Genomic DNA, 72,089 nt, shown 5'->3' with positions numbered 1-72,089 from the left:
TAGGGTGGACATAGCACAAGCAGAGAGAGACCACTGAAATGCTAATGACCTCTCCCTAGGGGGTTTATCTTCTCTAAGAGGAAAGGGGTGGGGCCCAGCTCTACTACCCACCTTCCATTCAGAACCAGACCCCAGAGTTTGGGGGAAAACAGCCACAGGCCACACCTCCTTACACCAGTCTGAAATTACAGGCTGACAGGTGCCACCTGCTGGGCAGAAAAGCACAGTGACCCAAGGCCTCACAGGGTGCACCAATTTTCTAAGACACACCCTCAGGGAAACTGGATATTGAATATTTCTTCCTTCTGGGACCCGAGCCCATTCTGGTCTGGGAAAACCTGATTGGCGTAACCAAGGAAACCATGCCTAGACAACAGAAAACTACAACCAACACTAAGAAAAATGAAGTCATGGCCCAGTCAAAGGAACAAATGTACACTTCAACTGAGATACAGGAATTGAAACAACTAATACTAAGTCAATTCAAAAAGTTTAGGGAAGATATGGCAAAAGAGATGAACTGTATAATGAAAACACTGGGCATACATGAGGTAGAAATTGAAAGTTCAAAAAAACAACTGGCAGAATCTATGGAAATGAAAGCACAACACAAGAGATGAAAGACACAATGGAAACATACAACAGCAGGTCTCAAGAGGCAGAAGAAAACACTCAGGAACTGGAGAACAAGGCAACTGAAAGCCTACACACAAAAGAACAGAAAGAGAAAAGAATGGAAAAATATAAGCAACATCTCCGGAAACTTAAGGACAAAACGAAAAGTAAGAATGTACGTGTCATGGGTGTCCCAGAAGGAGAAGAGCAGGGAAAAGGGGCAGAAGCAATAACAGAAGAAATAATCAATGAAAATTTCCCATCTCTTATGAAAGAAATAAAATTATGGATCCAAGAAGCACAGCATACCCCAAACAGAATAGATCTGAATAGGCCTATGCCAAGACATTTAATAATCAGATTATCAAACATCAAAGATAAAGACAGAATCCTCAAAGCAGCAAGAGAAAAGCAATCCATCACATACAAAGGAAGCTTGATAAGACTATTTGCAGATTTCTCAATAGAAACCATGGAGGCAAGAAGGAAGTGGGATGATATATTTAAGATACTGAAAGAGAAAAAACACCAACCAAGAATCCTGTATCTGGCAAAACTATCCTTCAAATATGAAGGAGAGCTTAACATATTCCCTGACAAACAGACAATGACAGAGTTTGTGAACAAGATACTTGCTCTACAGGAAACACTAAAGGAATCGCTGCAGACAGAAAGGAAAAGACAGGGGTGAGAGGTTTGGAAAACAATTTTGGGAGATAGTAGCACAGCAATGTAAGTACACTGAATAAAGACGACTGAATATGGTTGAAAGAGGAAGTCTGGGACCATGTGGGTCACCAGAACAAAAGATGAACGATAAAGACTGGGACTGTGTAACTCAGGGAAACCTAGGGTGCTTAACAATTCTAATAAAAAGTACAAACATGTTTTTACATGAGGTAGAACAAATGAATGTCAACATTGCAAGGTGTTAAAAATAGGGTGGGATTGGGGAAAAATACAATCAATGCAAACTAGAGACTATAATTAACAGAAATACTGTATTATGCTTCCTTTAATGTAACAAAGGCAATACACTAAAGCTAAATGCATATGAGGGGGTGGAGAACAGGGGAAGGGTATGGGACTCCTGGCATTGGTGATGTTGTCTGACTCTTTATTCTACTTTAGATTAATGCTCTCTTTCTTTTTGTCGCTTTCTAGCTATCAAGTTTTGTTTTGTTTTGTTTGTTTGTTTTCTCTCTTTCTCTTTTCTTTTTCTTTTGCCTCTCTGCCTTCTTTGACTCTTCTTCTATCTGTGTGGAAGAAATGGAGATGTCCTTATACAGACAGTGGCAATGGTGGTGAATACATAAATACATGACTATACAGGGAACCAACTATTGTTTACTTAGGATGGAATGTATGGTGTGTGTACAAAACCATCTTAAAAGAAAGAGGTTGATGAAGAAACCCTGAGGGCACTATATTGAGTGAAATAAGACAAACACATAAAGGCAAATATTTCAGGGTCTCACTGATATGGACTAATTATAATATGTAGACTCATGGATATGAAATATAAGTTACCAGGATATAGAATGAGGCTAAAGAATGGAGAGCGGTTGCTTATTATGAGCAGAATGTTCAACTAGGTTGACCTTAAATGTTTGGAAATGGACAGGGGTGATGGCAGCATGTTGTGAGAATAACTAACAGTGCTGAACGGTGTGTGAAGGTGGTGGAAAGGGGAAGCTCAGAGTCACGCATGTCACCAGAAGGAAAGTTGGAGGTTAAAAGATGGGAATATATAAAGCAGTGAATCTTGTGGTGGACAATGTCTGTGATTAACTGTACAAATATTAGAAATCTCTCTCATGAACTAGAACAAATGTATGACACTATAACTAGAAGTTAATAATAGACAGGCATAGAGGAAAACAATATATACCTATTGCAAATGATATACTAGAGTTAATAGTATTTTAACATTCTTTCATCAACAGTAACAAATGTACTATACCAAAACTATGAATCAATAATGGAGGGGGGAGTGTTTAGGGGTATGGGAGGATCTGAGTTTCCTTTTTTTGTCTTCATTTCTTTTCTGGAGGAATTAAAATGTTCTAAAAATTGAAAAAAAAATAAATTGTGGTGATGGATGCACAGCTCTATCATAGTACCATGAGCAACTGATTGTACACTTTGGATCTTGGATAGTTGTATGGTATGTGAACAATCTCAATAAAAAAAAATACATATATATAAAAAAAAAAAGAACATGTTTCCCACCCCTACCCCCCGGGGTACATAATTCAACCTACCACAGTTAATGACAGGGTTTTGTTTTTGTTTTTGTTTTTGTTTTTTTGTGGGTTTTTTTTTTTTTGTAATATTTGTGTGGGGAATTTCATTACATTAAGGCAGATCCCAGCCTCATATGAAATAAATGTGCTCTAAAAAATTGAAACCAGACTCTAAACAGAGGTATAGGAGTCTCAAAAAGAAGTTTGAGGCAACTAAAGGTCCACAGGCAGGAAAACATGCCATAAATAAGGAATTCAGCTTTTCACAGTAAAGGAATAGAATAAACCACATCATGACCAGAGTCAAGTACCTGTTCCCTCCTTAGTTTGGCAATTGACAGAAATGGACAGTCAGAGTTCCTAGTATGCCTAACCTCCACATGCCCATTTACCCTAAAGTAAAGGCATCTGCTGATGGAACCCACAGTCAGCTCTCACATTCAAAGGAGAAATAGTTTATATAATAACTGGCCGGAACCTCATGAATTTGTGTTTACACGGTTCCTCTTTCCTTCAATAAGTTCTATTCATCTTTGCTTTCCTGAAACACAAGTTTCACAAATCGCATTGCAAATGCAAGAGAATGTTTTTCTTTTAAATATATGTGGTAGCCAACTCCCAGATGGCTTGTGACGATTCCTGACTTCTGATATTCACATTTTTGTGTCGTTCTTTACTGTGATTATCAGGGTTGGTCTGTGTGACCCAAAGAGTAAGGCAGAAGTGATCTGTCTCTTCAGAGAGTAGGTTATAAAAGGCTCTCCCCCTCCCCTCTCTCTTTCTCCTATATTTTCTCTGGGGAAAGCCAGCTGTCATGTCATGAGCATCTCAATGAAGATGTCCCCTTGACAAGCAACTGAAGCCTCCCTACCAACATCTACCTCTGTGTGCCTGGAAGTGAATCCTCCACCCCAAGTCAAGCCTTCAGATGACTATGGCTTGAGCTGGCATACCATCTTCAATCTCATGAGATACCCTTGAGCCAGAACTACTCAGCTAAGCTGCCTGCAGATTCCCAATCCACAGAAACTGGCTGAGATAATAAATAATTGTTGTTTAAAGATGTCAAGTTTTAGGGTAATTTGTTATACAGCAATAGATAACCAAGGCAATATACTTGCTGGCCTGTTTGTTTCTAGTGCTCTAATGAATTTGAAGATTAAAAAAATCACTAAGCTGTGAATAGCAGTTCCTTGGGGCACACAATGTATCAGCTGAGTCCTATCTATGCCGATTCAGACAAACAATTACACTAGAAGCAATAATTTTCTTAGACTTACAATATATTATATGCAGGAAGGGAATAAGAGTAAAATGAAGTCAAGTGGCATACAGTCTAAATTGTTTATATGGAGGCTCTAATTGGCAGGCCACTCATGGATTACAGTCAATTGGTTTATGCATGTCAAGATTGCATGTAAGTCATTATCAGACAATTTCTTTAAGAAAAGAATAAGCACCATCATCATTAGCAATACTGGCACTCCTTGTCTATCAAGCCTGTTACGGTCTGGCAGTTACCTTGAGTCCCTAGACTATATCCCTTTGTCCTTTGGCACTTGATTTCTCACCTTATAAGTATCCAGCACTATGTATTTCTTTTTCTCTCATCCATAATAATCATGAAATTCAGTGTTCTCTCCAAAACTGGTCTTATTCTTCCTAATTTCCTGTAACAAGCCTGCTCATACCCATTTTACAACCTTACTTCTGAATTATCCTAATAGCCATCTAATTTTCTCTTTCCTCTCCTCCTTCCTGTTGATTGTACTTCAGTGTCATTTTGATTGTGTCACTCCATGAACTGGTCATTCCAATTGCTTTTTATTTTCAGATAGCAGTCATACAGTTACGTAATTCAAGATAATACATAATCACATCATGAATGCAGAATGCCATAGTGTTTCAGAGCTCTGACTCTCAAAACAGACATCTGAGTTTATATCTTGATTCTAAAATACTTATTATCATCTTTGATACGTACTTATTTTCCCAGGATCTCAACTACCTCATCAATAAAAATGAGATAAAAATACTTACCTCACAAAATTGTAAGATGAAAGTTGTATACAAAATGCCTATCACTTGGTAACAATATCAGGTATTATTATTATTCGTGTTCTTAGATTTGTACTCTACTAAGAGTTCTCTAATGTCCCTTCAGTTCCACCCAAGGGAAGGATTTTTGGTGCCCAAAATCAGTAGTGGAGCATCCTTTATTTTGCAGTACTCTTCTTTATTACAGGTAATGCAGTATCATTGTCAAAGTTGCAGTCATCCTCCAGTCACCTAAATAAGCTGTTGGTAATGCAGGGTATATAGGAGATCAAACTCCAAACCTTGGATCTGGACAAGCGGGGTTACCCTTCTATTAAATTTTGGATTCCAACAAATTACAACTAATCTTGTACCATTGTTTTGGTTGGCTAAAGCTGTCAGAAGGCAATATACCAGAAATGGATTGGCTTTTATAAAGGGGATTTGCTAGGTTTCAAATTTACAGTTCTAAGGCCATTAATGTGGCCAAACTAAGCCATCAACAAGAGGAACCTTCACTGAAGAAAGGCCGTTGGCATCTGGAACATCTGTCAGCTTGGAAGGCACATTGTTGGCATCTTCTGGTCCTTTGCACCCAGGTCATATTGCTTGCAACTTCTGATTCCAGTGGCTTCTCTTTAAGTGTCTATGGGCTCTCTCAGCTTATCTGGGTTTAACTCTGGGTTTCATCTCCTAGCTTAGCATCTCCAAACATCTTTCTGTCTGCATCTCCAAGCATCTGGGTTGTGAATACTCATCAATCTCTCTCTCCCTGAGCTCTCTTAATGACTCCAGTAAACTAATTAAGACCCACCTTGGATGGGCAGGGTCATATCTCCATGGAAATAGTCTAATCAAAAGGTCCCACCCACAGTTGGGTGGGTCACATCCCCATGGAAACAACCTAATCAAAAATTCCACCCACAACAGGTCTGCCCCCAAAAGAATGGATTAAAAGAACATGGTCCTTTATGGGGTGCACAACAGATAAAACCTGCACAACCATGCCTTTGGTTTCCATTTTCGTTCAGAATGTTACTCAGTCTGAAACCCGCTACAATCTTTTATCTGGTTATAAAAATTAGAAACTTCTTCCAAGGGCTTGCACAAATGCTCCCAACTGCTCCACCTGGAAAAAATTCCTCGTTCCCTCTAAACTCAAACATAAATTAGTTGGTATCTGCTATCTGACCACCAAATGATGATGGCAAATACAAGCATTAATCTTCCTGACCAAGATCTTACATCTTGAAGACCTATGATAGAAACCATAACTCTTCATCTTGAGATACAGCACTGATGCCATCCTGGCCCCTGGGCCTCTCTGGCCAATGCTTATTCCACCTGTTCCCTACATCAGATTTTCTAACTTTATTCCACAGAGCACTGAAAGTTCCATAGATGGAACTCAGGAATGCAGGGAAACGGGAAAATTTAAACAGACAATAGTAATGGGATCTCAGTTTTAACCAGAGATACTCTCCTTTTTCTTTTTTACATTTTAGAATTTACTACGTGTTGTATTTCAAAAAATTTTTTCTGGTAAAAGAAAACTTTTACCAGATTATAATGCCTTGCACACTTCCTGGATACATCACCCTGGAACACTTGGTCCATCTCTGGACATGCCCACCTCTCTGTTGACCTTAATTATTCATCCATGACTGGTGTAATGGAGAATAGGGGACCTCAGTCTCGTGTGGTGTTCTATGGAGAGACATTAGCACTCCCTCATGGATGTCTGTATGGAAAAGTTTTAACCTCTCCCAAGACAATTGCATTTTCATGTGGATCAGGATCAAAACTTCAAGTTATAGAAATGAAGCATCTGCCATAGACCCCGCAGGCAATTTGTAGGGAAGCAATTTGAAGGGAGGAAAGGGCAAGAGGGAGCCTGGTTTGGAGGGATGAATCTCAGACTCTAACCTAAAGTAAATCCAATGGATAGTCATTCCATGTTCTCCATATAAGCTTATACATCCCTCTTTCCAATTGTCCCTCTTGTTTTTTTCTTTCTTCATCAAGCATTGACTGTTACAGTAGGTATTTTTCAGCTGTTGATTCTTTCAAAAATTGAACTAACATTAATTGTTTTGTGTCGAATACTGTACTGTAGTACATGCTTTAAATATAATTTAATCTTCACCATAATCTTATGAGGTGGGCATTACTGCTCCATTTTACAGAAGAGAAGAGTTTAGAGAATTAAGTAATGTTGACAGAACAAGACCTTCATGTGGAAAACTCCCATGTCTATTTTACTCTCAGTCATCATTCCTTAACCACTGTGCTATCCTCAACATCTCCATTTTACTAATTTGTGGCTCATCTGTTTATATTTATTATTTTAAATAGACTATTGTCTTAGTTTTCCAGAGTTGCTATAACAAAATGCCACAGACTAGTTGACTTAAACAACAGAATTTATTGTCTCACAATTCTTGATACTAGAAGTCTCAAATCAAGGTGTCAGCAGGATCATACTTTCTCTGAAGTCCATAGCATTCTGGTGGTGGCTTGTGGGCAACCCATAACTCAATATTTGCTTTGTCAGATGGCAATCTGCCTCCTTCTGTGTCCCACTGATTGATTCCTGCATCCAAATTTCCTCTGCTTATAAGGACTCTAGTCATATTGGGTTAAGGCCCAACCTGATTCAGTTTGTCCTCACCTTAACTAATACCATCTTCAAAGATCCTATTTACAAATGGATTCCACAGGACACACGGTTAGAAGTCGAACATGTCTTTATTAGGAACGTGATTCAATCCGTAACAACTAGTAATCACTGAAAAGTATATTTCATGACCTCATCACCTCTGTATTGCCATAGTAACTAGTAGAGTCTCAAGCATGTAATAAGCAAGTAATAAATGCATGTCAAATACAGTTGACTTAAATTATACAACCAAAGATAATTTTGACTATTTTACTTCATTGTTATTCAAAGAAAAGTGCTAGATATTAAGCATAAAATCATAAAATATTAAGTTTGGGTTAACCCTCTTTCAACATAAGAATCTCTTCTATAGCATTCACTGGTGCTAACTTCTTGCTTGCTTCATCTCTTAAAAAATCTACATTCACATTGTCCTCCAAAACCTCATTTTCTTTAGCTGATGTTACCCTGATCCAACTCCCATAACTTTCTCTGGATACTTGAATTTAAACTAATTTCCTACTGATCATCCTAAAATTATTTAAATTCATAGAAAACAGAAAGGAATATGTGAACATTGCTGAATCAGAGATATTGATTTAACTAGTCACATAAATTTCTACAATAAACCACCTTGTATGCGTTCTTCCACATTTTTAATATATTTACCCTCAGAGTCACTTCTATAGTCATTTTCATGAACATACTTAGGAATTAACAGTCTTAATGTCGTAAGATTCTACATTTCTTCAGCTACTTATGTACCATTTTTCTTATTTCAGTCATTTTTCATAGAAATAATTTTAAAACATCTTTATATCTCTAATTATAAAGAGTAAGACACGCTGTTTGAAAAAATTATGAAATAGATAAATGTAGATGATGACTATTTCCTATAATTGCATCATCAAAGAAAAAAAAAACTTTGTTAAAACTGTCTGTGAATATACTTTCAGAACTTTTTCTATGCCATTGGAATAAAAGGTTTTGTTTCCATCAAAATAAGATTATACGAAATATGTTCTAAGTTGCTTTGTTTAGTTTATCACCTGCATTTCCTCAGGTACGTGTGCATTTGTGTGTGTTGATACACATAATTTTAATCAGATTCCATTTAATAATTGCCATGCACTGTTATAAACAATGCAGTTATATTTTTTGTGCATGAACTCTAAGGCCCACCTGCCTGGATTTAAACACTGCCTTGGCTAGGTATTATCTGTGTGACTTCAGGCTTATTACTGAACATCTCTCTTCCTCAGTTTCCTCATATGTAAAATGTAGAGAATTATAGTAACTACCTCAAAGGGCTAACAAGAATATTATTAATATAACAAATTACTTACACAGTATCTGCCTAAATAATTATCAATCTTATATTTCTGAGTGAATCCAATAGTAGAATAGCTGGGTCATAGGTTATGCACACCTTCGATTTTATTAGATACTGTAAACTTGCTCCTCAATGCACTTATAATAATTTTATGCCTACCAGGAATATATGAGCATTTCTCTTGTTTCTCAACTTTTCAGAGACTTGGAATTCTCAGACATTTCTAATTTATGCCAGTGTAATAGGTTTGAAATATTTGACTAAAATTTGTATCTCCTAGAGAATTTATGAGGTTGAGTGGCCTGTCAGGTATTTACTAGCCATTCTTTTCCTTTCCTATCAATTACTGTTCATATTTTTTTTGTACTTTTGTGGGTTTAAATGGGATAGAGACCTCTGATAAATGCCCAATGTGTCTCAAAAAATAATTCATTGGAAGGCTGGAAAGACTGAACTTTTATCACTGGCTCCTGTCCTCTACTAGTTGAGGATGGACAGAACATTGCTTCCAGGACATAACTCTCCCAATCCCTGTTCTTCTGGGCTGTCCTTAAGAAGTACAAGCATGCTTGAGGTGTTATGTAGTCTGCATGAGCCTGAGATCACAGGGAAACATACACTACAGTTACAGCTAAAATAAGAAGTGGAATGAGAGAGGTAATGCCGTTATCAAAAGTGTTTAATAAAGAAAGTCCCAGTCTTCCAGAATGGCTGTGTGAGGAGTTCCACGGCCCATCTCCCCAGTGAAATAATTATACCTGGAGAAATTATTGAAAAAAATAAAAGTCATGTAAAATATCTGGAAAGTGTCCTAAGGGCATATAGCAAATGAAGAAACATTTATTCAAGAGAATCTAGTAAATCTCACTAAAAAAGCAAGAGGCTATGGCTTTAAGCCACGACCCACTCTGCCCCTTACCTCTCCCAGCACAGTGTGACAGAAGATCCACTCCTGGCAGATGCAGCCAAGCACAGGACTTACTCTCCCCTTAGCATGTAGTCAAGCTGCACTATGCCACTAGGAGTGGCAAGTCACCAGCATTTTTCATCCCCACCCCATGGCCTGTGTTGCAGAGGTTCTATTCCAGGCAAGAACACCTGGGAGGCCTGGGGCTCACTTCCTCTCTCCAGCCAACACTTGTAGAGCAGAAGCTCTACCGCAGGCTCAGCAAGCTGAGAATACAGAGCCCAGATCACCCTGTGCTTTCCATACCAGTAGAAGCAAGCTGAGAAGAAATTGTTTCCTTTATCCTTCCTTTTTTTTTTTTTTGCCAGGAGTATTATTAGCAGTATTATATAGCAATAAAAGGGAATGCAGTGCTAATTTATAGTAAAACATGGATGAGCCCTAAAAACATTATGCTCACAGAAAGAAGCAAGCAACAATAGACCAAATATTGTATGACTTATTTATATAAAATATCCAGAATAGGCAAATTTTAGAAACAGGTATGTATTAATGGTTGCCTAGGGCTGAGGGGAGGAGTGTGCAGGATGCTAATGGCCATTTGTCTTTCTGAGGGGTGAGGTAAATACTCTAAAATTAGATTTTGATGACAGTTGCACAACTCTGTGAACATACTAAAACACATTTATTTGTGCACTTTAAATGGGTGAATTGTGTGTGAATCCTATCAATAAAGCTATTTTTAAAGGTATCTACTATAGATTTATGTCCAGAAAACCTGGCTGTTTTGTATATTGCTTCTAATCTTCATCCCTTTTATTACTTTTTGTTATCTTCCTGTGTTTTCTAAGATTTCTAGTCTATGTTAAATAGAAACAGTGATAATGGGCATACTTGTCTCGTGTCTCACCTTAAAGGAAAGTTTCTAACACTTCATCATTAACTATTATGCTTGCCATAACATTTTGGAAGTTACTGAACTCACAACTTTCCTCCTACATAAAGTATTCTCAGAACACCCCAGCCCTGAGTCATCTCTTCCTCTTTGAATGCCTTTGGTAGTTCTTGTCTGTCTCACCAATTTAAAGATAATAATCTTTTGAGCTGTAATATCACTCGCCACTAAACAATTTCCAAAGAGTGAAATGGATGCCAATAAAACTTCCCAGACCACACCATCATAAAAGGAGCTAGTTCATCTTTAAATCCTCAGATCAGTCATTCTACATACAGTGCTAAGCTAATTTAAAATGGCCTTTGCATGATTACCAACTTATATTTTATGTATCTTTTAGGACTAGATCTTAGTTCTCTGATTAAGATCCTAGTTGGCATGGGCTGACTTTATTTGCATTTCTATATTGTTTTATACATGATAATTCCTCAAGAAATATTGGTCAGATTGATGTAATATTGCTCTTCAAGGGCTTTTTTAAACGTATCCAACTCCTCTTCTTCCATGTTTCAGTAGAACAAAAATTATTTTCAAAGGTGAGGGACTATGAATAGAGGCCACTGGATTAGTCAGTATGAACCTGGGATGGGAGATCCCACTACACTTGTCAATAGTACAACTATAAAGTTAGCAGCAAAGTTGTCTCGATGACGAGCACTTGAAGAAACAGCCTATCTAGGAATGAGATACATCCTTTGTTTTCCTTTTAGGTTTTTTCTTTCTTTTTTATTATGGCCCTTCTGTCTCAACGGGCAATGCTTCAGCTCCAATTTTGTGCAACCACAATATCAAAGCAATTTTAAGAAGGTATTCTTGAGGTAATTCAGACCTATACTTCTCATCTTGATGGTGAACAAAGAAAAGAATAAATCACCCACCAAGCTCTTATAGTGAACTGGCATTAGTACTACAGTTAAACCTTCCCAATTGTGTTGTATTGATCAGTCGACAGAACTATACTCTACCTGCTTTGCTTTCTCCCTCCTACCCAAGATTTTTCACTTAATGAACTGGCTGTTGAGATTTGAATTGCTGCCATTCCTTGAGCTGCTGAGTTAAAAAAAAATCCAGGCTTTATCAATAAGAATTTTCAAGTTCATCAATGTCATCATAAAAATGTGAATAACACCTTTAGATCAAATAGTACATAAAAGAAACTTTAGCAGTAAAAATTAATAGTATATCCATTTATGGCCTTATGGTCTGCTGCTTATTGAATTAGTCCAGTTGCTGAGGATAAAATCATAAAGCTTACTAAAGAAAAATAACATAAAAACATAATTGTTTATGATCTTTCAATACCAAGAGAGGAATCAAATCTGTGATTTGAAGACCATTTATCAAAAATATAACAGAACACAGAATAAAAAAACAATTTACCTTTACTCAGTAGGGTGTGTTAAGACTGCAAGAACAAGGCAAAAGAAACTCTCCACTATCTGCAGTTTTTCAAGGTGAAAGAAAATCCTTGTCAAATCCCAGCAGTGAAAGGAAATGAGAAAGGATGAGTAATAACACTGTTGAAAGGACAAAATAAACCTTGAAATCTAAACAATCTACCATCACACAGGAAGCACCTGAATCTATTATCTCTCTCCATTTTAATTGTTGGTTTGATATTTCTAAAACACTGCAGAACATGGTGCAAACATGTGCAAATATTTTTCAGCATTAAGGTGGATTATGGAAATTGTTACTGAGCCATATAAATATCTGATATCACCTACTGCTTATGAGTACTTATAAATCCTTCAGCCTCTCCTGTAGCCATTCAGCAATTCCTAAATCAACACTGCTCACATACTGTGTAATAGAGAGTTATAGGTATGAATAAAATTTCTAGCTATAAAAACTAAGTATCATTGCTGCTTGGAATGCCCTATTTCAGGTCATTATTCGGATTGTTAGGCCTATTCTTAAAATAAACAACAAGCAAACACAATCACAAATATTTTGTTACATGGGTAGTTATCGTAAATGAACCACAAAAAAAAAAAGGGACAGACACAAAACCTTAATATTATCCACCCCATGAATCTTTCACCTGATAGACAAACTCTCAGAGATTATTTTATTCCTTTGATTTGTAGGTCTGGGGGATGGTAAATGTATCCTCTCTGAAACAGGATATTTCTGTTCCATTTGGGATTGCCCAAATTTGAACAAGCATTTTTTCTCATAAAAAAATTGCAGTGATGTTATAACTCTCATTTATCTAATTTTATAAATCAGGGTAACACAAGTTGTTAACAAATATATCCCCAAATGATTCAAAAAGAAGGATTCTTTTGTTGCTGTTCACATAAAATTACTAAACAGGTGAATGTGTTGGCAGCAAACTGTCATTCATAAAATTCAGAGATCCAGACTTAACAGTTGCTCCACAATCTTCAAAGTCACCACCCCAGACAGCCTAAAGGAGAAAAAAAATGAGGTACTTTGTATAGCAGGTTTTTAGGAATCAGCACTGGAAGTGGTATTCAATTCTTCATTTTATTTTACATTGGCTAGAACTCAGTCACATAAGACACATATATCTACTAGAGAGGCTGGGAAATAAAGTTTTGCTAACCAGAAAGCAAAGGGAATATATAATTTGATTAACAACTATTTGTCTTCCCCACAGTTATAAAACTTAAACCTTTGATATTTTTTAACTTGATGAAAATTAAGTGTTTACGATTCATCAAAATCTGACTCATTAGGTTATTTAAGAATTCATTGATTCAGGTTATTTTATCATTTCATGATGCATTATATACATTCTTTAAGAAAACTTGAGCTCAAATAAGTCACATGACTTAATGTAAGGTCAAAATTCTGTCTCCTTTTCAACTACAAGTCTACTCTTCCACAAGAAGATTTCCATTTTCTCATTAAACTATGAAGAATGTCAACAAAGTAGTGTCTACTTTGCATCAAACATACTTCTTGATCTTTCCTCCATCAATACCTCAAGCTAACACAAGTGAAAAGTTGATGTAGAGGTACTACATACATTACAGAAACAAATGCAAAAATGTGTGAGAAATTTCAGATATATCTTCAGATGTATATTATTTCAGATATATAACAGGCATACAGTTACATTTAAAAAAATATATTCCTGACATTTTAATAAAGAAAAATCCAAGCCAAGATGGTTTCACTGGTGATTTCTTTCCAAATATTTAAAGAAAGAATACCAAGTATTATACAATACCTTCCAAAAAACAGAAGAGGAGAGAAAATTTCCTATCTCATTTTGTGAAGCCACCATTACAGCAATACCAAAAGCAAACAAAGATATTAAAAGAAAAGAAAATGCAGACCAATATCCTTCATGAACATACATGCAAAAATCGAAATAATATAACATATTGAATAAAGCAAAATATAAAAAGGAATAATACTTTACAACCAAATGGATTTATCCTTCAAGTGCAAGACTAATTCAACATTTGAAAAAATTAATCAATACAATTCACGATACAAACAGATTGTGGAAGAAAAACCACACGATCCTCTCAAAAGATGTGGAAAAGGCATTTGACAAAATACAACATCCATTCTTGATAAAAACAAAAAAAACCTCTTAGCAAACTAAGAATGGAAAGGAACTTCCTTAACCTAATAAATAGCATCTTAAAAACCTACAGTTGGAAGAACCTAAGATGGCGGCTAGGTGAGACAGGGCAAAAAAATGCCTCCATGAAAAATACTAGATAAAAGCCAGAGAGTGACCTAGAACACCAGTTCCAGCAATGTAACAGCTGGACAAGGTTTGCTAAATCCACAGGGACTGTGCATTTGGTGAAACCGGGATTCTGCATACTGAAACGAGTGAATGAGCTGGCTGAAAGTCCAGCGGCCGCGCTGCAGTGTGGGGAAACTGTGGGTTGGCGTTTGGAGACAGACTAGTCCTTTTTAACAAAAAAAAAACCCAGGAGTGGCTGTGGATATGGCAGCGAGAACTGCACAGTGAAGTGCGGCAGGAATGGGCTGTGACAACACCTCAATATCTGGCATGGAAGATAGCCCTTCCCATACCCGCTGCTAATTGTCTCAGAGCCAGGAGGGCAGACGGGAGCCAAAAGGAGAAAGAAACCAGGCCCCTTGCAGCCATCTTCCCGGCAGGCTGGAGATGCTCCTGCCCGGGGCCAGAGCCACAGCCCAGAGCTACACAGAGGGTCCCAGTGTGATGGGGAGTATTCCCACAGCATCGTGCACATGCCACAATATTGGCCATGGACAGTGGCCTTTAGTGCACCCACAGCTAATATTCTCAGAGCTGGGAAGGCGGAGCTGTGTGAAGAGGAGGATATTAACACGCCCCATTCAACCATCTTTACAGCAGGCTGGGAATGCCCCCGCACGGCCCAGCGGCCCAGGGCTTCCTTGGAGGCCAGCACGCACATGTGACATGGCACAGCCTTCCCTCAACAGAGGTCCTGGAAGAGCACGGCTGAGAAGGGGACCCACTCGGAAATCCCAGGGACCCTACGCCAATATCAAGGACTTGTGGGTCAGCAGCAGAGACAATCTGTGGCAAGAATGAAATGAAGTTTCAGACTCTTGCAACAGCCTTAAATCTCCGGGAACACCTGGTAGGTTTGATTATTAAAGCTGCCCTGCCTCCCTAACCACTCAGACACATGCCCCACATTCAGGGTGGACAGCATCAAAAACACACCCAAACTTAGTGCACCAATTGAACTCCACAAGAATCAGATCCCCACACACCACAAAGACAAAGTTGGGGAGAACTGACTTGAGGGGAATAGGTGACTCGCAGACTCCATCTGCTGGTTAGTTAGAGAAGGTGTAGGCCACCAAGCTGTAGATCTGAAAAATTAGAGATTGGTGCTTTACATATCCTGAAAGAATCCTATCAAGTAAAGCAAATGGCAAGAGGCCAAAAAAATAGAAACTTTTAAAGCATATGATAAAACCAGATGATACAGAGAACCCAAACACCCAAATCAAAAGATCAGAAGAGACACAGTACTTGGAACAATTAATCAAAGAACTAAAGACAAACAAGAGCATGGCACAGGATATAAAGGACATGAAGAAGAGCATGGAACAGGATATAAAGGACATAAAGAAGACCCTAGAAAAGAATAAAGAAGAAATTGCAAGAGTAAACAAAAAAATAGATGACCTTATGGAAATAAAAGAAACTGTTCACCAAATTAAAAAGATTCTGGATACTCATAATACAAGACTAGAGGAAGCTGAATAATGACTCAGTGTCCTTGAGGACCACAGAATGGAAAATGAAAGAACAAAAGAAAGAATGGGGGAAAAAATCAAAACGGATCTCAGGGATATGATAGATAAAATAAAGTGTCCAAATTTAAGACTCATTGGTGTCCCAGAAGAGGAAGAGAAGGGTAAAGGTCTAGAAAGAGTATTCAAAGAAATTGTTGGGGAAAACTTCCCAAACCTTCTACACAATATAAATACACAAAGCATAAATGCCCAGCAAACTCCCAACAGAATAAATCCAAATAAGCCCACTCCAAGATCTGATCAGACTGTCAAATACTGAAGAGAAGGAGCAAGTTCTGAAAGCAGCAAGAGAAAAGCAATTCATCACACACAAGGGAAACAACATAAGACTAAGTAGTGACTACTCAGCGGCCACCATGGAGGCAAGAAGGCAGTGGCATGACATATTTAAAATTCTGAGAGAGAAAAATTTCCAACCAAGAATACTTTATCCAGCAAAACTCTCCTTCAAATTTGAGGGAGAGCTTAAATTTTTCACAGACAAACAAATGCTGAGAGATTTTGCTAATGAAAGACCTGCCCTACTTCAGATACTAAAAAGAGCCCTACCAACAGAGAAACAAAGAAAGGAGAGAGAGATATAGAGAAATTTAACAGACATATATAAAACATTACATCCCAAATCACCAGGACACACATTCTTCTCTAGTGATCACGGATCTTTCTCCAGAATAGACCATATGCTGGGACATAAAACAAGCCTCAATAAATTTAAAAAAATTGAATTCATTCAAAGCGCATTCTCTGCCCACAATGGAATACAAATAGAAGCCAATAACCATCAGAGACTTGGAAAATTCACAAACACTTGGAGGGTAAAAATGAGGGGGAGATGAAAACATTGCTGGATAATCAAAAGCTGAGGATTTCATCACCAGTAGATCAGTCCAATGAGAAATGCTAAAGGGAATTGAGCAGGCTGAAAGGAAGGGACACTAAACAATTGACTGAAACCACATGAAGAAATAAAGATTTCTAGTAAAGATCACATGGTAAATAAAAATAACAATACTACTGTATTTTTGATTTGTAATTCCACTATTTACTTCCTTCAGTATCTAAAATACATAAACTGTAATGATAAATCAGCGGTTTTGGACTCAATGTAAAATATGTAATTTTTGACAAGAACTACATAAAGGTGGGGGAATGGAGGAGCATAGGAACATAGTTTATGTGTCCTATTGAAGTTAAGTTGGTATTGAAGAAAAACAAGATTATTATAGATTTAAAATATTGAATTTATACCTCATGGTAAACACAAAGAAAGTATCAGAGAATATGACCATGGAGAGGAAAAGTAGAGTAGGGGTTATGAGAAGTGGGGGAAGGGGCAATGCGGAGTTAAGAAATGAGTGTAGGGTTTGTTTGGGGTGAAGGGAAATTTCTAGTAATGGATGGTGGGAAGTTGATGGCATTGCAACATTCTAAATGTGATTAATCCCACTAATGGAATGGTGGGGGGGGTTGGAATGGGAAGATTTATGCTGTATTTATGTTTTCACATTTGAAAAAAAAATAATAAAAAATAAAAAAAGACAGCCTAATAGAGAATGGCAATTTAATGCCAAGGACGATCCTGGATGGTATCTGAGGATGGAGGAGAGGAGGCACAAAGGGACACAGTTGGGACATAAGAAAAAAAAAAGGAAATATAGAATGTAAGCTTTGTATCAATGTTGAATTTCTTGAACTTCTAAGCTGCGCTTAATGGGATTGCATAAAAGAATGTTCTTGTTCATGGGAAATGTATATGTGAATTATATTGCTTGTTCAAGGATGTGTGCAGCTTGCTCTCATAAGTTCAGAAGACAGAGCAATAGATGATGGGTGATAGGGAGGGAGAGAAAGAAAGAAATGGTGGTGTGACAGGATGTTAAAGTTTGTGGATCAGGGTATCGGGGGAGGGGGGTCGGGGTATGCTGGAGTTCTGTGTATGGGGTTTGTATTGTTTTTGCAACTGTTCCTGTAAGTTTGAATTTATTTCAAAATAAAATTTTAAAAAAAAACCCTACAGTAAACAGCATATGTAATGGTTAAAGACTGAATGCTTTCTCCCTAAGACTGGGAAAAAGCAAGGATGTTCATAGATACTATTCCTATTCAACATCACACTGGAAGTTCCAACCAATGTAATAAGACAAGAAAAAAGCACTAGGCATACAGATTGGAAAGGAAGAAATTTAAACTATTACTATTCACAGACTACACAATTGTCTGCATAGAAGATCATATGGTTCCTAAAAATAGACGACGACAAAGAAGGCCACCTAGAACTAATAAGGGAGTTTACAGAGTCACAGAGTACAGAATTAACATACCAAATTCAATTGTCCATACTCGCAATTGAACAATTGGAAATTGAAATTTAAAAAGCAATACTATTTATAACAGCACTAAACAATGAAATAGGTATAAATTTATGAAAATATGTGCAGTATATGTATTCTGAAAACACAAAACACTGATGAAAGAAATCAAAGAGAACCTAAGTAAATTGAAAGATATACTGTGTTCATGGGCTAGAAGACAATATTATAAATATATCAATTCACCCAAAGTAGATCTATAGACATAACACAATGGCAATCAAAATTACAGAAAAATATTTTTGGCAACAAATTGATTCTAAAATTTATAAGGAAGGGCAAAGTAATTGGAATGGCCAAAATAATTTGGAAGGAATTAAGTTGGAGTACTTGCATTACCTATTTCAAGGCTTACTATAAAGTTATACTAATCAAGAGTGTGGTACTGGGGAAAAGATAGACACATAGACCAATAGACTAGAATCTAGAGTCCAGAAAGAAACCCACATATATATGGTTAATTGGTTTTTACAATGATGCAAAGACAATTCAATAGACAAATGGCAATCTTTTGACAAATAGTGCTAAGACAATTGGACATCTAACTATTTAATTATCTCTATATATCTGTATATCGTTATCTTCCTATCTCTGTATACTTCAATCTACACTGCACAGCCTATACAAAAATTAACTCAAAATTGATCACAGCCCTAAATATCAACTGTAAAACTACAAAAATTTTAAAGGAAAACATAAGAGAAAAGTTGCATCACTTTAGGCTAGATAAAGAGATTATAGATACAGTACCAAAAACTTGACCTATGAAAGAGAAGTTAATAAGCTGAAGTTCATGAAAATTTAAAACATTTACTCTGCAAATGATACTCTTACAAGAAGGAAATGATAAGCCTACATACTATGAGAAATCATTTGTAAAACACATATCTGACAAAGGATTTTTATCCAGAAGATAAAAAGAGCACTTGAAACTTAGCAATAAGAAAATAAATAACTCAATTTTCAGTAAATTGGCAAAATATTTGAACAGACTTTTTACCAAGAAGATATAGGGATGGTAAATAAGTAGATGAAAAAGTGCTCTGCATCATCAGTCATAAAGCAAATGCAAATTAAAGTCACAGTGAAACACATAGTTAATACATAACTATTACAATCATTAAAATAGAAAAGTTGACAATACCAACTGGAACTCTGAGACATTGTTCGTGAGAATGCAAAATGGTACAGGTACTTTGGAAAACAGTTTGGTATTGTCTTATAAAGTTAAATGTGCATTGACTATATGATCCAATAATTCCACTGCTAGATATTTACCGAAGATAAATGAAAACTTAGGCTTAAACAAACAAATCAATATTTACGTTTTAAAGCAGCTTTTTTCATAATTGCCCAAAATTAGAAACTACCTATCTTAGCTCTATAATGCTGTTGTAACGAATTACCACAAACCTAGCTACTTAAACCATACAAACTTTATCTCACAGTTTCCATAGGTCAATGTCCAGGAGGCTCTGCTGTGTCTCTGCTTAGAATGTCACAGTGCTGAAATCAAGGGCTAGGTAGAGCTGTTTCCTGCTAGAGTCTGTGGGGGAGAATCCATTTCCTGGCTCATTTAGGTTGTTGGCATAATTCAGTTCCTTGCAGGTATAGGATTAAGGTCCCTGTTTCCTTGTTGGCTGTCAGCTGAGAGCTGCTCTACCTTCTAGAGGTCATCACATCCCTTGTCTCCTGTGCTCCTTTCTCCGTCTTCAAAGCCAACATAAGCAGGTTGAATCCATCTCACGTCTGATCTCTCTGACTGATTCTTCTGTTTCTCTCTTAACACCAGGGAGCCCAAATCCTGCCTACCACACACTACCCAATGTCCTTCAACTGATGAGTTAATAAACTGCGGTGCACCTATACAGTGGGATACTACTATATAAAAAGGAAAAACTATCAATACCCTCAGCAATATAGATAAGTCCCTATTGCATTACGCTAAGTGAAAGAAGCCAGACTCAAAAAGGCAACACATTGTATATCTCCACTTATACAGAAAGCTCTAGAAACACGCCTGAATCCTTACCCCACACTTCACCCACATCCTATACGTCAGCCCAGATCCACCAAACTTTTCCCTTCCTAATGTCAAGGTCATGCAAATAATTGGTATAAACTTTTAATTATAGTAAACTTCAGTCTTCTCCAGGTTTTCCTTCTCTTTATCCCATACGGCACTTACATAGGCTGGAACAGGGATGGAATTGTGTAGCCACACTCAAAAACGCTTTCTCAAAATTAAGATGGAATTTGTGGTGAAGTCCACAGCTATCAAAAAGCATTCTGAAAATTCCTCTAAAAGTAAATAGGTCACTGAGATAATCTTTGAAATCACTCCTGAAAATTTCCATGCCAGTTTCCTCTCCAGGTCTGTAACTGGTAATATGGCTAAAGAGGAGCCTTCATTTATTCTGCCTGCCACCCCCTGTCTAGATTCTTTCTACTCCATCCTTTGTCTGTTGAATTACCTTCAATCAGCCTCCTTGACTTCAGTCTCATTTCACCCCTCCAACAATCAGCCCAGTTTACACAGTCAAATCAGCCTCCCCCTAAATGGAAGTGATTTATTTGCCCTACTCTAAAGCCTCCAGTGACCCCCAATGATTTCCAATGTTCAATAAATATTTGTGAAATGAAAAAATAAATACTACTCAGAGTGTCTACCATGGTACTTTGCATATGAGAGGCACTTAATAAGCATTTTTACAATTGATTTTTATTTTTAATAGATCTTTAAAGAGAAGTTCTAAAAGCCTAGAATTCTGAACATTCTTCATAAGGAGGGTAATCAGACTCAGCACTCAAAATAAATCTGAACACTATTCCAGCAGCACTCCCAGATCCTTAGAATGGTCCTCCTAGCAACTTAAGTTCTGGATTTATCATTTTAAATGAGTTTGTGTTTGTTTAGTTTCCTCTAAGGTTTTTCACAAATTGAAGTTTCCATAGATCGAAATATTTCTTCCAAACTCCTGACTTTTTTCAGTAATATTTCAGTATGTCAACATCATAGTCTTTTTTTAAACACACACATACACACACGCAAATACACATACCCATACATTTAATGAATAATTTTAAGAACATAAAAAGTAAAGCTGTATGCTCATTGCAGTATTTCATTTCTGGAGATAGGTATTTCTTAAAATTAAAATTAGAATAGTTTTACTTATTTTCAAGGTAAATTGGCACAAATGAAATATCCTTTTAGAATTCTAAATGTCTAAAAGTTAAACCATATAAAAATGGCATTAACCCATTTAGTCTACTAGACAGTATAATAATTCCCAAAGGAAATAAGAAAGCAAACTATTTGGGTAATATAAATCCCTACTGCAAAACAAAAAAGAAATCCCCAAAAGGCAAATCTCAAACATACAATAGAGGAAACAATAATACTAACAATAGAGGAAACAATACTACCGAGCAATGATAGAAAGTGTTTTTTTTTTTTTTTAAATCCCTTTTCTTTAATTTTCACAGTTCAGGTTACACCAACCATGTATGATAGTTATGCAATTTTAACTCACTAACTAGCAATGATCATTTTTGCAGAAGAGAATGAGTTCTGTACAAGGCCAAAAAAGGTGTGAATGATTCTATAAAGAAAAGTTCCTTGAACAAAGTTCATTTAATATCATTTCCTACCAGGCAGGCAGAAAACTGTTTCCGTTATCCACATGAACCAGCATTACTGCTCTAAGTCCAAAGCACAGTTGCCAAGAATGATGTGAGTCATTAAGCTTCAAGCAGATGCTAAGACTCAGAAGGTCCAAGGTGTTGCATGCTGTTCCAGTATACTGCAGCCCATAACATCTTGGCAATCACAGATCAAATGCAGAGAGCACGCATCTCCTATTATGGAAGACTATTTGGCACACACTCTCAATTTTCACTGTCTTCCCTTGTGGTCAACAGCATTAGCCTGAAATACTATAAATTTGATACAGAACTTGCCACAAGATTCCTTTAGATAAAACTTGAAAAGGAATTGCCTATAATGTGAATAACTTGCTACTGCATGACAATTCATTCTTTGGAGAGACCACTGATGCCCTAATTTGAGTGAAAAGAGATTAATAATTTTGCTAGCTGCAATCTTTGCATCCAGCACTCTGGTCTCTCCACAGTAAATATGAAGACAGAGAATATCCAGTCGGGAAGAATACAGCACCTGGTATTGACAGATGCACACAGCCAGAAAGTATGAGATACAAGAGGGAAAACCAGAGACTTGTCTTTGCAAGCCATATCTCCATTATTTTCATCTTAAACATGAGCCAGAGAAACAAATATTTATTACTTTAACTTTCAAAAGGTATATTTAAAATTTAAGAAGCAATGATATAGAAATAAAGTAACAAATATAATAAAATCCATCAGATAATTTACCAGTTTTCAACATTCTCAGTTTTTCCCTGTATAACTTCTCCTTCTCTGCCTTCAAATATGTTAATTATTATGGCTTATTGAAAAAATAAATTTCAACACATGCTACCAGTAGTAACTACTTTTCTTTGACAGTTTTTAACTCTCAAATTCTGCCTCCTGTGGTACCTTCATCCCTCACTGTTCTCTCTTAGAGCTCAATACTCCAGCCATATCAGACTAGGGACAATTTCCCAAAGGGAAACTCTTTTATTCCAGTTTCTTAAAAATGCTGCCTTCTTCTTGAAAAGTCTTCCAGGCTGGCCTTCACAGCATTAATTCATTCTTCATCTAATCACTTTCCCTGCCGGACCTATTGTGACCATTCAGTTAGGTGCTGTTTTAGTCTCCTGGCTGCTAAACCAATCATACAATGGGTTAGCTTAAGCAATGAGAATTTAATAACTCACAGTTCTGAATCAGGCGTCAGCAAGGCAATACTTGCTCCTTAAAGACTGTGGTGTTCTGGGGCTGGCTTTTTGGTGGTTTGCTTTTCTGTCACATGGTAAAGCACATGGTGGCGTCTTCTTTCTCTTTCAGTTCCCAGTAATTTCCAGCTTCCTTCTGCTCACTGTGGCTTCTTTTTCTGTGTTCAAATTCTTTTGCTTGTAAGGACTTCTGCCATATTGGATTAAGTCCTACCCTCGTTGAGTGTGGGCATGCCTTAATTAACATCATCTTCTAGTGGGTTTGCACCCACAGGACCAGGGGTTAGGACTTGAACATGTCTTTTGTGAGGGACATAACTCAGTCCTCAGGAGGTGCAACTTCTCTAGGCTCCTTTGTAACCTGCTCTTATTTCTATTGTATCACTCTTCACTCTACTTTCATTTGTCTTATTGACTCAAGAATCCTCCTTAAGGAGAGGGATTACATCATTTATCCCTCTCTCCCTGGCACCTAGACAAAGTCCCCAGCACTCAATAGGTACTGAATAAATATTTTTTGCATAAATAAATGCAAGTAGATAAATGAAATATATTCAAAAGCATCATTTCACTGTACTTTTGATCCAGAAATTCAGTCTCTAGGAATTTATCTTAAGTAGTCAATTAGACAACAACATATAGCTGTCAGTACATTTAGGGAACCCTACTCTTTGGTAATGTCTTATCTCTTGAGTTTTGTGACGGTTACACGGGTATCTATTACATTTTCCTCTATATCTTTTGATTTACCTGAAATATATTCTGATGAATTTTAGAAATTAAACTCAACATGTAAAGAAATTTGGACAAAGACACTTGAAAATATTATGTATAATAGTGAACAATTAGAAAAAATTAAAGTATAGTTCAGTAGGATATGGGTAAAATAAATTATGGTATATATGAATATAAATTGAAGTCCATGTAAGCATTGAAAATAGTTTAGATCTAGTCTTACATGGAAAAATGATCATGATATATTACCCAGTAAGAAAACAGATTACAAAATGCAAATTATATTATGATCCCATTTATGTTAAATTGTGTGTTAATGTAAGAGATACCTTAAAGGATTTTTTCTAGAACATTAATTGGAATTGGCTCTGGATAGTAAGAATATTTATATTCTGCATTAAATATGATTTAATTGTTTTTAAAATAATTTATTACGTTAATATTCAGGAAAAAAGTGTTTTTCATTTGAAAAACAGGATCTTCAAAATTTTAACTATTTCTTTTCAAAATCAAAAGGAGTCAAGAGCTGTTTTGCTGCTGTCTTTGTTGGTTTTGTTTTGATTTTTTTTCTTTGCTTTAAAATAGTTAATGACATTTAGATGAATAATAAACCAAGGAACACATAATAAAAACAACTACTTTTTAGATAGAGAAAAACACAAAAATTTCTCCTTCCTTTCTCTTTATTTATAAGCAGGAAGCAAAGTCTTCTATTTTCATAAAGATAAACTTCATATCCATATTAGGGATGAGAAAGAAGGGAGTAAAGAGAAAAGAGAAAATGGTCAAGTTGATGAGACAAAATAAGGCTGACATAAACATGGAGCAAGGATTCTCAAATTTATTGTCTCATTCTCTTTGAAATCTTATGAAAAATATGGAATTTTGCCAGAAAAAAAAGTGCTTACATGTACATGATAGGCATACCACTCTGATGGGTTCACAGATTCCATGAAGCACATGTATACTTCAGTTCTAAAATACATGACCTTGAGAGACAAAAGAACAGAGAACTGTGGAGAGTTAGATGCAAAAATAGGAGAAGCAGATGCAGATTGTCTATATGACAAACTTTTCTAGTGTCCTTTATTATATCTACCACAAACAAATTTTTAAATCAGAAGCATCTTTGCAACTTCTGACAGGAGGAGGAAATAACATTCCTTAACACTTGTCTTAAGAAAAATATTTAGAAAAAAAAAAACTTGAATTCCAGGTTCAGAAGCAGATGAGAGCACTTGCCTCCATGTTTTCATGCTTTATCAGTTACAAAAGATCTGAACATAGTTCATTCAAAACGGGTTATTTTCTTTAGATGGGATTTCCTCAAGTCAAGCTTTGTGATCTTGAAAGCCTGGTTTCCCATAATCCAGTGCTAAAAGCTTTAGAGGTGAATATGCATTGGGAAGGGTGGTGAGGAGAGAACAAAGAAGCAAAAGAGTATTTAATCGGGATTTAATTTTTTAAAAAGCCAAAATGGTGAAAAAAAGGAGAGAATTTCATAGAATGACATCTGTGGTCTAATGTCAGTAATTTAGATCTGAAGACCAGTTGCCAATTTTTACTCATACTATAACTTGAAGAACTGAAATATAAAGTTTGTTCTTTAGTCTGTAACTAATCTATTCTTCCTACTGTGTCCCCCATTGTTGAGTAAGAAATGCCCAATCTAATCTAAAATTAACTCTGATACCAACAAACAGTCCTTCAGGATATGTTCAATCTCTTAGATAAAAATGCTCAGTCTCACAGATAACCTCCTCCAGCTGCTCCTCTCCTTAGGATGGAGACAGCGGTGCTGCTCACATTCTCTAGACTAGAGACAGGAGGGAACAACTTAGGGTTCTTGAATGCAGTTTCCTGGCTACCTGTTGCAATGCCCCCTGTCTCCAGTGCAGAATTATGTCCATGGTAAGCTCTTGGGCCATTCTTCTTTGTTGGACCCATGTCCTCCTCAGCTCTAAAAAGTCTCATTTCATTTCTGTCTGGTACCACAGAAAGCTCTAAAGTCTGACTTTGATCCTTCTACTTCCTGGCACAGACAATCCATCCTATGGCCATTGCTGAAGAGCCACCCTGCTATCCAGTGCTTTCTGTCAAGCTCTCCCCCAAGCAGATTTTCAGTGAAGTTGGAAATGCCCCAAGTTGGCGTGGAAGGGTCTGCAAAGTGCAAATCCAGCTTTCTCCCACAGTCACAGACAGGGGTGTGGTTAAGAGGCCCCTCTGCACTTTGGGATACCCTTGTTTAAGTGACATTTTACCTCTCTAGATTGAAGTCTGAAGAATGGGAATTGAGAACCTGACATTTGACCCTTTCACACACTTCTTTGTCTCTTTTATCTTTCTCCTTCTGTCCAGTCCCTCAAACTGGAAAGGGGAATATTTCCCCTTTCCCTTTTCCTCTTCTACTTTTCTGTATTTCCCTTATGTAAAATTCTGTGGCCTGGCATGCCAAGCAAATCCTTTAGTATGCTTAAAAGGATATAAACCTTAAACAACAGTTCATCAAACAACAGCCTGCCTTGCAAAGGCAAGTTATAAATGCCAAAACCCCTTTTGAATTTCAGAACATGAAATCTCTTCCTGGGCTGATGGATGCCTAGGTGCACAAGAGTGAAAGAAGGCTCAGAAGATCAAAAAGAAAACCACATAAAAAATTTAAATATTAATATTGTGCTATATCCTATGTAAACTTATCCTTGAAAAATTCAATAAACATCCCTTAATAGCAAAAGTTCATTTATAGGAAGCATTAATAGAAAGAAATACCAATGACTTCCCCTTTCTCTGCTTTCCTACCCCTGGCCTCAAGACGTGCTAGAATGGAACTAGGGCACAGCAAAAGATCTGAGATTTGAAGGAATTGTGTTGAGTCTCACGGCATCACCTTGAATGAAAGCAGGGGAGCAATTAACACGATTTGCAGTAGCCTCAGTAAATTTACAGGGATTAAATTATGTAGTTCCTCTTCCAACTTCTATCCATCAGAGTGGAACCAGGTTTTATAGTACTCCCAAGGCTCTTATGACATAATTATTTCCTTCTGAGACTCAGGAAGAGGCGACTTGGGATATCTATTAGCTTAACTACTTCATCTTACTTAGAAAGACAAGTTTAATAAATCAGAACATTCTTCTATCTGAGTCTGATCTACCAATACTAAGTTATCTTTAATTCATGACTATATGCACTATCTGAACTTTGAAGGGTAGCATGGCCTTGATTCTTTTTTTAATCTCTAGGGGAAAATTCCCATGCACAAATTAAAATCCTGTTTAACATTTTTTCATACTAACCAACCCCCAAGCTGAAATATTCACATTGAAAACCTTTAGAAATTAAAACAGAAGAATGATGGTGGGAAGAGGAGGAAAAGAGAGCAAAGCTCAAGCATTTTCCTACCCACTCTGGAAAAACCAGAAGATATTCTGTGAGCTAGGACATTTGAGGATATAGCGTTAATGACATGGCAATTTGCAGATGTTGGGGCAGGTGAAAGGGATGGGAAGAAGAAAACTTTATTCCTGGTCAGGATATGCTAGAAAACACTCTCAGGGGGATTAAGAAAAGAGATCCAATTTTCTAGGACAGGGTTTGAAAATTGATCATTATACCTAGAATTTTTCCTAAGTAGAAATAGGAATGTAGTATAGTAAGTCAAATTGCCTGGGTCTGTTAAGGTATGCCAAACATTTCAACTTTTTACTGCCCGTCTCACTAAATCCTTATGCGAATAAGCCAATATAGTCCTTGCAAAGTATCATTTCATCAAATTTCTGGAAACAAAATTTTCATGTCAAATTTTACCGTATGTACCAAGGATTCCCCAAATAACTCTGTGCCAGTTGAAGACAAGTAAAGAGGTTTGTTGCACCTGGCATATGGTGGGAATAGGCATTCCTCAGAGATATTGTAGGTTTGGTTCCAGACCACCACAATAAAGTGAATATTGCAATGAAGTGAGTCACATAAGTTTTGTTGGTTGCTCAGTGCATATAAAATTTATGTTTACACTGTTGTCTATTGAGTATTCAATAATAGTATTATGTCTTAAAAAATGTACATACCTTAATTTAAAAATATCTTATTGCTAGAAAATGTTAACCATCATCAGAGCTTTCAGTGAGTTGTATTCTTTTTGCTGATGGAGGGTCCTGCCTCAATGTTGATGGCTGCTGACTGATGAAGATGGTGGTTGCTGAAGGTTGGGGTGCCTGTGGATATTTCTTAAAATAAGACAGCAATGAAGTTTGCTGCATCGATTTACTCTTCCTTTCATGAAAGATTTCTCTGTAGGATATGATGCTGTTGGAAAGCATTTTATTCACAGCAGAACTTCTTTCAAAATTAGAGTTAATCCTCTCAAACCCACCCATTGCTTTATTAGTTAAGTTTATGTATTATACTAAATCCTTTGTCATCATTTCATCAATGTTTGGAGCATCTTCACCAGAAGTAGATACCATCTCAAAAAAACTATTTCTTTGTTCATCCATAAGAAGCAAGCCCTCGTCCATTAAAATTTTATCATGAGATTGCAGCAGTTCAGTCACATCTTCAGACTCCACTCTAATTCCAGGCTTCTTGCTATATCCATCACATCTGCAGTTAGTAGAGGTTGGTTCATGAAGTTTACCAATTGAAGTCTTGAACCCCTCAAATTTTTTCATAAGGGTTGGAATCAATGTCTTCCTAACTCCTGTTAATGTTGACATTTGTACTTCCTCCCATGAATCGTCAATGTTCTTAATGGCATTCTTAATGGGAAGAATGGTGAATCCTTCCCAGAAGGTTTTCAATTTACTTTGCCCAGATCCATCAGAGGAATCACTATGTACGGAAGCTATAGCCTTACGAAATGTATTTCTTAAATAATAAGACTTGAAAGTCTAAATGACTCCTTGATCTATGGGCTGCAGAATGGATGTGTTAGCAGGCATGGAAACAACATTAATCTCATTGTTCATATCCCTCAGAGTTCTTGGGTGACCAGGTACATTGTCAATGAGCAGTAATATTTGAAAGGAATCTTTTTTTTTTTTCTGAGCAATAAGTCTCAACAGTAGGCTAAATATATTCAGTAAACCTTATTGAAAAACAGATGTGCTGTCATCCCAGCTTTTTTGTTTCATTTATAGAACACAGGCAGAGTAGAATGAGCATAATTCTTAAGGGCACTAGGACTTTCAGAATATAAATGAGCATTGGCTTCCACTTAGAGTTACCAGCTGCATTAGCCCCTAACAAGAGAGTCAGCTTGTCCTTTGAAACTTTGAAATCAGGCAATTGACTTCTCCTCTCTAGCTATGGAAGCCCTGGATGATCTTCTTCCAATAGAAAGTTGCTTCATCTGCATTGAAAATCTGTTGGTTAGCATAGCCACCTTCATCAGTGATCATATCTAGATCTTCTGGATAACTTGCTGAAGCTACTGCTTCAACATTTGCTGCTTCACCTTGCACTTTAATCTTATAAAGACAGCTTCTTTCCTTAAACTTCATGAACCAACCTCTACTAGCTTCAAACTTTTCTTCTGCAGCTTCCTCACCTCTCTCAGCCTTCACAGAATTGAAGAGAGTTCAAGCCTTGCTCTGGATTAGGCTTTGACTTAAGGAAACGTTGTGGCAAGTTTGATCTTCTAACCAGACCACTGAAACCTTCTCACTATCAGCAGTAAGGCTGTTTCACTTTCTCTTCATTCATTTTTTCACCGGAGTAGCACTTTTAATTTCCTTTGAGAATTCTCCCTTTGCATTTGTAGCATGGCTAACTGTTTGGTGCAGAGGTCTAGCTTTTAGCTTATCTCAGCTCTTAACATGCCTTCTTCCCTGAACTCAATCTTTTCATTTAAAGTGAGAAATGTGCAACTCTTCCTTTTATTTGATCACTTAGAAGCCATTGTATGATTATTGATTGGCCTAATTTCAATACTGTCATGTCTCAGGGAATAGGGAGGCCTGAAGAGAGGGATAGAGATGGGAGAAAGGCAGGTAGGTGGAGCAGTCAGAACACAAACATTTATTGATTAACTTTGCCATCTTGTATGGGTACACTTCATGGCATCCCAAAACAATTACAATAGGAATATTAAAGACCACAGATCACAGAACACCATAACAGATATAATAATGATGAAAAAACGTGACATATTGTGAGAATTACCCAAATGTGACACAGAGACACAAAGTGAGCACATGCTATTAGTAAAACAGCATCGATATACTTGCTCGATGAAGGGTTGCCACAAACCTTCAATTTGTAAAAAATACAGTATCTATGAAGCACAATAAAGTGAAGTACAATAAAACAAGTTATGCCTGTACTTGTGTGAGAAGGAGGGAGGAGGAGGGGAAGAGGGAAGAAAAAAAAAAGAGTAGAAGCAGAGAGGGCAGAAAAAAGGAAAGAAGGAACAAACGAACAGAAAGACGGAGGATAAATAAGTCAATATGAGAAAGACAGCAATGCTTTTTCTTGACTGACATGAGATAGTAAAATCCTACAATAATCACTAATAGAAAACTACTCAGGAGCATCTGAAGGAAAAGTTAAACAAAATAAACACTTTTTAGGCCAGAAAAAAAATATTCTGAATATTTGAAAATGGTCTAGGTCTGGGCCTGAAGAAAATTCCTCAGACAGATGTAGATTCAGCCATGACAGACCAGATCTGTGTTCTCTAAGAGGTCTTTAGTGTCTTACTATGATTTGAGGATAGGCACTGAGAATAATCCAGACTTTCAACACATGTCACAGACATGGCTCTGCAAGCCTCATTAATTCATCGTTAATGCTCTAAGAGTGGATACTACAAAGCAAAGAGATCTTTACTTTGGGTTGCATGTGTGTGTGCACGTACATGTGTGTGTGTGTGTCCATGTATGCATCATGCACTAGTGCATGCACTGGTGCACAAACCTAAACGAATACTTGGTCTTCTTTTACCATCATTTATGTATAATATTTACTAACATTGTATATCTTTCTTCTGATTACAAAACTGAAACAGTGATTAAGAAATTTTGGAAAACACAGAAAAACTCACCAAAAAAAACTGGAAACAAAAATCATGTATAATCCCCCAACCAAGAAATAAGCCCTATTAATATTTTGGCATATATTCTCCAAGCTTTTTCCCACTGAAATTGTACCATACATAATATTTTAAAACCATTTATTCATATAATATTAATACTATGAATATCATTGCATTTGACAAGTATTTCTTCTTTGGCTGTGAGTTATTAATGCCTGTAACTATTTCCTTCATACTGACATAAGGTTCCTCAATAATATTCTATAGTTGTAAATGTGAGTTGTTTCTATTTTGTTTTATGTTTTCTATTAAGTAGGCCCTGATTCACATTCATAATTATTTGCTTAGAGTAAATTTTAGAAGAAAAATTACTGAATTAAAAGATATTATCATTTTAAAATACCTTGATACATATTCCCAAATTGTTCTAAACACACATTGCATCATTTTGATTCCTCTCATAATGTGTAAGAGACCCTATTTCCCTGAATCATTGCCAACACTAGCTATCATTTTTTTCCCTAATTTTTCACATTCTAATATACAATATTTTGATTTTATTTTCTTTAATCAATAGTGAACTCCCATTGTTCTTTCCATTTTGTGTTCTTTTGTTGTTTCATGTCATAACCAAATTTTTGTTATCCATATTTTTATTACTCATTATTTTATTAATTTTTGCAAAGGCTTTATAGGTAATGAAGATATTCAGTCTATGCTTTTTTGAAAAAATACCTTTATCAAGTTGTTTTGTAATTTTTATTCATAATTTGTTGATATACAAATGTTTTGAGTTTTTATTTAGTCAAATGTATCAATCACCACTTTTTTACTTATTTTGAATTATAATTTGAATTATGAATTCCTATTTTGATTACACTAAACCCTGTTTCTGGAATTTTTATTCAGTCCCATTAATCTGCCTGTTGGTATTTGGTGCTAGGAATGTACTGCTTGAGCACTAATTTAATATTAAGTATCCGGGAGGTCCTCATTTAAAAAAAAAGAATTTATACTATTCACCCCATCTTTGTTCTTTCATTGAACTTTTGTATTACTTTAAGTTCCACAAAATCCTTGGAAAATACGTAATGCAGTTGAATCAGAATAAAATTAACAGAATAAAACTGACATCCTCACAACATTCAGCCTTCCCATCCTAGACCATGATATAAGTCTATTTAATCCAAGCTTTTATTATGTCTCAAGGGAAGTGTGATAACATTTTTTATATGGCTTCTACACACTTCCTGTTCATTTTATTACTCCTCAATCAGCCAAAAATATTTTTGAAAGCCCTCCACCGACCAGGCAATGCGCTACTTTATTCCTAGATAGTTTAAAGGTTTGCTCCTAATGTGAATTCAAACTGTTCTCCACAATGTTTCCCAAAAGATACTTAGGGATAGGTAAACCCAGCTCGCAGCCAGCGAGACATTTGGCGAGGCGGGTCCGTGACCCTGGTGCAGAGCGCCGACCTCCTATGGGGCTCATCGCTCCTGGACCCAATTTTGCCTTGGATCCCCGGACCCCTTCCCCCAACCCAGGTCCCAAACTAGCCTAATCCGCCACGTCCCTGGCCTCCTCCCAGACCTCGCAGCACTGGACCCTGTACTGACAGGCCGTCAGAAGGCCGCTGGTCCTCACAATACCCCACGTTACCCCATCACGGAGGAGTCTGAATAGAGCCTGGACTACACCGTGGGAGAATCTGCACAGGTGTTGCTGGAGCAGACATATTACTAGTTGTGTGAGATGGCCTGGACATTATTCTCGTGCTCCTTATCCATAGCTCAGTAGTAGGTATTTTTCACTAAATTGGAGACCACCTTGTTTGTTTTAGACTAGAACTCTGTTTCACTACTGGAACTGGAGATCTGAGAACCTGAGTCAGACATCTTTGATTCATCTTTCTAGTTAAGTCATAAACTCTGAGGAAGATGAGCCTTCATCAAAACAAACACATAGGCACAATAAATGGATGTTGGGAATATATATGTAACCATAATAAAGAAAAAGCAAAGATCCTAGGTGTTCCGGTTTGCTAATGCTGCTGCTATGCAAAATACCCGAAATGGATTGGCTTTTATAAAAGGCATTTATTTGGTTACAAAGTTACAGTCTTAAGACCACAATAGTGTCCAGGCTAAATCATTAACAATAGGGTACCTTCACTGGAGGATGGCCAATGGCTCTGGAAAACCTCTGTTAGCTGGGAAGGCACGTGGCTGGCGTCCGCTTCCTCCCAGGTTGCATTTCAAAATGGAGTTCTCCAAAATGTCAGCTTTCAATGGCTGTTTTGTCCCCTCTTAGCTGCAGCTGTTCTTCAAAATGTCACTCTCAGTTGCTCTCCAAAACATCACTCACAGCTGCTCTCCTCTGGGCTTGTGTAGCTCTTTCTTTTTAAAGTACTAAAGTGATCCAATAAAGACCAACCCTGAATGGGTGGGGCAACACTTCTATAGAAATAATCCAATGAAAGGGTTCACCCACAGTTGATTGAGTCACATCTCCAGGGAAACACTGAACGTATAGGTTTCAACCTAATCAACACTAATACGTCTGCCCACATGAGACTGCATCAGAGAAGATGGCTTTTTCTGGGGGACATAGTATAAACACACCAGCACACCAGGAGACAAAAATATTGCACCCAGATGTAAACATACTGAGAATAAGTTTGACTTTTCAGTGATGTCCTATAATGCATTTTCACAAGATTTGTTGGAAGACAATTCACATCTCTATAGACACAGCCAGTGGCCAGTATTACACAGGAGTTTTAGGTTCCCCAATATTGTGAGAGAAATTAAACATTTTGATGCAGATGTACTTTGCAAGAAGTTCAAGAAGATCATTATGGAACAGAGATCAGGCCAAGTTTGGGATCATTGGGTTATCACTGTGAATACAAAATGTGGACAGGAGGAAAACCTGATGGTTGTGCCATTTGCTTCAGACATTCCATATTTTCACTCTTATAAGTGAATCCAGTGGAAATTTACTGCCCAGATATACCTCTATTGGACAGAGACAATGTTGGCTTAGTGTTGCTCTTACAGCCCAAGATTCCACGTGCTGTTTCTCCTGCTATCTGTGCAGCTAACACACATCTATTGTATAATCAAAGGTGAGGTGATATTAAGCTGACCCATGGCAATGCTACTGGCAGAGATTTCCACTGTTGCCCATCAGAATGCCAGCTTCTGCCCTATTGTTATGTGTGGTGACTTTAATTCTGTTCCTGGTTTCCCACTCTGTAGCTTTATAGAGAAAGGAAAATTAAATTATGAAGGACTTGCCATAGGAAAGGTATCTGGCAACAAATACTTTCATTCCCGGGGACAAATAATTTCATCTATTCCAATTTGGCCCCCAAACCTAGGTATCTCACAGAACTGTGTGTATGAGGTACAGCAGGTACTAAAAGTAGAAAAGACAGTGATCTGACACAAACACAGCTAGATAAACAGAGGTCCTAGTGACAGCTGACAAATTATCTTCAAATATAAAGCACCATTTCAGCTTGTCATCTGTTTACTCACATTACTTTCCTGACACTAGAATTCCAGAAGTGACTACTTGTCATTCCCGAAGTGCCATAACTGTGGATTATATTTTCTCCTCTACATAAAAGGAAGATGTTTCTGGGCATCCAGGAGCTGAAGTCACTTTGGCTGGTGGCTCGAAACTTCCTGCTAGACTGTCACTTCTTACAGAACAAGACTTATGGTCTGTTACTGGACTTTCAAATGAAGATAACTCTTCAGATCATCTGCCTTTTATTAGCTAAGTTCAGACTTGAGCTCTGTCTCTTCTTTCATTACATACATAATTTCCTTTCCATCTTGTATACTTTTTGAAAGAATGTAAAGTTGCTAGGAATTTGCATGCTGTTTATTTTTGCATTATGGAGTTTCTAAAAAGGTATGTTAAGTGCTTGAATCAGATATTGGGAAAAAAAGTTTACAACAGTTTTCTTTTTTAATAGTGAAAAATATTTTCCTGACAAGAAAGATATAAATTCTCTTTATTGCGAAAGAGATGTAAATGGTTTTTATTGTAAATCCCTGTAAAATTGGCTGTGATTTTTAAATATAGTATATCTTCTTTGGTCCTCTTAGCAAAGAATTCTATGTTTTGGGCAAGTTTTATAGTGGATCCAAAGTATTTGCAAACCACAACTAGTTTCCTTTCTAGAATGCCTGATTTCATTGGTAGAACTCTATGTTTTTGAGCCCTAATTAGTTCATATCATTAAATTATTGGATCATTCACAAGTGTCCAACCAACCGTTTCAGGTTGTTTTCGAAGGGGCTAGATACTGTGTTTTTAAATTGTACAAAATGCTTCATCCATCTTTTTACACATATCCGGAACCATTTAATAGGTCTGCATTATGTTCGGAGAATGTTTGGGAAATATGGGTCACGATGACTAGTAAGAGGATGAGGTGCTGAACACAAGTCCTGGACCAGACAGAGGTGGGCCTAAGAGAGACAGAAACTCTGGAGGTATGCCCTTGTTTCCCTCACAATCCTTTTCTTTCTTCTATTCAGTTTCGAGACAAGATCCCTGGGTTGGGGGAGAGATTTTATTTTACTGAACCAGTTCTGTGGAAATTTATTTTATTAGGAGAATTGTCTTTGGAACAAACTGGCAGCTGTAAGATTATTTTTGTTAGGCTTTCAGAAATGTGAGGAAGCCTGTAAAACTACTGGGAAGATACCAACTTTGAGACCTACTTATTCTTAAGTCATAATCTTAATTGTTGGTTTTAGTTTTGTTTCTAAAATGTTATGCTTTGTTTTCTTTTATTATAATGATGCACCATTATGAGAAAATGATGCTGACATTTTTTATGAAGTGGTTAAGAGGTCTCATAAATCCTAAAGTTGGCTTTATTATCAGTGTTTGAATCAAAAGTTTTAAAACATAAAAAGTGAAAAATTCTTCTGTTTCACATATTAGGATCAAAGAATTATGTGCATATTTACGAAGTAAATTTACATTGAACTATAAAAGTTTTTCAATGAGTTTTATTAATAGAGCATTTCATCTTAAGGAGGAAATCAGTAGTTAGTTCATAATCTTGGATTTAAAAAATTTTTGAACATACCATTTTATTATAATTATTTTTAAAAAATAAAATTAATCAGAAGAAAACCCCAGAGAAAGCATGCACATTATAAGGATTTGCCTAGTAAAAAATGTAATAAGCAAGTACTTTTTCAATGTTTAATTTCTCACTTTTTTGGGGGGTTTTATTTATAGTATTAACTATAGTTACAGGATTTTCCACATTTTCTAATAGCAGTTTGCAGATATTATATGTCCTAATTAGCAGATACAGTAACCATCAAATTAATAACAGATAGTATAATTATCCCCTTTTAATGTTGGGAAAATAAAAATGGAAATTCATTTGATTAATCAAAAAAAAGATAATTGCTGATAATACAGTTCTTTATTTTTCTATATTTTTTAAATATCCATTCTCTTGTTAATCCTAATAATTTTTAGTTATTTTGAGTTTTCTGGATAGGAAATTACATCATCTACACATAATTATAATTTTGTACCATCTTTTCAATATTTTTACTTCTAGGCTGTACTCCTTTGTAGTACTTGGTTATAAGTTTCAAAATAATATGAAGAAGTACATAATAAATGTAGAATCAATCATCATAATCCAGAAATTATGATGACCCATTTTAATTCCTCATTTTATATATTTGTTTTCTCTAACTTGACTTGCTATGATGAGAGTTTTATCCATTTTGTTAGAATTTTCAATGAAGCAACTTTGTACATTAATGTATCACTTATTTATGCAATTATTTCTTAATTAATTTCTGCCTTTGCCTTACTACTTACGCCTCCATTCTCATTTTTTACTTTCTTGAATATTTTGAATAGAATATATCTGTGCTGGTTTGGATGTATTATATCCCCCAGAAAAGCCATATTCTTTAATGAATTATTGTGGAGACAGACTGATTAGTCTGTTGATTAGGATGGAACCTCTGATTGAATTACTTCCATGGAGGTGTGGCCCTGCCTATTCAGGGTGTGTCTTGATTAGTTCACTGGAGTATTCAGGAGAGAAGCTAAGAGCTAACAGACCCAGATGCTTGCTGACACTAAGAAATGCTTAGAGATGCTTGGAGTTGCAGACAGAAGAACATTTGGAGATGCTACACTAAGAGATGAAACCCAGGGTTTGGGAGCAAAGGACCAGCAGATGCCAGCCACGTGCCTTTCCAGCTGACAGAGGTGTTCCAGATGCCATCGGCCATTCTTCAGTGAAGGTATCATCTTGTTGATGCCTTAGTCTGGACACTTCTATGGCCTTAGAGCTATAAAATTGTAGCCAAATAAACCCTCTTTATAAAAGCCAATCCACTTCTGGTATTTTGCATAATGGCAGCATTAGCAAACAAGAACAACATTATTTCATATTCTTTCTTCTTTTTAATAATGAAGGCTTTTAAGGTGTGAATTTTTCTATTACTATTGGGTGCATCTCCTAAAGTTCAGAATACAAAATGACATAATTTTTTAATTTCTAAAAATAGATTTAATTTCTGACCTTGAGCCACCAGGCTGCTTAGTACAAACAACTTTATCAAGTTCCTTTCTGTGCTAGATGCTACCTGGGTGCTCCCGATGAACCATTCCTCAGTATCCATGTCCTTATGCAGTCCTTTCCCATATTAATTCTGCACTTGTATGTGAGACTCGCTTTGGCCATGGGTTATTATCATGCTTGATGCAAGCAGAGGCTTGAGAAACACTTATACATTGGCTCCTATGTATTGGAACCTAGTGTCCATGCTTTAAGGAATCCCAGGCTCTTCTCCTGAAGAGAGAGTACACGTGGAAAGACTCTGGTGGATAAGATATGACATGGAGAAGCAATTTGCCCTGGTCAAGATCCCAGCTTAAGGCAGGCACATGAGTGACCCCAGTGGACACAATATGGAGACATAAACCATCCAGTCAACCCACAGAATTGTAAGAAATATTAAATGCAGTTGTTTTACACCAAGTCTTGGGGTGGCTTTTGTTTAAACTTGGTCTGATTCAATGATTTTTCTATTTAGCCACAAGTCTCTGGGAAGACAATTGAGCAATGTAGTCATTTCCCCAGTTGCCAAAACAAATATCATACAGTGGGTTGGTTAAGAAACAGGAATTTATTGGCTCATGGTTGTGAGGCTAGGAGGAGTTCAAAGTCGAGGCATCAGTAAGGTAATGTTTTCTCCTTGTGGCACTCTGGGGCTGGCTTCCAGGGATCTTTGGCCCTTGGCTTTTCAGTCACATGGTGTCTTCTCCTTTATCTTTTGGGTTCCATTGACTTCCAGCTTCTGGCTGCTTTCCATGGTTTCTCTCTGTGGCCTTCTCTATTAGCAATAATAGGATTAAGACCCATTCTGGCTCAGTTGGGCCACACCTTAACTGAAGTAACCTCAGCCAAAGGTCCTATTCACAATGGGATAACACCCACAGGTATAGATTAAGATTAGGAACATATTTTTATGGAGAAAATAACTTCAAACCACCACAAACAGGAAGGCAGTTAATTCGCTTTATATGAAATATGCCATTCAACCTAGAAGGCAGAAGTGGCTACAGCAAGATGTTGATTCAAACAGCATTCTTTTCCTCTTTTTTCCAGTGCTGATGAATCCTTGCATCAATTAGGCATCCTTTTTTAAGTAACCCAATAGAAACATAGGTTATGATTTAGCAGATACTAATAATCTCCAAGTTCTTTTATGTAATTTCTCAATTCTTATTTTTTTATGAAGATTCAAGATGTTGTGCATAACCTTCAACTGTTGGTGATTAATTTGTTGGAAGTTACAGATCTCTTTATGTAAATGAGAAATTTATAGGCCACTCTCCTCAGAAAAATACATCTATACACAGAAACAAATCGTCATGTAAAATTTCAGCAGTTTCATGAAAATGAAACAAATTCATGAACCCATTAAGGCAAATATATAGTGAGTTCAAACATATTTTCACCAACAAACCTGTCTATAAATAAAACTTGTTTGGGAAGAGAAACAAATAGAACAAAATCAGAGCTGCCATAGTTGAAGCAAAGGTGGGAAAACAAAGGAAACACCACCTGTTGCCTGCAGTCCTCCATTTACCTACTCCCACACCACATCCCTTCACAAAGTATAGTTGACAAAGAACTGTTATAAAATGAGACTATGAAATTAGGTACTTGGAAGAGCAAAGTAAATAAAAAGGGTGGGATTGGGGTGGTAGGGAAGCAATGACCCAAGCTAACAGCAAGTATAAAACAAGGACAGGCTGGTTTTGTGTAAGTACAGGTGAAAGAAAAGAACATGTGAATCACGGTGAAAAGAAATTCAGTGAAACAGCAAATGACCTGCTGCTTTGAAATAAGTTGGATGTCCAAGACTTCCCAGTATGTCCAGGATCAGCCATATTTGTGCACATGGTCCAACTGTATTTATGAGTAGTTCCCCCTCTTCACTCTCAGAAGCATTCCAGTGTGAAGGATAAATTATATATATTCATCCAAACAGGACCCCTGTTCTCACCAGGCTTGTCTAGTGGACACAGCAGCATGGAGGTGTCCTTGTTTCTCCTGAGGTCAGCAGAGTACGTTTTTAGCAGTCTGCAACGGCCTCAGAGAAAAGCCATCGGTATCATAGATACAGGCTACTTAAATAACCAAGAATGAAAAAGTATTGGCCAGTCAGACCGAGAGAAGGGTTCTTGTCAAATGGACAACATTCTCAAAACTTACTGCTTTTTCAAAGTTAGGTTAACACAATGGTTTACTTGAAATGCTACACCTTAGATAGGGAGAAAGACAAATTACGTTTCACATTCACCTTTTTCCACACAAGTGAATCAAAAGTTCTAAAGCCTTAAAATATATCACCATTTAAAGTTCCATCCTATAGTGTTATATCTTCACACTTTGGATCTTTTTCCAATTAATGGTCCATTTGTGGAATGCATATGCAGTTATTTCAGTTCTCTATGGTTCATTAGAGAGCCTTCTCAGTGGCGGGTCTATTTTCCTTGGTCTGATATGAATGAATTCATTAAGGGCATACCATAAAATAACTAATAAAGTAAATTTTGAACATTTAAAAAGAAGTAATAAAGAGCAACTAACCTTCGTTAAAAAATAATTTTATCTGTTGTGGCTGTTTTAAAGATTTGAAGTCAGGATGAAATTCCTAACAAGTGGTTTTTATTATAACCGGGAAACTGACTCCTCATTCAAATGTGCATATTAATGTGTAATGCATATCAGAGTGACTCCTGTGGGAAGGATAAACGTGTTAGATTGTGCAGGTGTAAAGAACTAAAAATAAACATGAAAACTGGCAGAGGGTCTAGTGGAAGGAGCTTCCATTGTATTTATCCTTCCCTGAGTAATTTCCAGATTTACATAAAGCCAGTTGTCCTGTGTAAATAGTGGAGCTGATCATGATTTAGTCTGGCTTGAGGCAGTAGTCTATAAAATACTATATAAAAGCGCTACTCGTGCTATTCTATTCAATTATTTTTTAACTTTCCTTTTCCTTTTCTATTGTTTCAAGGAGGGGCCAGATTGCACCTTTTTGATTAAGGGTGATTTCTTCAGCAAGCCCTCCTTTAAAAGCATTGACAGTTTTACACTGAGAGGGAAAAAAATCGATTTTTCAAAAGTTAGGTTTCTTTGCTCTTCTACTGACTACCTGAGAAATCAATCCACTGGCAATTGGCAAGAAAATGTTGAATAGAAAAATTAAATATCCTAGGAGCAAACTTAAAGGTGTATATGATATATATGAAAAGCAAGATTAAATAAGTGTGTTCTTAACTGACAAATTGTGAGACTGCTTGACTGCCAGCACTATCACTTCCAGGCAAATAAATCAACCATGTACTGAAATCCAGAGACACACTTGTCTTCTTTAGGCCATAACTTGACTATCAAGAAGATATCACTTGTAAGTTGTCCCTGCAAGGTGCTTCCTCAAGTGAAGGGAGGGCCGTGTGCAATGGCTCAGTTCCTATGTGGATTCAGGCCCAACAAGGACCCTGAACCGATCATTTGACAGGACCTCATGCTGACTCTCCCCAGGCAACAGGACTTCCTTCTTGGGAAACTTTCTTAGGGTTTGTTCTCAGAGAATACAACCTTTCTGGAAACCCTCTCTTTTATAGTTTCTCTTTTCTTCAAACTTTCTCTTTAGTTTGAGGAAATATTTTCTTCTACCAAAGGAAAAGCCTACTTCTGTCTATGCTGCAAACCCTCTTCTCCTTTCTAATCACTAAACAACCCCTTTTCTCTCTTCTTGTATTCTTTCACAACAGTGTTTAATGGCCCTTAAAATTCAGAATTTGAATCAAAGAAAAATAATTTCCCTTTGGTTTAATCTTCAAATCTACCTAAGAACTGAGGTGAAGAAATAGTTGTGTTCTTGTTGAGCAACCAAAAAAAAAAAAAAACAAAAACAAAAAGGAAAATGAGAAATCAGATGGGGGTGGGCAGATCTGAACATCTATACACTGCCATAGATTTAGAGAACTCTCTATGGTGCCCGGTACTTATTGAGCAGGCAATAAATTTTAAACCATTAGATAATATTTCTGTTTGAGAACCCAAACCTTGTTCCTTGGTCTGCCATGCTGGAATAACACAGGGTTATGGTCTTAGCAGTTAGAATCCTTCGGGTTTCCCAGTAGCTGACAGCACTATTCCAGCAGCCACAGAGGGTGGCCTCCAGCTGCAAGCTTCTGTTGCCCTCTCAGCACTTCCCTGCCACACACGCTCAGTGGCACCCACAGCAGCCACGCCTCACTCCTTCTGTGTTAAGGGTACCAGCTACCCCATGAGCAATCTGGCACTCCTTTTCTCATTTTGTTTTCATTTTTCAATTAAACCTATACTGGATTATACTTCTGTCAATGTTTATAATGAAGGTAAATAGTTTCTTTTTGGCCCTAGGGCATGCTGTTAGAAATAAAATATCCATTTTCCACTGCCTTGGGGAGGCATTTAGGCATCTGTACACTTTATAGTCTTTCCCATGGAGAGCATCACTTTGTCTTCTCCTCTGGCTACTTTTATGGATTGAATTGTGTCCTCCGAAGAGATACATTGAAGTTCTATACCCAGTACCTCAGAATGTGACCTAATTTAGAAATACAGATGGAAACAGGCAAGCTAAAATGAGGTCATGCTGGATTACAGTGGGCCCTTAATCCAATATGACTGGGGTCCTTATAAGAAGAGGAAATTTGGACACAGGAACTACCTGTCATGACTGAGGCAGAGAATGTAATGGGTGGCAGGGCTCCACCAAAAGCCAAGAGACAAGCACAGAACAGACTCTCCCCTGGGGGTTTAAGAGGAAGTTCATTCTTGCTGTCACCCTGATTTCAGACTTCTCACCTCCAGCACTGTGAGACAATAAATTTCTGTTGGTTTTTTTCTTTTTTTTTTAAATTAGAGCAATTTCAGTTTAATATAAAATTCACACAGAGAATACAAAGTTCCCATATTCCCACCCACACAGAGAGTTTTCCTGAAAATTAACATTTTGCATTAGTGTGGTAACTTTGTTACAACTGAGGAACCAATATTATTGTAATTATAATATTAACTATACTCCATAATTTACCCTAGGGTGTACTGTTAGTGTTATACAGTTCTATGGTTTTATTAATTTTTAAGTCTCCCAGTTTGTGGTAATTTTTTACAACAGTCCCAGCAAACTAAGAGAGCAGCTCTGGGCTATTATATATAGCTGCTTGGTACTGAGTTATGAAATGCCAATTGGAGACTCCTCAAAAAGAGTTCTCAAAAACACTCACCTTCTTTGGAAATAGGAATTATCAGTCCTTCCAAAATATGATTTAATTATGCACTTACATAAAATGCCGTCCTCCTAGCACAGTTGACGTTTTTATACATATTCTATTCCTGTCATCTATATCCATGACAAATGACAGAATAATATCATCCAAGACATGTTATATAATTATGGGCAATTAGAATTTGTGAAACACTTAAATGAATTTAGCTTTTCTTTTAAAACTAGTAAGCTCAGAAGAAAACTTAAGCAAGCACTAAATATTCACCTATCAATCAAGAGAGATAGTGAGCAGAACAAGGCAATGCACTCAGTCGTAACTCCATCTCTAGCTCACCTTTGACTTTGGAAGTCCTCCCCAAGACTGTTTATTCATCAAAAAGACTAGAGGATTAAGTCAGAACATTTCTAATATTCTTTCAAGCAACAAATTCATAATTTCTTAGTATTTATTGCCTATCCATATGTTCAGAGGTTGCTAAATGCAATTTGGGATTTAGACAAAGCTCTTATCTTGAGGATATTACAGTTTATTTTTATAAGAAATGGGAAAAATACTTAATGCACAGTAAAAGGCAATAAACAAACAATTACCAGAATATTTACCAGAGTGCATGTGGCAGCCAATCAGAGTTATGGAAATTGAGATACAGGAACGATAGATAATGGAAACCTCTATCTTTAAGTTTAAAAAGAACATCCAGATTCTCTTCAAGTTGATTACAGCTTCCTTTCCTTAGAAAATCTACCCTCAGATGAAATTACTTAAAATTCAATATAAATTTATTGAGTACTTCCTACATAACTAGCTAATTTAATTCACCACATATTTTTCCATTCCTATTTCATTCCATCATTGTCAGCATTCTACTAAGCTTTGAATCCCCAAGTTCTTTGGAATTATTTTTAGTGCTTATTCCCTTGACCCAGAAAGCCACTCAAGACCACCCAGCAACACAGTGGTGTAGGAAGGTTGGAATACAGGCCTCTTCAATTCTCTCCTATGTCTTACCACCTCCATTACAACAATCTCCTTGGTAAGCTCCCTCTCTGCAGTGCATCCTGCACATACTGCCAGATCAAGCTTCCTCATATCCACTCTCCTAAAGATCCCATCAGACTGCCACAAGCAGCGCAGTCAGTGAGAAAGCTTAGAAATCATCTAGTCCCATTTCTCTCCACACCCTTCAGCAACTGCAGAATTACAGGGTCCATTACAGGAAAGTAATTAATTAGTACAGTGACACTGAAAAGACTTCATTCCAAATGGGGGCTTTTACCATAATAAACCAACATAAATTTCCTCATCTATAAAACCAAAATACAATACTTGCCTTAAATGTTGTCAGGAGAATTAAGTGAGACAAACTCTGTGCCTGATATATAATAAGTGCTTAATGCATATTAGGTTTCCCTTTTATGAGCCTCCCCAAGTAATGGATATATTATCATTTATCTCAGTGTTTTCAACTGTCTCTGCTACAATTCTCTCCTGCCTAGCAACTGCCAACTGATATATATTGTCCTTTATTTACTTATGGCCTGACTTTTTGCCTTATTTGTCTTTGGATATATACCTTCAGTCTTGGGTAAAGTTCTACATTTTGCAAACGGTTTCGACATATCTCAAGACCTTTTTTGCCCTGGTCTGATGTTCTGATCTACCTCCCAGCTCTTTTCCTATGTGGTTTTCTCTAGAATAAGTAAAACTTCATTTTGGTCTCAAGTCTAGAAAATAAATCTTTTTAGGTAATCCAGAATCCTCATCTTTCCAAATCTAACCCCACCCAAAAAATGGACAGGAAGAATTGCCTTAAGAGTGAGAACAATGAATTAAGACAGATTTGAAGTTAAATGTTGACTCTCATACTCCCTAGGTGTAGCTCTTGAACAAATTATTTAGCTTCTCTGGGCATCAGTTTCTTCATCTATAAAATGGGTAAAAGAACAGTACTTTTACCAAAGACTGATTATAAAGATTAAATGAAATCATATATGTACATTTGCCTGATACAGAATATGTATAGCCCTAAAAATGGGAGCTGATATTGTTGTTATTTTAATTGTGGTGGTAATAATGGTGATATTGGCAGTAGTGGTGGCGGTTATTATAAAAATAAGGTAACTCTCTGAAAATAAATTTTGCAAACATCTTTAAAATGTTCATATTTGTCACCCTGGAAAAATATGTCTCAATATTTGGTTTTAAATGAATGCATATTTTTGCCTACCTCCATGTATATTTAAAGACAAATCCAACAATTTAAATATCTATGATTTCAGAGGCAATTCTTATTAGATCAAATTAATTTTTTAAAGGAATAAATATCTATTCATTGGATGTATGTGTTAAGTGTACATTTGCTTGAAACCTGTCTAATTCCAATATATAAAACCAAAATAAACATTAAGTATGTATTGGTGTAACTATACATAGGCTAATTTTTCTCATTCATTCATTATTTGATACTTAAAAAATCCAGTGATATAAGCACAAAAAGAGTGACATGGATATAAAAGCATCATTAGCACCCGTTTACACATGAAGAAACCAGAGATAGGGAAAGAAATTAAAATTAGTAGAATGCATATTTCGTGTGAGAAACTTCAAATATAAATGATTTTCACAATAAACCTTTTGCTTGGTCCTAATTACTCCACTGAAATGACCTTGTCAAAGCCACCTAATACCTCCAAATTACCAAACCCAAGTCAGTTCTCTGTCTTCATCTTACCAAAGCATTTAACAAAGTTGATCACTCCCCTTCTTAAAATATTTTCTTCACTTAGCTTCTTTGGCACTGGGTTCCTGATTTTCCTTGTCCTTACCTAATTGTTCCTTCTCACTCCCCTTTGGCAATATGTATCTCCTATTCCTGACTTTAAAATTATGCAGTAACTCAGATTCTTCTCTTCTCTTTTAGTACTTTCTCTTTTGATGACAATCTTGAGTCTATCTGCCTTAAAAATCATCTAAGTGTTGATGATACACAGGTTTACAATGCAGCCCAGCCCTGAAGCCTATGAGCTCCAGACTAGGATATTTACTACTTAAAGTACATCTTCATGGATGTCTTACAGTCACCTCAAAACTTAACTCTTCTAGTGTCCTCGGATGCTTAAGCAAATATTATGAAATGGTTCGGCTTAAACAATGAGACTTGATCCACTCATGGTTTTGAGGCCAAGAAAATGTCCAAATCAAGTCATCATCAAGGCATTGCTTTCTTTCTGAAGACCAGCTGCCAGCAATCCTTGGCTCAACTCAAGGCACAATGCAGTATTTGCTGGTCTCTGCCTTGTCTTCTGGGTTTCATTGATCTCAGCTTCTTGCTTCCACAGCTTTCTTCTCATGTCTGAATTCACTCTGTTTATAAAGGACTCCAGTAATAGGGTTAAGACTATCCTGATGGAGGTGTGACACGCCTTACCTAAAATAACCTCATTAAAAGGTCCTATTCCCAATGGGTTCATACCCATAGGAATGAATTCGATTCAAAAACATGTTTTTCTGGAGTACATACAGCTTCAAATAACCACATTATCCACAACAAATATATTGATTTCTGACTCCTCCCCCAATCTTGCTTATGTCTAAAATGGCTCCTACCATCCAACGAAAGCCAAAATCAGATTCTTCATTTTTCCTAACTCCATGGAGTCAATCGATTCTCCAGAAGATCCTGCCTGTTCTAACTGCAAAATGTATCTCAAATCTATGGTGTCTTTTATCACAGCTGTCTATCAAGTTGAAGTGACACAATTTCTTACATAGACTACTAAAATAGCTATTTCAATGGTGTCCCAGCTTCAATTCTTGCTCTCCCACCTTCCATTCCCAGAAAAAGAGCAATCTTCATAAGACACACACCAGAGCATATAAATCCTATGCTTAAACCCTTTAAAGACTTCCCATTATTCACAGAATAAAACCAAACCCATGGCTCCAAAGCCCATGCAGAATCAGTTTCTTGCCTACCTCTCTAACCACTTCTGTTATGATACCCCCCATAATTCATGACATTCCAACCATACAGGACAGCTTTTTGTTTCTTGACTTTATCAAGATTCTTCCCACCTCAGGTTTTGTTGTTTTCTTTCCAGACTCTCCCCTCCTGCAATGCTACACATATTTTCAAATGATTGGGTCCTTCTCATCATTCAGGTCTTTGCTCAAATGTATACCAAGGGCCTAAACAGTGCCTGGGACATAGCAAGAGCTCAGTAACTGTGATATGAATAAATGGAATGAGTGAATGAAATGTCACTTCCTTAGCAACACTTTCTCTAGCTATCTGAAGCGCACCCATCTAAGTACCCATCTCAGTTATTCTCAGTATATTACCCTGTTGTTGTTGTTGTTTTCCATAGAATTATAACTTTCTGGTATTATTTGCAGTTTACTTTTTTGTTATCTGTTTATACCACAAGACTAAAGTACCATGGGAGCAGGGAACTTACCTGTTGTTTTTTTTCCCCCTTCTGTATCCTCAGTGCCTGGAACAGTGCCCTCCTTAGAGTAAGTTCTCAATGACTTTTGTTGAATTAGATAATGAATAAATGAGTTGTCCCCCATTTTACTGATGAGGAAAATGAGGCTCAGAGAAGTTTAAAAAAATTCTCAAAGTGTCATGCAGATAAGTGGCTGAACCAGGATTCTATGCTGGGACAGTTCAACTTCAAATTCTTTCTCTTTTTCCATATGCTGTGGTACATACAAGATAGCACAGAGTCATTTTTCCCTGCTCCTCTTTATTAAATACAAGTACCCATCCTGGAAATCATACAAGAGGCAACCAAAAACCTCTGGAAAAGTGCAAATTGGTCTGGGACTCCAGGGCTGTATAAAGCAGACAGTGGCAGGGTGTCTTACATCCCTCCAACCAAGAGAAGGTGACTCAGACCAGGTGTTTTCTGACCCCCAACCTCATAACAGAAGGAAGTCAAGACAGGCTTTTTCCTCCCTCTTCCAGATGGAATTGGAGTCTCTCTGACAACATCCAGCAAGCCTAGCACCACTGGCAAGGGCAGGTCAATAGGAAGGCCCACTTACAACTCTCCTCTCCACTGAGTGACATGAGGGCAGGAAGGGACCCCAGCAAGAGGGACCCCAACACAACAAGCAGCCTGGACCAGAAAGCTTCATAGTCCCTGTGGGTCTAAAGTTCCCCTTCCTCACCCAGAGGCTGTCTGGGGCTCCCATAGGAGGAGCCCTCCACAAACACTGCCACACCAGAAAAGTCTTTTCTATCCCTGGGGGCCTGAGATCTCTCTCCCCAACCCAGAGACATCTGCTCCCCAGACTCAGGAAACCCCTTCCACCTCCTAAGGCAGCACCAGCAGGGACCAGTGATAGCCACTGCAGCACCCAATACACCAAACAGACCAGAATAAGACTGAGAACTGTCTGAAAATTAAACTATTATTAGAACCGCAGCCCAGAATAACAGGCAGAGAGCCTGTGTGCTAAACCTAACAGGGTGACTGCCCACTAAAACACACAATTTAAATAGAACCCAGAGTTTCCTATTAACATAATAGATGAAATGTCCAGGATACAATAAAAATTCCCCACCATGCCAAGAACAAAACTTGAATGAGAAAAGACAATCAACTGATGCCAACAGTGAGATGAATCAGAAGTTGGAATTACATGACAAGAATCGTAAAACAGCCATCATGAAAGTGCTATAAAATCAATTAAAAACTCTCTTGAAAAAAGTGAAAAAACAGAAAATTTCATCAACAAAATAGAAATTATAAAAATTAACCAAATGAAAATCATAAAACTAGAAAATTCTATAACAGAAATAATAAACTACTTGGATGTTCTTAATAGTAGAGTGAAGATGACTGAGGACAGAATCAGTAACCTTGAGACAAGATCAACAGAATTTACCCAATCTGAAAAATAGAGAGAACATAGACAAAAAAAAAAAAAGAGAGAGAGAGAGACTTCGTAACAAACACAAAAATATCCAACATTCATATCATTGGAGTTCCAAAAAGCAAGGAGAAAAAAGTGGGGCTGAAAGAATATTTAAATAAATAATAGCTGTAGATTTTCCAGGTTTGACAAAAGGCACAAACCTACAGATTGAAGAAGCTGAGTAAACCTAAAATATGATAAAACCAATGAAATCCATACTGAGACTCATCATAAGAAAAAATCTTGAAAGTACCCAGAGAGATGTGCTACATTATCCACAGAACACACATTCTAATGACAATAGATTTCCCATATGAAACCATGGAGGCCAGAAGGAAGTGATGCAAAACTTACCAAAGGCTGAAAGAAAAGAACTATCAACTGTGAATTCTATATGCAGAATGAAACCATCTTTCAGTAATGAAGGGAAATAAAATCTTCTCAGATAAAGGAAAACTAAAAGAATTTGTTGCTAACTGACTTACCCTTAAAGATTGACTAAAGGAAGTTCATCAAAATAAAGAACATGATAGAAGAAAGAATATTGGAGTATCAGGAAGGAATAAACAATGAAACATCATTTTCTTTAAGAGTTTTATAAATCATATTTGATAAGTGAAACAAAGATTGTAACACCATTTAATACTCAATGCAATGAGTGGGAAAGGTTAAGAGAGGAAGGTAAAGAGACCTAAATGGAAGTGAAATTTCAACACTTCCCTTGAAATGTTAAAAGCCATAGTCTGTGATAGAACAGAATGCCATGATGCCTTTGTGTAATATGTAATATATGTGGCTACTGAGTGACAGAGCCAGTACTAGAACCCAATTCTTTGCATTCTATAGTGCAGAGTTAGCTATACCTTATAATGATACTCCTCCATAAATTTGAAGTAATAATGATGTGCAGGTAAGAAGTACTGTAAAAAAACAGGACCAGTAATGTTTTATATTATTAAGTAATTTGATAATAAAGTCTCAAAATTCATTCAAATTTGACATTCAAATAATGGAATTTCAGAAATTGTCAAACACGGTACATTTAATAGCTTGAATTATTACAACAATAATTCTTTAGTAAGGAAGTAGAACCTAATAATTCATTATATAAACCAAAATACTGATAATTTTCTTTAATGAGAAAGTGGAATCAGGTAAGACTTAAAAGTGAATGTGTTTAGACAATGGTAAATCTACATGAAATTTCAATAATACTATGATTTTTCCCAATAAACAGAAAGAATCATTAGCCATTAGTGAATACATAAATCCCTGATGCTACTTACCTGGAAGCACACTAGATTAAGCTGCAGTTTAGAAGGAGGGCTTTATAAATCAATGCCTAAAGCGCCACTGCAGGCCTCTCTTTGAGGGGTCCCTCTGGTCTTCTCTAAGTGAATTTCTTTTTTGATACATAGCCTACAAATTTAGCTTTCAAAATCCGAGAACATCTACAACAGCCATTTCCACTACATGCAGTAACTATCAGAGAAAAACTTAATTTTATTTATATAGATTAGTAAGAAAAGCAAATTCTAGCTTAGTGTTTCATGCATTTTATAGATATACTCTCATTTTTCAACATTGCACTAGAATCTTGAGCTTATTCTTACCATATTGCCTCTAAATAAAAAAAGCATGGTCACACTGCATTTATGTTTGTGGATATATACCAAACATAGTTTTCAGAATTCTTTAAGAGATTAGAAAGCCACTGAAAGACTCCAAATAGCTTTTAAATGCTAGGGAAATACTATGAAAGATCAAGGGGAAAATAAGATTGCTGATTATAGCTTCTTAAAAACGTACTGCCATTATTTGGCCTCGGCATATTCACTTTACTTAAAATATGCTTGTTTTATATACACAAAAAATCTTTTGAGATTATTATTAGGTAGTTATTAAGTCTTTTGAAGACCTAAAGCATTCTTTTAAATTTGTAAGGTACTTCCTGCTTTGCCTCTGAGAGTATATCCCCAATGAAATGTAACTCGAAAATGGATTTTCTTATCATCCAAGAAAAAGTATAAACTTAATCTAGTTTCTATTTCTTTATCTCAATACCCTTTTAATTGACACTTTGCCTCACCTAATGAAAAACCACCCTCTTCACAATCACAACTATTAGAATCTTATTTTGGCCTTGTCAAGAATACCTGACAGTAAGTTGAAGCTTAAACACTGATAGTTGGAAATCTTCTAATCCAAAGCCAGTAAAATCTTCAGTATCCTGACTGAATATATATCTATTATTCTTTATACCTAACTTCAAGAGGATTTAGAATGACAGATAACAAGATTTAAGAAAGCCTTAATATACTTTAATTCTTGCTTTAAAAGTATTAGGTACTGTGAGTTTTTTTCTTCAAATAAATTTAAATATAGAAAAGGAGCAAAAGGTACATTATACAGACTTCTTAAAGCATACCGTCTTACTTCCTTTTTAAAAATAATTCAGTTTGTTCACCATCCATAGAAAAAATTATGAACCTGAAGTTAAGACTCAGGTTCCCAGATCCAAGAAAGTATATAGCAAGAAAAAGAACATATTCATTAGGATATAACTCATCATAACTCTATAGTAGCAGCCAAGAGCAAAGTAAATCCACAAATAAATGAGTCTGCAATCTTCTGAAATGCCCAATCCTATTTCGTTAAATAGCAGAAAATTGCAATACTGGCAAGCATATAACAGTTCTATTAGTTATTAGAGAAATTGTTAAATAGTGCATAATTCATCAACATGATAATATACCACACATATTTAAAATTGAGTCCTCATAGCATATACAAAGGCAGGAAAAAACTTATTCTATATTGTAAAGAAAAAAACAGAATATGCAATTGTATTTCTAGCAGTATCCAGATATTTTATGCATCTCATTTATTCCTTTCTATTTATATATGATGCAAATATATATGTAAATTTATATGTGAGTTCTGATAACGACTGATCAGCTGGGTCATTTTTACTGTGCTCATCTGATGATACTCCAACGAACACTTAGAGCTTTAAAAAGACACGAAGCCTTGCAAGGGCAGAAGAATAACATAGTTTGTCCAAGATGCCCTTGTTATTGTGCGTTAATAAACCAGAGAAATAATTGGTCTTAAGGAGTAAACTCAAATGATAATTAGAGTTCAAGAGAGGCTTACCCTGAAATAGATGTAGGAAAATCTTCAGGGTCCTCCATCATTTCAGATAAAATCTGTGAAAATGAGTGTAAGTGGCAACCTTGATGAGTGGCACCAAAATCATAAGAATCCTGTTCTATAATGAGTAGACAGGATATAGCTTGGAGAAGGCTTGGATTCATAAGTAAAAACTCATGCACTTGCTATATACATTCATGCTATGTACATTCATAATCTTGTCTAATGCTTAGATTACAAAGAAGAAACAGGTGTTCAGAAGCCTATTTAAACTTCCCAAGGGCCCCAGAAGGTAAAGCACAGAGCGAAGTTTTAACTTCAACTCTGTTCACTACACAAGACTGATTTGGGGGTCCCGTATCAAAATATCAGAGAAAATTAAAAGGAAAGGTGGGGAGTTGATCCATGCTGCCTCTCCTCTCCAGTCATCTACCTGTGAGTAAACAGCACCATCATTCCCACAGTTGTCTAAACATAAATCCTTGGTGCCTCTCTCTTTCCCTCAATCTATCCAATCTATCAGCAAATCATGTCTACCTCACCTTTAAAACGTATTTCAAATCCCTGCATTTCCCTCTGTCTCCACTGCCATCACTCTAGTACAAGGCACAAACCTCTTCCTTGACCAACCCAACAAAGCCCTAAGACAGCTCCCTACTTCCACTTACGGCCACATCTGGTACATTCTTCAAATGACAGTCAAAAAAAATGGAAATTAAATAAAATAATGTAACTCCCTAGCCAAAAATCTCCAAGTCTGGTATTTCAATCAAAAAGTAGGATACCGCTAGAAATACAATGGCATATTCTGTTTTTTCTTTACAATATAGAATAAGTTTTTGCCTGCCTTTGTATATGCAAAGCCCCACAAGATTTAACCTCTGCTTGTAATACTTCTCAACACCTTCTTCTATTATCTCCTACTCTCCTAACATAATGAACTTTTGTTTTCTGTTTTTCCTCAAATACGCCAGGCTCATCCTCAGACCTACGGCCTTGGCACTAAGCTTCTTTCTCTTCTTGGAACATTATTACCCCTGATATTCACATGGTTGTCTTCTTCTGATCAATTCCCTTCTTAAATGTTACCTTCACAGAGAGGTATTTCCTATTTTCCTAACATAAAGTAACTACACTATCACTGTACATCATATCATTAATTGTCTCTTTGTAACACTTGGCACTATTTTAATATTGATATTTATTTAATGATTGATTATTGATTGTCTCTCTGTCCTCCACCTGTGTGAGTATGAGCCAGATGAGCAAGGATCTTATCTCTCTTGTTTGCCCCTGCATCGTTAGAACTTCCTGATATAAGTGCCCCACAAATAATCGTGGAGTTAATCAATGATCCCAATTACCTTTCAGGTAACAGTTGCCTTCTTTTCTTCTTTATCTGAAATCCCCTTAAAAAATGCAAAATTCAGAGGCAGTTCTGACTGTTTATCTTTTATCTATCACAGTATCTCCTATTGTCAGATTCAGCTCGTCGACAATAATTTTATTCTTGTTTATCATCTTTAGTAATTTCTCTTCTCTTGTATGTCTGTCCCAGAAATACATTTGATTCTTTTTAAGGAAAAGTTATCCATAGGTAATAATACAATAAAGAACAATAAATTAAAATCCAAGAAGATATATCCAATATTTAAACTCAGAAATTAATAAAAATAAGTCAAAGCAGCAAGGTTGTGAATGTGGGAAGCAGACATACAGCTCTAGGGACAACACTTATAATCAATGCATCAACACTGCATTCTTGGCTCAAAATAGATTAGCAAACACAACAAATAGCTATCCAAATGCAAAATAATGATAGGGGCATGGAGAATATTGCAAAAAATTCAAATAAATATGAAATGGCAAGGAAAAATATCATCAGGAGCAGTTGGTGTGTGGAGCAGCATTGCAATCCCTGTTCCAATGGTTCCCAAATCACTTGGGAAGCATTTTAGAAATACATATTCTCAGGTTCTACTCCCTGATATTCAGATTCCAAAGGCCTGGAGTGGAGACCTTGAATTTATATGTTTAACATATTGCTATTTTGAGTTTGAAAATCTCTGATCTAGTCCCACAACCTTCGCTTTGCTGATGAAACAGAAAAGATCCACAAAAATTCTTGATATCCAACCCCATAAATAGTGAAGATTAGGCAGCCTATATTTTTTAGATGCTATTTCTCTTTAGAAGAGTTTCAAATACTTCAGAAAATAGATGAGCTGGTGATGTCATTAATAAGGAAACATGGGGGAAGGGGATGATATTTCAACTGTTTCAAAGCACTGGATGTCTATAATACAAATTTTTGTTTCCTTTACTTGGCCTCAAAGTAGAAAATAAAGTAGAGGGAATTCACAGAGATCAGTTATGGAGCTACTGTAAAAATAAGAAGTGGTTATATCTTGGCTTCCTGGGCTGATGCATGTATCACTAAGGTGGGGTACAGCTAACTCCAGGGGATGGACGCCAGTGACATGGTCTGCAAAGTGGATGGTGCACATGAAATGGTACAATGTTACAAGCCTGTAGACTAAGGTGGTGGTGGGAGAGGGAGAGGGAAGAGGAGAAACTAGGATGGGGAGAAATAGAAATGGTTGAAATTAAGATATATTTATGGGATAAAGGTCATATAATTTAAATATACAAGTTAATCATGAGTTCATGTGAATTCATATTTACATAATTGCCATTTCTAACATTGTGCTTTCTTAGGATAATATTCTGTATCCTTTTCACTTAAACTTCTCCATTGTCCTTTACAAAAATTACATCCCATGTACCAAACTCAATAGAAATAAAGAAGGAAGAGATTATTCTTTACTTATGAAAAGGATTTATGTTCCTTTTCGAATAAATGTCCTTCTACACATCTTCATGATTCCTACAAAAATAATGATAGCAAAAGGAATGCAAAACACATCTATATTTTACCATCCTAAATTCTAAAGTAGTGCAAAAAGAAATAAGAAAGTTATTAGTTGTGAACAAATAAAATCAATGTGTAAACAGTATAAAATCAAATAGTTCAGAGAAAAAGTTTTTGTAAAGAACTTTTTCCTAAGGGAACATTTGCCATCTAATCTCTTTGCTGAATTCCAAATCACCATAAGTATTTTTCCACTTATCTTGATTAGACAAAGAAAAAAAAAACCTGATGATATTAATTACAGTCTCCTTTTTTCAAAAATACTCAGGAATCTTGTATCATCATTCAGAAAGCCAGAAGAGCAAGAGAAAAAAGTTGGTATACTGAAGCCATCGCCATTTAATTTTGTTTATGGTCTCCCTGTTAATGTAAACTAACTGACAGAAGCTCCAAATTTAGTATACACAATGCTGTCCTCGCAGTCCCTAATTTAGTATCTCTGGGAAAAACATCAATCAGATTTGCCTGCATTGATTTTTTTCCACTAGTATCTCATGTAGTTTATTGTTCATGACTTAATTATCCATAGTTCTATAACTTTAATAAAACCTCACTCAGTTAAGCAGTTTAAATTTCTTCCAGATCAGCTTGCAACACTTGCAGAAAAGAGTTTGGCAGGAAAAAGAAAAAATAAATAAATAAATAACAGGGCAAGTTATCCTGTAGGAAGACCTTGTGGCTGTTAATTTTTAAGGGGTGGGGGGTGGGGAATAAAGGTAATTTGTAAAATAAAAAATCAAGGAAAAGTTTTTTAGGCTTATGAGTAAGAATGAGCATGTGTTATCATCATAAACAAGTTAATGCAACAGTGTTATGAACACAATTGATAAGTTCATAGGTTATGCCAGCAACTACATGTTCAAAGAGAGGGTCACCAGTTACACATATGTTATTATTATCATTCATCTAGTCAGTCTGCCACAAGCCTGAGTCTCGGTTCACTCAGAAGAATAGCAACTATGCGCCTGGCAGTTTGCCAGGGCTGGCTTTACAAAGGTGGAAAAACAGTAGCTTCAGGAGCCTCACAGACCAGGGATTGACTTTCCCTTTTCCTCAGATCCCTTCTGATCCCAGATTCTGCATTCCTACTAGCACCATCCTAGTTGAGGATCCCATCATGCTTGCACTGGAATTCAACTCGTCTAATGCCCTCCATTCTATCCTCCACAAGGCCTTCATTTCTGCCTCATCTCTGTCAGGATTTAAAAACAGGATAAAAGTTAGAGTCCTTGGAATATATTGCCCCAAGGATAAGCTCCTGCCTCGAAAATAAGTAATTTGTTCGAGTATGCTATGAAGGCTTTTTAACATCCACCAACAGAAAATAAAGCAAAATCTTTAGCACTAGGGGTTCAGGAAAACATAATAAATTCACTTTTATTAAATGCTAGTTAAGCCACTGGAAAGCTCTCACATAAACATTTTTCCCAAGTATTTAATCAGTTCTTTGTCCTCAGTAGACATTTCATTTCTTATCTACCAAATTAGTGAAAATTTAAACAAATTCTATTGCCCACTACAGTTAGGGATATGGCTTTTCTATTTTGATTACTACTGTATCCCAGGGCCCAGAATTCACATAAATTTATCCAACACTCTTCTACAACGTTCCTGATAGGAGTGCTAATGATACAGCCCTTTCGAAAAGCAATTTCCTAACATAAATTCAAAGCTTTAAAAATGTTCATTGAACCAGTAATTCCAATGGGATGCTGTCCTAAGGACATTATCCTAAATATGGGAAGCTTTCACAAAATATTTATTGCTGCAGAAAAGTGTAACCCTGAAAAGAGGGCTTACAGGTGTTTATAAGCAGGTAAAACCTGTATAAAATAACAATAAAAATAATGGCTTAATAATGGAACACTTGCTATATGTCAGAGAGTAAACTAAGCATTTCATATATCTAGCCTGATTTAATCATCAAATAAACACCATGAAATAAGTATTATCATCTCTATTTTATAGGTGAGGAATCTGAGATTTGGGAAGATTGCATTACTAGTCCCAATATAAGCCACTATTAAGCAATGCACTCAATTTATAAACTGCAAATTGTAATTGATATTAGGGTTCATTGCCCCCCAGGTCACACTTTTTTCAAAGCCGCATTCCCTTCAAGTCTTTATTATTCTCATTCTTTCCTTCTCTCTCACCCAGAAGGATTCAAGAGTCTGATAAACTCACCCGCCCTAAAGTGTTGAGTAAATGTGGTGCCCTTTCCAAGAGTCTTTGAATTTAAAAGACAGCCATTAGAAAGAATGACTAACCTATTTCAGTGATTCTCAAAGTTTGGGCCAGGAATCCATGAGGGTCCCAAGATCTTTTCAGGGGACCTACAAGATCAATACTAATTAATTTCATAACAAATTTAAGATACTGATAATCACTTTTTCCCTCTCATTCTTTCACAAGGGCACAGTGGAGTTTTCCAGAGACTGCCTGATGAGTCATATCTCAGGAGATTGAAAGCAGATACAGACATGGGAATCTAGCTGTCTTCTATTAAGCGAGGCACTAAATACATCAGCAAAAGTAGGAGGAAACGCCACTATTCTCACCAATTTATCATTACTTTTTTTTAGCATTGGGAAATAATAATTTTTCATGAATCTTTTATGTTAACATGTAAAGGTCTGATAATATTTTCAAATTTCTCAATTTTAAATTTTAATAAAGCAAATATAGATAGAACTCACATAACCAAGAGCTATCTGGGCTCCCCAACAATTTTTAAGAGTGAAAAAGGGTCCTAAGATCAAAATGTTGAGAACCACTGACAAAGATGTATTATTCAATAATAATGAAGTCCCTATTAGTGGCTCCAGATCAATAAAGTAAACCTTTTAGAGTTGTGACATTTCTAGCAGCCTCAATCTGTTCTACAAATGTGGACACCTACTCTGCCTAAGTTTGGTTTCAAGTTCTCATACCTCTTTCAAGATCGTTAAAAGCAGCAAACAGTGCAGGCTAACTACCTGTTTGCCCTTATCCTTAAATCTAATAAACATGTGTTGGGCACCTACATGAACTAAGTATTTAACACAGCCAGTAATTGGCAGTGCTGCACTATAAACCTAAGTTTTCTTATTCCAAATCCATTGCTCTTTCCCCTACCCTGCCACTAATCAATGTTCTAAAGCAATCAATTTAGGTATATCCAAGAAGGAGCATCACCACTGACGATATCAGTATTTCCTTTTCCTCCCTCCCTCCCTTCCTATCTCCTCTAACACACACATAAACACACCCCTATTAATAGAAAATGACAGAGAGCTAAACCTAAATTTTCTGAAATAGGAGAAATCATTGTTTTGACCTTTGCTCTCCTGTGGGAAAGTAGTGCCTTGATTAAAATAATGGTTTCCATTGGTAATAGCATTATACTGAGCCATAGAACTGTTACCCTGTTCCACTTATTATTCTTTATGTTTTTTATTCAGTGTCTCAATTATTGCTATAACAAGCTGAGAGTTCAGTGTTATTATCTCCATTTTACAAATAAGGACACTAATGCTTAGAGAGGTTAAATAACTTGCCCCAGGTCACTAAGTCACTTAGCTATTAGAGCTGGGATTCGTACCCACCTTTCTTCATATGTAATACCCCATATTCTCAACCACCTCTCTGTACTCCTCTGACATTTTTAGTATGATTAATTCTCTATGTGGTATGTGAAATGGAATTACTTGCTTGGCTCTTACGTGGTTTGATGGACTATAATAACAAGGGTGCCTACATACAGTGCAAAAAGGCATGGGGAAAAAAACAAGTGTTATTCCTACATCTCTTAGCTGCCTTTTTTCCTAAAATACTTTTAGCTCCTAGTGTGTTATAGTGCTTCAAAAAGTTTAAACAACAGGTCATGAAACAAATGAAATTATCAGTAGCAGTGTTTATCCACCCAGCTATTCTGAGTTCAGTGAAAAACAATAAATTGACTCTCTTTGTTTAATGTTAACAGAGCCGCTACAGAAACCTCCTGCAATCTAGAGAGTATGGAAAGAAATATGGATAGTGGCAAGCACAGTTAATTGAACATTTTATAGAACATTGAGAGAGTTCAGAGAAAGTGCATTTCCCATTTTTTATCTTCTCCAATGTTTAATGAAAATTCACCTATTATGACTGCATGGAAAAAGAAGAAATAAAAGAGAATTATCATTTTTATTTCTATTTAGTAACTCATCCAAGCATTAGTGCTTGATGGGTCTAGAGGCAAAATGTGTGGGGAGTTGTCTGAAAGAGACAAGAGAGAGCAAAGATGCCTGCCTTCAATCTCCGTCACCCCAGTTAAAGCTTTTCTTTCCTTACTGCACAATTTAGTCTTTAAAGTAAATTTTGAAGTAGCAAAGATTGCCTTCAATGCCTAGGATTCCTGTTATGGAGTTTATCTCATCTATCTTTCTAGTAGGATGCCTCATTCCATTCTCCCTTGGAAATCCAGTACCCAAATGAAATAAAAATGAACTTGATCAGAGTTTTCAGAGAGTATGGTACCAGTGCCTGACGCCACTTACATGTCATTGATGATAAAAATCAATAGGTTATCTTTTGTTGCTCAGATGTGGCCTCTTTCTCTAAGCCAACTCGGCAGATGGACTTGCTGCCCTCCTCCCTATGTGGGATATGACTCCCAGGGATGTAAATCTCCCTGGCAACAGGGATATGACTCCTGGGGATGGGCCTGGATCCAGCATTGCGCAATTGAGAAAGCCTTCCTGACCAAAAGGGGGAAGAGAAATGAAAGAAAGTAAAGTTTCAGTGGATAAGAGATTTCAAATGGAGTCAAGATGTCATTCTGGAGATTATTCTTATGCATTATATAGATACCCCCTTTTCAGTTGTTGGTATGTTGGAATGGCTAGAAGGAAATACCTGAAACCATTGAACTGCAACCCAGTAGCCTTTATTCTTAAAGACGATTGCATAACTGTATAGCTTATACAGTGTGACTGCGCAATTGTAGAGAACCTGGTGGCTCATAATCCCTTTGTCCAGTGAATGGACAGATGAGTAGAAAAATGGAAACAAAAAAGTAAAGAATAATAAGGGGGGGGGATGGGGGAGACGGGTTATTTGGGATGTTCTTTTTTACTTTTATGTTTATTATTTTTTGGAGTGATGAAAATTCAAAAATTGACTGTAGTGATGAATGCACAACTATATGATGATACTTTGAACAACTGACTATACACTTTGGATGATTATATGGTATGTGACCATATCTCAATAAAATTGCAAGGGAAAAAAACAATAGATTAAAAGAATTATGTTTTTTTGGATGAATTTTGGGGAAAGAAGATTATTAGCAGCCAAGCTATTAAAAAGCAAGCCCAGCCCTAGTGGCTACCTTTTTAACCTAATCATTACATTTTTTGAAACCAAATTTTCAATACAGAAATATGGACAAATTCTACTACTGATTTCATTTTTATGAATACTTAACTTTCAGATAATTATATAATTCTTTCATGAAATATCTTAGAGGACATTTTACTTGTTATTCTTATTGCTTGTACATATTAGATACTAAATACATATTTAAAAGGGAAAAAGAAGAGAGGAAAGGTGGAACAGGAGTAGTCAAGGGGGGAGGACGAGAGAAAAACTGAGCTATTAACAGGAAATGACATTTTTGAGAGATTTCACTATTAAAGAATATTGAACACACCTCTTCACCACCCTCCATGCCCCCAAGGGAACTTAGGTCCTGAAGGAATGACAAAGGTAAAAACCCAATAGACATAACTCCTATTGACTAGAAAAAATTTCTGGGTGTCAGACCACAATGCAGAGTCATATGGATAAAATCTTGGAAAATGCATATTTTACCAGTAGCACTCCATCACAAATATGCATGAATGTTGATCATGAAAGGAATTTCAACAAGCATCCTGTCCAAACATCAAAAAGACAAATAGCTAGGGAGTTGCTCAGTCAATTCTAGAATCTTCCTTTCCTTCCTACTCCATATTTTTTTTTTCCGTAACTTTACTTTGATTCAGTCTGTTTCAGTGTCTCGGTCTTAAACCCACTCATTCTCTAGATGTACCCTCTTGAGAAGTTTAGTAGTCCCCACTTTTTCTCTTACTATCTATACATGCATGATTCCCAATCTGGAATCATTAGAGACTCTAGCCCATCAATATGTTTTTTATTGTATAATATTTTATACACAGCTGAATACATAACCAAATAAGGTATCTATGATGTATGATTTCCAAGTAGACATTAAATGTCAATAGGAGATACTGTGATAGATAAAGATAGACAGACAGAACTCCTTCTAAATTTTGCATGTTTTAAGGGGACTGCAGGATAAAGAAGAAAAGAAGCACTTTTGCCTGAAAGATAATTAGGATCATTGATTAACTCCATGATTATTTGTGGGGCACTTAAAATACATCAGGCAGTCATGACAATTCAGGGGCTGCTGACTCTCAGATCCATTCCCTACCCTTCTGCTGCTCCGTTCTGTACATCAAGGAATTAACTCCTACAAATGACCAGGTACCATTGCTGACCAGGCACCATTGCCAACCAGTTTCCACCTAGGTTTTGCTAATGGAAATAAAATGTGGAGATCGAAGGGTGGTGTAAAAAGGAAAAACCATATTGTTTCCACCAACAACCCCTTTCCCACAACCTAGAATGACATCCGCAACGATCCCCATGGATCCTGACCCTCAGATCAGCTCATCTCTTCAAAGACTCAGCTGCCACGGGACAGCCCCTACCCATAGTCCTAGCTCCTTCCTATAACCTGGAGTCTGGGGACTGTGCTAACATCATTTCCTCCTACTGTCCCCCCAGCCCACTTGGGAGTGGCACTTTCCTGTTGTTAATGTCTGGGTTGACTTAGCAGCTCTCTTTTGGCTTCTCAGCTTTTTTAACTCCTGTGTGTACACTTTCTGGTATTAAAATATGTTTGTTTGAGATGCCTAGATAGTTTGCTGCTTCCTGACTGGAACTTCACATACCTCAGTTACTGACCTGATGATATTTTTTCCTTTAGAAGGGATTATCTCTTTCTCAGCCACTGATACCTTCTCACCCTTGCCCTCTCCTAGCCCTTCAGTCCCCAAAGCCAGGGCCTCATGGAAGGGAAGATCTGTGAACAAACAGAGGGAGACGGCTACTTGACCAGCAATGCATGGTGCTCCTCTATTTCTTTTATGGGCAATCATAAATACCTACAGTCCAAGAGGAATTCTGCACAATGATAATAACTGATGAAAGCTAATAATTAACTTTCTGGTGTGTCCAAGTCACATACACTCATTTAGAATGTCCATGTCCATTTAGAATGATTACTGTTTCACACACTTGAAAAAAACTCTGATTTTGCATTATGTCTAATTTTATTTGACACTAGTACAATATACATTGTGTTTAACAAACTATACACCAGAACATTGTTTATAAATATATGTAAAGATGATATATGCAAACAAAGACTATCCAATAATACAATATACATTGTGTTTAACAAACTATACACCAGAACATTGTTTATAAATATATGTAAAGATGATATATGCAAACAAAGACTATTCAATAAGATTGGTTACAAATTGACTATTTGGCTTCCAAAATAATTCATCATATTATCCCTTCAACTATCAAACCCCTAGCAAATTTAAATTTTAAAACATGATTTTATTTACCAAAACTTATATTATGTTAGCAAACATTTCTTGTCATAAGAAAAAAGTATCATATGAAATATCACCATATTTATTAAGAGCCCAGTTTTCTTGAACTCAGAGTGCCAAAGTCTGCAATGCAGACAGTCCTGCTGAAAACACTACTCAAGTTAATATAAACTAAATAACTGAACATTTGGGTTATGTCTTACTTCAGAGCATTACATCCTACAGGTTTTCCTTTAAAGTAATAGAGTTTCATGCCATCAAGTGTTGAAGAAGGACGTGTTCATTTTCTAGAACAGTGGAGATACACTGATGTCTGGGGAGCAACAACAGGACCTGCAGACCAGATTTAGGGCACCCCATTAGAAATATGTTTTTCCTTGAGCCAAGGAGGCAGCTATGGGAATCTACTACTGAAAGTATTTCTCTTCCCATTATAAAAAGCCTCTAGAAACCCTAAAAATTCTGTCCAGTCTGACTCACAGGCATTAGTTTTAGTGATCACTTTGGGAAAAGCAAAGGAAGGAGACCGTACAGGGAAGTCAAACCGCTCCCATTTACTTCTCTACTGGCTCGCTGCAAAGTGAGCAGCATCTTATGGAAGGCACTGTGTCCAAGAATACTCTGCAACAAGCAGCCAGAAGTAAATGGGCCCAAGGCAGGGCTGGGAAGGATGTCAGAAAAGTAGCTTCAATAGAAATGACTCCCAAGTGAAGAGGAGACAAGCCCTCTTATCTCCCATTATACACGAGAGCAAGTGACCTGTGGGGGGAGGGGGAAGGTAGACAAGAGAGGGAATGGAGAAGGGAGGCTGACAATTGGATGCCATAAAGTTTTGTTGTATTTGTGCACTACCATATTAGCAGAATTCCACTTTTGCAAATTGGACAATCCATGTTTTCCATGAAAACACTAACAGTAGAATATTTTCAAGTGTAATGAATGACTAGAAAATTCAGTAATTTATTTTATCAGAAAACCAAAAGTATAAACATTCGAGATGCATGCAAATGTAAAAGAGCCATTGGAGAACACATCATTCAAAATGTCACTGATCCACTGGAGATGACCTTACCGTATGAAGTCTAAGGAGACATACAGAGCTGTACTTTTTCCTTTTTTTTTTTTTTAATAAGTTTGCCACCTTATAAACTACAGAGTTTTTAAAGGTTTAATTGAACATGCAAAAAATATATTGGTTTCTGCAAATCAGTTTGACTTTTTGATGAAATAGACCCAGATGAAAATTTGGTGCAAAATACAAGAAGCCATAATTATATTTTTCATTGCTTTTACTTCCCAGTCAATACTTAAATCCTGAAAACTCTGATTTTTGTTATTTCTGTGTGACATTTCATTTGCCTTCCAAAAGCTAACAACTTTATAAATTATTTTCAAATAGACATATGTAATCTAGAAAAAGGAAAGTTAGAGAGCAAGTTTAAAATTTGGAGATATTCATGATAATGAGAGAAATTCAGTCATTCTCTGGCTTTTTCTCTGTAGCACCATAAAGTGAGTTTAATAGCAAAAGAGATGATAATCCTACCCCAGCCACAATTTGTAAGTCAGAAGTAAGCAGGTCTAAAACACGTAGGACACCCTTCCATGCACACTGATTATTACCACAGAGAAGTCAAATGAGCCTAAACCTTGGATGCTTTACATGAAAGCCTTGCACCATCACTTCAGGGAGCCACCTTGCAACATTTAAATGTCAAGCAAGGAAAAGAAAGGAAGGAAGGGAGGAAGGGAGGAAGGGAGGGAAGAAGGGAGGAAGGAGGAAAGGAAGAAAGGAAGAAAGTAGGAAAGAAAGAAAAATCAGATTTGGAGCAATAAAATGAAAATTACAAAAAAAATTGCTTAATGTTTCCTTCAAAGTCAATTTCAAAATTGTCTTGGAAAGTAAAATTCATGTAATGGGAGAAAATGGGTTAAAGATCTCAAATGAAGAACAGCCAGTCTGAAATAAAGAACAGCCGATCTGATGTATTCTCACACGTCCCAGCCTTGTTACTATGCTCACTACATATACTGAAACAATTTGTTAGGCGAAAGTACAAACGTGAATGATAACACAACTGTGTGGGTCATTCTATACAATCATGATGTCTATAAAAACAGGTACATTTTAAAGTATAATAATTGTTGAACAAGTTTTCAAAATCTCTCTGAAGTATTTTACAAGAAAGAACATACACATTTATTATAGACTTTAGGAAGGCACCGGTCAGAGGCCTTTAATTCATTGCTGAAATGCTTTATTTTTTCTGTGGAGGAAACAAAAAATACAATGACAAAGTTGTTAATTCATTTATAACAATAGTACAGTAATTCATAAAATCAGCTTATCTAGCAGATATTCTTCCAAGGCTGAATGCTTAATCACAGTCTTGCAAAAGCATGAATATTTTTACTGCAAAACACATGATTGTTTAAGTGAAAATGAAGTTTAGGAACTGGATAGACAGTCAATTGTAAGCACTATGAGTCGGTTGAGCCAATATTAATGACAAAATCTTACTTTTTACCAAAAAAATGTCCTTTGGCAATAATTTTCCAGGAACAGTAAAAGAGCCAGACTTCAGAAAATCTTTAATCCATAAGAAAAGGTGAACTGACCTCTCAGTAAGACAGCACATAGAAATGTCCACTAAGATTAGCTTAAAATCTTTGCACCTTACCCCCTTGTTAGCAGCATTCTAGGTTGGTCCCTTCAGTGACTGAGTGGGTAGAACCTGTTGGCATTTGTATCCATCCTTTTATGGGAGCCTAGATTAATGCAGAAGGGACATTGCCTCAATGCTGAACTTAAAATGAGGCTTCATCTCTTTACAATTGAGCCTACCTCTCACAATGTGAAATGCTGTATTCAGCATCTACACTTGACTATTTGCTATCAAACCCAAGGAGACAACAATGGTTTTTCCTAATGGAAAATAATAGAATAATACTTATATGAAATCATATATGAAGATATTTTAGAGTCGATTAAACTAATATGTTTACTATGAAAGACAGTACTTCAAACAATTTTTTGTGCTATATTGGGCTATTTCAGGCTAAGTTCACAGATGCTGCCCTTCACCCTTACATTTCTTTGCAGAGGAGATACTTTTGTCAAAGTTTGTTGAAATATTAGTGCAATGGTTATGCATTTGGGTTACTATCATAGCTATGTTGTTGACTAGTTTTGTGACTTGGAAATATTTAATTTCTCTGAAACTCAATTTCTTTATCAGAAAAAAATAGATAACGTCTAATTCATAGAATTATTTTGACAATGAAATGTGATGGTAATATAAGAGCCAAGAAGTCTTGCTCCCTGACCTCATCAACATTCAGTTGCGGGAGGCAAGCATGAAGGCAAACGATGACTGTAGTATGGTGAGGACTTATCAGATAACTTCAAAACACGATGAGAGCACACGTGAGAGATGGATGAATTATTACCAGGGCTAAATGAGAAATTACACAGAGGGTTTATACATAATAAAAAACCAGACAATTTTACTATTATACACCTAATACCTTTAAAGTAATATTCAATTTCAATTGTTATTACTAAAAGTTTAGCAAGTGGCTGATCACGATGGGTATCTAATCCCTTTTTAGTTTTTAGTGTGTTAGAATAGCTAGAAGGAAATACCTGAAACTGCTGAACTGCAACCCAGTAGCTTGGATTCTTGAAGACAAGTGTATAACTATATAGCTTATACATGTGACCATGTGATTGTGAAAACTGATGGCTCACACTCCTTTTATCCACTGTATGGACAGATGAGTAGATAAATGGGGACAAAAAAATTAATGAATAATAGAAGGGAATGAGGGGTATGGGATGTGTTTGGGGTGTTCTTTTTTATTATTTTTTTTATTCTTTTTTTTTAGAGTAATGAAAATGTTCAAAAACTTCTTGTGGTGATGAATGCACAAGATATGATACTGTGAACAACTGATTGTACACTATGGATGATTGTATGATATGTGGCTACATCTCAATAAAATTGCATTAAAAAGATGGATATCTAAAAATCAGTAACTTTTATCTAGGAATAAAAAAGAGTTGCATAACTTCCAAAAAAAACAGCAACAAAATCAATAGCAGCCTTGCATACTAGTATCAAGCAATTTGAAAATGCAAAGGAAAAAATATTCCAAAAAATATAAACTTTGAGATAAGATTATGGGTGATTTTGAGTTTCTATACTTTCCAACTTTTCTGTAAGCAACTGGTATTGATGTATAATAAGAAAATAAACAATAAAGTAGTTTTTTTTTTTTAGAGGGCATGAGTTAGATTAGTTACCATAAGATAAAGTTGTATTAAAATAAAATTTCACTTGAGATTTTCAGACATAGAAAATTTCTAGTATATGAAATCTACTAACAGCCATTCATGAAGCCAACCTAAAATACTCCTTTTTCCCAAACCAACACCCCATCATACCCTTCTCCCCTTCCCCTAAACATAATCCCTACAGGTCAACAGGAATTAAAATTTGATATACAAACTTACATTTATGGGAAAATTTCAAAAACTCACAAATTTATACCTTTCAAATAATACAATATATTTATTTTAGTCGTTTTTTATTCAACTAGTATACAAGGATCAGCAAATTATGTACAAATCTGTTTAATTATAGATTGTGCAATCTTAGGATACCATTGCAGACTTTCTCTAGACTAAATGCTAGAAATGAAAGGAAATAAATAAAATAAAAATTTTTAATTATTTTGTACCTAAATAAAAATTTTAAATATGGTAGAATACTTATGGGTTATGTTCAAATGTTATATATTTTATTTTTATTATTAAAATGAAATTTTACTGAAATTATAATCTAGTGTACCCTTGTATTATGAGGAGGATTCATTCAAACTCCCCTTCAGTGTCTCTCCTGCCTCAAAAATAAACAAAGCCCCCAACCTCCCCCCACCCAAAAAAAATCATGGATGTTTAACTGTATACTTATCTGTTTGGGTATCTCTGCTTCTCCTAACTTGGAGGTCACAAGTTAAGCCTGCAAACCCCAGTAACAGAATTTTTCCAAAATGAAGGTGTCAGTACCAGCCTCTATTGCAACCACAGCCACTTTCAGCTTTCAGTTTTTATTTAAAAGGCTTAATTGGAAGTTTTTATTACTCCCAATTAGGCTTTTTAATTAAAAGGAAAAGTTGAAAGAGGCTGCAGGCAAATACTGCTGAAACTCATATCAGCATAAAATCAAAAGAAATAAAAACAAAATTACGCTACTGTAAAACAGCAGTAACAGGCACAGCTTTCAATAATAGTTACCTCTGGTCATATTTAATGTTATGGTAGCACATTGACAGTGATGAAGTGGACATGACTGTTTGGAAAAACCAGACTGTACCTAATGTAACAATAAAATTCATCAAAATGATACTTATAAGATCACATTAGCATTCAAAGCAAAAATCTACCAAAATGCACAGTTGCCAATTCAAGTAGTTAGCAACTCTAATTCACCAGCACAGCACTAACTCTGCACACTAAAGCAGACTCTTAAAGCCTCTTTAACAAGCAGAATACTACGTATAAACAATGTGGATAAGTGTTTATTGTTGTAAGATGATTAGCTTTTTAATTCCTCAAAGGATGTTTTTTTCTGTATAAAGCCTTAACTTATCGTTACTGTTGAATTTTGCACTACTGACATTTTGTTTTCCATTCAGAATGAAATTATAAGTTGCATTGCCTTGTTTTTTTTGTTTTTTTTGTTTTTTTTTTGGCATCTTTAAAATTCCACGCAATGTCTTCAGAATGAAACAGAGCTTCTTACATAAAGGTGAGTTCATCATCAGAGGTAATAGGAATATGCAGAAATATTAGATCCATAACAGAGACAATTTCATACCTAATAAACTTGGCTATTTATCCTGAATTTTATAAACTATACTAAGAGTCAGAAACTCTCTAAAATGACTCTCATATAAGCTATGACATGGAAGAAGTTATTTCCTTGTATCTTAACTTTCCAACTTACAGATAGGTTAACACTTGCCCCCAAATCACAGTACCAAAGTCTAGCTAAAAACACACAAATGTCTACGCAAAGAAGAAAACAAATTTGGTATGATATCAAGGACTGACAGAACATCTGTAGTTTATGTTCAGTTATTTAAGGGGTACATATTTTGCAAGTTGAAATCGTGAATAAACGATAAGAAACGAGTAAAATGCAACCCCTCTGCCTTTTTTCTAGAGACAACTGTGCATAACCTCTTTCACAAGGAGACAGTCATTAATGTGCACACTGGGAAGGGGATTGGGAGTCTTTTTTGTGTCGTGGACTATGTCCTCCTCTTTCCACCTTCACTGCCATCAGTCACCTCAGCGCAAGCCCCTATCATCTAAAAGAATCTGACTAAACTCTTGCCTTCCACAATCCATTCTCTGCATAACAAATTTTCATAAAGCATACATCAAATCCTGTCATTGCTTTAAAAACACATTGATGGCTTCACATTATGGTTAGAACAAAACTCAAACTCTTAAGCATGGTCTGTAAAAGCCCTGCATGAGGCTCAGAGTCCAACCTCATCTTGAATCATTTCTTCCCAATTTACTTTCCACCAGCTATGAGTCTTTTTCCAGGTCTATGGACACACCAACAAGCCCTTTCTTTCCTCTATTCTATGCCTCACACACTTGTCTCCACTTTCCCAGGAACTAATTTTTCCTATGCCTCTCAGTTCAAACACAGTCTCAACTGACTGCCTCAGAGAAGCCTTCTGACCATTTAAAGTTAACATTATCACTTTATTGCAATTCACATATTTAAATGCCACGGAACCCTTAGCCCAGTTTAACTATGATATTCAGTTGTTCATTTACTTGTTTCCTTTTTTAAAATGTTTTTAATAAAAGGATGCTCCAAAAAGGTAATGACCGTACTGTGTTGGGTATCATCATATCCCATCATCCACCTGACACCAGCCCCAGGCATTACGTATAGTAGGTACTCAATAAATACTTTTAAGACATGAATCAGTAAAGAATGAATAAATACAAAGTGTTAAATAGCTCCTTTCAGGTTGCTAGAAACAAAGACACCTTATGTGGTTAAAAAAATTTATTAAAACAAGGTAGCAGGGTATATAAACAACTCCAGCCACTCAGTTGTTTTATGGTCAGCTAAGAACTTATTAAGGTCTCCCTCTAGCCAGACATGTATCTATCTAAGCAGGGATTAAGCTCCTGTGTCTCCTGTGTGGCTCTGAATTTGGGGGGACGTTTGTTTTCTAATCTAAGAGTGTTTCCTTCTGCTCTCATCTCCGCTTAAAATGGAGGCTTATGGTTTTACTCTGAGCTTTGAGTTTAAGAGGTGTCACTTAATGCTATAGAATACATGTTCCATAAAAATTGAGAGTAAAGCAGCATTCCACTTGTTAAAGTTAGTTTCCCACCAGTTCACATTTTAAAAACTGGAAACAGAGTAGAAGAAATTAGGAACTGAAAAATAACATCAGAAGAAAAATCTAGAAGGAGAAGGAGTTGCAGAAATGGAAGGAACTAATTTATCATTGTAGCCATTAAGGTAAACAACTGAGTTTGGAGAGATAAGGAAACATGTTTACAGTCACCTAATTTCACTTAAAACTCATGTAGGGAGCAGAAAGTCACCATCAACCTATGCTTCCCTATCTCTGAAAATACAGAAACTAGCAAGAAGCACATCAGTGAATCTGAATCTGCAAGCTCTCTCTGGGAGGACTGTCCGTCCAAAATGGGAAGGTGAGTTCTGAACAGCTCTGGGCAATTGAGCAATACTTAAAACCACATCATAACATCTGTATCATTTCCTCTCTTTTATACATTAAGAAACTGTGGTTCAGATAGGATAATTGGCTTGCCAAAAGTAGCATGGTTAGTAAGGGTTACAGTCAGGATTTGCACTCAGCATCTTTGTCTCCAAAGCTTGAGTTCTCCCAGAAGTGGTGTCTTAGTTTTCCTGAGCTGATAGGATAAATACCATACAATAGTTTGGCTTAAACACTGGTAATTTATTGGCTCATAGTTTTGAGCCTAGAAGTTCAAAATCAAGGCTTCACCAAAAATCAAGACTTCAGCAAGGCGATGCTTTCTCCCAGTTGCTTATAACATTCTGGGGCTGGCTGCCAGCAATTCTTACCGTGCCTTGTATCCCTGCCTCGATCACATGGAGATTTCCTCTCCTTTCCCTTCCAGGTTCTGTTGACTTCTGGCTTTTGGCTTCTCCCCACGGCTTTCTCAGGTTATGCCTGAATTTCTTCTGCTTATAAAGGACTACAGTAATCTGGGTTAAGAGCTACCCTACTTCAGTTGGACCACTCTTTAACTAAAGGGGATCCTATTTACAGTGGGTTCACACCCATAGAAATTAAGGTGAAGAACATGTCCAAATTGGGGTACATAAAAATCCATCAAAAATGGGTGGTTTTCAATTCAGGCAGAAGAAAGTCTGCAGACCCATTGGTTTTTGTTTGTTCCTTTATTTGTGTAGTTTCTTTGGGTCTGGGAGTTTTTGGTATTTATTTTGCCTCAGTAGACTTGTCTGTGCCAACTACTTTAGACGCAGCATTTTCAAGAACCATATCTGAATGCCACTGACCACGTTCAAAGGAACCTGGGACCTTTGCCTCGGCAACCTGAGCTGGGGTTGGAACAGAGAATAGTCATCGGCAATTTCATGAGACAAGGGCACCAAGATTCAGGGCTCTACCTCCTCAATCAGATAACCTGAACTTTAACCATAATTCTAACATTTGGTAGTTGGTCATTTGTGAAAATGCCATTACGGTATTAATTATTGGTTACTGCCATAACAAATTACCACAAACTTAGTGGCTTAAGACAACACAAATTTATTATCTTATGGTTCTGGAGGCCAGAAATCAGCACAGTCTAACTGGGCTAAAACCAGTGTGTTTGCAGGGCTGTGCTCCCTTCTGGATGCTCTAAGGGATGATCTATTCCCTTGGTTTTTCCTGCTTCTAGAGGCTGCTCCTTGGCTCATAGACATTTTCCTATAGCTTCAAAGCAGCTAACTCACATCGCTCTGATCCTTCTTCCATTGCCCCATCTTCTCCCTGACCATATTTCAGGAAAGATTCTTCCCTTTTAAGGACTCGTGATCAGAATAGGCCCACCAGGATAATCCAGGATAATCTCCCCATCTCAAGGTCCTTAACCCTAATCACATGTGCAAAGACACTTTTCCCATGTAAAATATGTTAACATAATCACAAATTCCAGGGACTAGCCATTATTCTGTCTACCATAATTACCTTTCTGAGCCTCAATTCTCACATCTGTAAAAAAGGAGAAGTAATAGTGCTTACTTTATAGGGTTTGGAGGATATCACATGATTACACACGTCAAGGGGTTGGCCCAGCATCTGGCATACAATTGTGGTCCAAAACTATTAGCTATTCTCATAAAAAAAAAAAAAAACAAAACCTATTCTTGCTGTATATAATCACTGCTAGGAAAATCCACTTTCTACTACCACAAAACGGCT

At 36.5% G+C, this 72,089-nt stretch overlaps 1 pseudogene; it reads left to right on the top strand.

Annotated features, from left to right (window-relative positions):
• Positions 1 to 14,405: 14,405 nt before the first annotated feature.
• Positions 14,406 to 34,888, top strand: LOC119508825 (annotated as a pseudogene).
• Positions 34,889 to 72,089: the final 37,201 nt, after the last annotated feature.

This window comes from Choloepus didactylus, chromosome 14 (genome assembly GCF_015220235.1).
Source record: "Choloepus didactylus isolate mChoDid1 chromosome 14, mChoDid1.pri, whole genome shotgun sequence".
Lineage (NCBI taxonomy): Eukaryota > Metazoa > Chordata > Mammalia > Pilosa > Megalonychidae > Choloepus > Choloepus didactylus.
This window is presented reverse-complemented; position numbering and strand designations above follow the sequence as displayed.